Below are 72,089 nucleotides of genomic sequence, written 5' to 3' on the forward strand. Positions count from 1 at the left end.
ATTACAACCCTACAAATAGGTGAAAATTTGGGTGTCATGACTTTTCATTGTCATTACAGAGATCATGTTATTATAAATAAATTTATGTAATTATATAGGGTATAGATAATATTTTACCTGGGGTTTTATCGTTCATTAAGGGAATGTTTTCTGTGAAGTCACTTGCTGTCTGGGCAGTAGGAAGATAATTCAATATTATAGTTTATTGCCCTTTAGACATTAATTGCTCTTTTTCTTATATTTAAAAATATTTTTCTTCATATTCATTTGAAACAGCCATTCCTCCTGGACAATAAAGACCATATCTTTAAATTCCTTTTTGTAGCAGGTTACAATTTATCACTTCATTACTCTTAACTAATTGAATAAATTACCTATTTATCTGACAGTCATGCTAATGACTCTATGAAAACTTATAATATTTCTTGCTTTAATGACAGATTTTTATTTAAAAAACTTTAGAGTAGAAAATCTTTTACACCTGATAATTTAAAGAAAATATACTAAAAACACCCTGCCATTAAGAATAAAACAAGAAATACTGAAATCCCAGTTATCACACAGCTCAGTACATTCCCCTGAAGAACTGAGAAGACTGAAGACAGGAGGAAACACCAGGCCCCAGACAGGACAGGGTCAGACCTTAGATCTAGACTAAAGCTGCTCATCTGACACTCATGGTCCTTCTCATCTTGTTATGGAAATTCTGGCCTTTTACCCAGGCAGAGGGAGAACAAGTGATACTTCAAGAATGGTGAGGTCAGGAGAAGCTTTATTACTCATGCGTGAGTTCCCAGACCTGGGTAGCCCCGTGAGATCTGAGCACTGGTTTAAAGACAAAGGGTTCCTTTTATACATAATTGTCTTCATATTTGTTATATTGATAGCATTGTTTTCCAGCAGCACAACCATTTGCAAAGTCCCCAGACAAGGTGGGGGAGGACAGACGAAAGGGGAAAGAGGCAGATACCCAGTTTGGCCTTGGAGAGACAGACAAGCTCTACTGGCTACCACAAACTTCTGAAATGCAACTTTGTTTAGACAAGAGTGCTGAAGCACCAGTCATAAATCTCTAAAGGGAAAGAGCTATAAATAAGCAAACTTGTTAATTAAGCCTGCATTGGAGTGTTCATTGTATCTGGGCTGCAAGTTCTGCTGGAATCTTTGTTATATTCATTTGCTCAATAATATATTTTCTCATCATTTCCCCCTTTGATTCCTTTGTGAGTTATTTTTCTCACAGGGCATCACCTATATACCTTTTTTTAAGAGAACCCTGATTATTACCCAGCAGCTGTTATGAGGCGAATGTCACAGGAACCCCAGGGAGGAGGAATCTTACTGGGTTGGCTGCTGCAGGGCCTCTTCCCTGCCATCAGTTTGGTCCCGCAGCTGGGTGGGTGTTTCTGAACTATCCCAAATAAGCAATATTGTATGTGTAAATGCAGACAGATACCTCCTTGGGCAGCAGTGAGCAGGTCTAGTCTTTGCTGGTCCTGGAGCACAACAGCTGCCAAGGAGTCAAGTTGGCATTGGAGGGCTGGGGCTGATCAACTGAGAGCATTCAAATTTGACTTAAGTCGGCCACTTGGGCCTTTTTAATAGATTGGAAGCTCTTACCTCAGCTTCTCCAGATGCAGTCTGCAGGCCCACTACGAATAGTATGGTGAGTGGATTTTAACATTGAAAGTATATTTTTTTCAGTTAAAACAGAGAGGCTAGGCACGAAATAAACAACAAAGCACAGTTGTTTGTGTGGAGTAACATAATAATACACTTCCTGAGCACAGGCCAGGTAAAGGCCATCTGTGGCACAGATCTGAGAAGTGTGAGTCAAATGGTTTGTAGCATTTCCCACAGAGACACAGGACCTGGGATTAGATTTGAGGAGCAGTTAGGTAATACCTTTGGAGGGAACAAACCTGGGTTGAGTATGACTCCCTCATACTGGGCAGGACCTGGTTTTATGCAAATCCTGTAATCTGAAGCAAGAGATGTGTTAGAGCAGTTGAGAGCCATGTGTGTAGCACTGATTATGTCTCATAGCTGGGACACAGGCGTCTGAGGGGAAGGACCAGAAGTAGCCCAGGGAGGAGGGAGACCAGAGCGAGCGCTCCCTTGTTCTTTGTGTCCCTTCTGTCAGGCTGGGTACAAACCCTGGCTTCATTGCAGTTACTTGGGGTTTGGGAGATGAGTCCTCATACAGAAGGGAGGGTGAGGAGCAGGTGTAGGAGGATACGGACAAGCAGGCTCATTTTAGCAAACATTTGAAGACAATTATGTCCACACACAGTATCGGGTAGCCTAAGGCAAGAAAAAGATGTGCCTCCCAATCCCAGTGGTCAGGGGCCACTGCAGCGAGGACAACTGCAAAGACAGTTACTACAGGAACAGTAAAAACAACAAAGAAGATGTCACACATGTACAAGGTCCTCAAGCTTCTGCCATGCGTAAACCAACTAGCTCCCTGAGTGTGGCCGGCACAGGGCTTTATGTCAGGCTGCCTTGGTGGTTTGATCCATTTGTAGCCTCAAGCGGAGGGGATTCTCCAGGTTGGGGGGGGGGGCTGTCCATCCGCTGGCTTAAGTGTCCTTTTTCTGGTTTGCAGGCCCTTTTCACTCCTGAGTGATGTACCCAAGGGCGTGAAACCTGAGACCTTTAAAGCAGCAGTGGTGGTTACAATAACAGTAGTGGGGCCAACCATGTGGGTTTGGGAGGCATTTTTAATCTGTTACCCAGGCATGTCACCTGGCTGGCATGGATATACCAGGGGATGCTGAGGGGAGTGGGTACTCTAAGGAGTGCTCCCTGAAGCTCATTATGTGTGATATCTATAGCCTGGGGCACCCTGTCTGGGTTTTTTCTTTTTCTTTTTTTTTTTTTTTTACACAAGCTTGGATAAAATGTTCTTCATGGTGTGGCTTATCTAACTTTCCCTGAGCTTTGTGGCACTGCGTCAGGGGAGTCTGAATTCCTGGATGATCTAGTGTCCTTGTCCCTGTTGGCTTCTTTTCATGTGGGTGAGGCAGGCTTTTCACTCTCTCAGCACTAGGAGATCCTATAACTTTGTGTGGCTGGACGTCTGCACAGTCTGTCTTTGGTATTTTAATACAAGTTTATTTTTCATCAGGCAGCCTTTACCAGTCCTCCCTCTGCCTGGAATTTGATGAAGAAACCACTGAGGAGTCTTTTTTGCACCCATATTTTCTTCTCCTCTTGCAGTGTAGATGCAGCTTAGCATTATTGTTAATCTTAACCTTTAATTTTTATGACCTCACCTGTAACTGTGAGCATTTTTCAGGAACCAACAGGGAAAACATTGATCTCTTTCCACCCCTGGGTATTGTAGCAGAGGATGAGCTTGTCATGGATGAGCAAGCCAAGTGTAGCAACAGAGAAGTGTTGGCAGTTCCAAATGTAATTAATAGCATTAAGAAAATAGTGCAAAGCTTGCCTTTTTCCTTGCCTTTAAAACAGACTTAACTCTACACAGGCTCTTTACTACTGACTCCTTTACCACTGTGCTGTGATGTTGCACTTTTTGTTTTACAAGGAGCCCATCCAGTCTGTCATGTTGTCAGATGATAAACACCCAGAAGCACTGTCTAAATTTAATGTTTGCTTGTTTTTGGTGAGTATCTAAATACTAACACTGTGTGTTAGCAGTAATTGCAGGAAAATGAGCATAACCACAGACTATCTCATCATTACCAAATTTGTTGAATCCAGAGCATAGCATGAGTCTGAGCCAGGTCCCTGCCAAGAGTCAGGGCAAAGAGTAGTGCTCCTCTGTGAATACCATTCCTCTTGGAGAGTGCTGGATTCCTAGACAGCATAACACCAAAGGGTGTTTTCCTGCATGAAGCTGCTGGATGTGTGCACAGTCTCACCCATTTTTGTCACTGGGGGACCCTTGGGCACAGCTGTGGATTTTGTACCTCCAGGAGATCTGGCTTTTACAGCGGCCAGTCCAAGGTGCCAGTCTCTATGAACCTGACCAATTACAGTGCTGGTACTGGAGACACAGGGGGCACCACAATGTTCTCCATTACCTCGGGGCTCAATCAAGTAATTACTTTTATTGCTGCTCCTCCCCCAGGTGTGTAGGGCCACCACGCCTGGCAGTTCTAGCTGCACACAACTACCGCCACCATTGTTCGTCAAGCAATCTTTATCAGATGTGTTTAAGGAATTTGTGGAGTGGGGAGCCTGGCCATGGGAGGGAGTACAGCATGGTTTAGTTTAATCAAGTGGTCAGCACAACTGTAAAGACAGTGGGAGATCCAGCCACGTGAACTGTGAACACCCCAATTGTGAGAGAGCATGAATTTTTTAATCCCGCTGCTACTGGCCAGCTATGAAAGCCATTTGCGCTGAATTTGTCTTTTAGCAGCTGAATGATCTTGTCTTTGTCTTTAATTGCTTGCCAGTGAGTTTTGCACTAGCTAGGGCCGTGGGGCAGAGGCCATCTTGTTGCCAAGAAATGATAGCAGGCTGGGCGTTTCCAGGGCCACACAACCTGGGTTAGGACTTTCAAACTGATACCATCTTCTTTTAGTATGTGAAGAGATTAGAGAGTTTGCAACTGGCAGTCGCCCTAGTGTGAAAACATGTCCCAAAGTGTGTTATCCTCAAAAGGCAATTTTTATATTTTAGTCTAAATAATGACCTATTGTTCTTTGGTTCCAATTTTGTTCTGTGCAGGATGAAAGCCTAGGGACCATCCTTGTTGCTGGCAGATGTGTATCCTTTTAGAAACTTGGTATCCTGATGCAGGGGCAGGAAGGCCACTGAGCAGGTGTTCTGATCCAGCAGTCTGGTACAGGAGTCCTGGAGCCCTTGGTGGGTTTCTCAGGCTTTTATTGAGATTTACATGTAGTGTGGCAAACAGGTACACAACAGGAAGGGGTGGGGAGGGTGGCAGCAGGAGGCTGGCAGGCCTCCAAGCCCCCAGCAAGTCTTCACTCTGGGCTTCTCGGGACTTCATTTCTCCCCTTCTTTCTCCTGCCTCTTCTGCTTCTGCTTCTCTGGGTAACTAACTCTCAATACACCTCAGAAGTAAATAAGATAGCTTGCAACAATGTATCAAGTACAGATGCCCCATCAGGCAGGGCAATCCTAATAGTGGGAGGGGCAGAAAAGCCTGAAAAACCGTTTACCCTACACCTGAATTCACCAGAAGTTAGGGCAGGACTTTTGTTTTGATAAGACAGTGGCCAGCTTGGTGGTGCCAGGCAGAGGCAGAAAGCATTCCTCTTTTTTTTTTTTTTTAATCCAGGCAGGTAAAGGGTGTAGGAGTTTGAAACTACCTGGGGCGGGGGGGCGAGTTAACAAAAAGGCACTTTATTAACTGCATGGAGTTACTGAGCTGATTTGTAATTTTTCTCAGTTATTTGTACAGGAAGGAGAGGGGTACTTTTACTAAAATGATACTTTACCAAAGTACCAGTCTTTTTAAGTCAAGCTAGGCATTTTTGGATGCCTCTCTGAGGTTTCCAATGGAAGCAGGTACTGGCACCATCTCTGTGGCAGGGCTTAGGAATTAAATCCACAATAACAGGAGCTTGGTTAAGGCCAGGCCTGGACTTGCTTTTGGTTCATGCATGAGGAAGTTTGTTAAAGGAGTCAGACTAGCCTGGCATTAAGACTCCTGTGTCTTACAGTTTTTTCCTTGGGGTGGCAACAGTCAATATCAGAAGGCCACTTTGTATGACATCCTGCTGGGATCCAGATTAAGTTAGAGGGAGGCTTTTTCAGGTATCTTAAAAGCAATCTAAGCCTCCAGCTTGGTAAATCTGTGTCTGACAGGTGTCCTTTTATTTTACAGTTGTCAGAATGTCAACTGGATCTATTATGTCAGAATGTCAACTGGATCTTTGAATGTCCCCAGGATCTATTATGAAGGTTATAGGTCCCAGCAATGGCATTGCCAATGGGCTTGTGGGTGTCAAAAGAAATTCAGCCCAGTTCTGTCAGTCTGAAGCATTAATGATTTCAAGGAAACTGCCTCCACCTGGTGTTTGCTGATACTGGGCAGATCCGTGCAACTGGCTAGGGGGCTTTTTACACCTGGGGCAGTCGCCCTTCCAGTGCCCTATTTTTCTACAATATGCGAGTTGGTCTTTGGTTTGTGGCTGCCTGGTCTGTTTTGGGGGCAAGAGTGGGCAATGCCTGAAAGAGCATTTTGACTTTGTATTGCAGCTTCCAGGAAACTGACCTCCCCTTTTATGAAGTTTTCTGCCTCCTTCTTCAATGTCACCTCTCTATTTATTAACACTTTATCAGCTGCTTTAATTACCTGGGTGATGTTTTTTTTAGCAAGGCCCCCTAGTTTTTGTAATTCTCGCTGGATATCTGGGACTGCCTGTGCCACAAAAGCTGAATTAACCAGTTGTTAACTCTCCTGGGTCTCAGGGTTGCAGAGCACACAGATCTGGCAAGCTTGCAGACCTGTTCTTGGAGATTTCTTTTTCCCTGAGACGTATGTATTCACAAGAAAAATGTCTCCTTGACCCTGCCTGCTCTGACTGGACTGTGCCATGGGGGAAGAGCTTGGGCAATTTGTAACCATGAATCAATGTATGGAACTGATCAAGGCTCTCTATCTCACGGGTGACTCTTTGCCAGACTCGGAGAATGGTGGGAGTGCCTTTTGCCGGCCAGAGGACTACCAGTGCTGGCCATTCAAGCTTGCAATATGTATGTAACTTTCCAGGACTGAGTTTAACACCATAGTCTCCTGAGAATCCCTTTTTGAAGTTTTTAAGCATGGTCTCAAGAATGATCTGTTTGCTCTGATTCCCTCCCATTGTGTAAGATGTTGGAACAAGGGGAGGGGGGAGCACACAGATGGCTGTCCCCCTCCCGGAGATTTCTGACACATCTTAACTTTTGGTGAGCCCGTATAACCCCTGGGCAGGCTCTGGCAAGGCCAGTCACTGTTCAGCCATGACTTGTTGACAGAACTGCAGGTAGGGCCCAATCTATCTCTGTGGTTGCAGCCGTGGAGATTTCATACACACACCACTTTCTCTCTCTCTCTCATACACACACACCAGAGGTTATAGCCATCCGTCCCTTTCTGGGAGTTCCAATACCAAATGAGTTCACTGAGGTCTCCCCAAAAGGTGATCAGCCTCTTCTTCCACCACTCTGGGTAGGCCTAATGGGAAAAAGGTCCTGGGACCATACCTGATTGACGTCGGTACCAAGCCTGGCCTCACGCAGCTCTTTGGATGTCCGGCCTGGACTGAGATATGGGGGCTGGGCAGGAGCAACCAAGTCAGAGACTGCTGAAAGGTCCTTAGTGGAGCCCACTTGCCCTTCATTGGTTCTCTTTCCCCTCCCCAAATCCTCATCCTCCTAAGCCGATGGCTCAAAGGACCAACACGCTTGTTATTCCTGGCCAACGCACCAAAATGTTGTAGAAATTATGGCCTTTTATCCAGGCAGAGGAAGAACAAACAGTACTTCAGGAATGGTGACGTCAGGAGAAGCTTTATTACTCATACATGAGGTCCCAGACCTGGGTAACCCTATAAAGTCTGAGCACCGGTTTAAAGACAAATGGTTCCTTCTTTACATAACTGTCTTCATATCTATTACACTGATAGCATTGTTTTTCAGCAGGCACAACCATTTGCTGCAAAGTCCCCAAATGATGGGGAGCAAGACAGGCAAAGGGGGAAAGAGGCAGACATCCTGAGATGACCCTGGAGAGACAGACCAACTTGACTGGCTACCCGACACTTCTGAAATGCAACTGTGTTTAGACAGGAGTGCAGAGACCCCAGCCATGAATCTTTAAATAAAGAGCTGTAAGTAAACAAACTTGTTGATTATGCCTGCATTGGAGTGTGCATTGCACCTGGGTGGAAGTTCTGCTGGAATCTTTGTTATATTAATTTGCTCAATAATGTATTTTCTCATCAAAAAGAGGGATGAAAGTCATCAGTGTGTGTGTGTGTGTGTGTGTGTTTATTTTACTTTCCCATCTCCTCCACTCACCAGCTGCCCCACCCTGCCCAGCAATGAAGCAATCAGACACTGCTTTGACCATTTTCCTGCAGTGGAAGAGAATCCAGTGAACTCTTCATCTTTACAGAATCAAAATAAAAGAGCACCTGTACCCCTATTTTTTTCCAGCAATATTTATAATAGGTAAAACCTGGGAACAACCCAAATGCCTAAAATAGATAACTGGATCAGGAAGATGTTATATATATATATATACACAATGGAATACAATTCAGCCATCAAAAAAAATAAACTCATGCCATTCGCAGAAATGTGGGTTGGAGCTAGAAGGGATTATGCTCAGTGAAATAAGCCAGAAAGAAAAAGAAAAATGCCAGATGATTTCACTTATAGAAGGACTGTAGGGAAACCAAGTAAGACATCAGTGTAAAAAAAAATAATAACAATACAAACCACCACAAAACAAAAAAATATATATATAAATTAGAGACATCCTGCAGGGAAGGAGGAGGGAGAGGGATCATAGGGAGGGAGGGAGGAGCACAGGGGACTGAGATGATGGTGCTCGGGTGCATTGGGGATGGAAATTCTATGGGGACTGTACCTGGGCAGGGAGAAGCAAATATTATTTAAAAATGAACAATGATATATAAATAAATAAATAAATAAATAAAGTAAAATTCCACCATCTATATTAGTTGACTCTGAGAAAGAAAGAAAGAAAGAAAAAACCTACTGATTGCAAGATAAAGAAAAGGGGTTTAAGCTCCCATCAATAGTTGTACTCTAAATTTGCAACTTACTTTATATTCCCCACTGTTTTTTGCTTCCTCATGTATTTACCTGAAACTATTTCCAAAGTACTTGAAACCATGAAAAGATTACAGATATTATACCTTGGTAAACAGGAAAGTAAATTTTAACCCATCAGCATCAGGACAATTTATGTCTGACAAGACAGAACGGTGAACAGGGAAGAGTGAACCATGTGTGCTGACAAAGCAGCAAAAATAGGCCATAAGGAGCTGGAAGGGGCAGGGAGGGGGGTGAGTGTCCTTCCTGCAGGGTGTTCAGTGCTCCCCAGTACTGGCCAGGGACACCTGCCCTGTGCTCTGTCCCACCTCCCCTCCCTTCCTCACATTGACCCAAGGGCAGCACTGAGGAGAGATGTGGTTTCTGGGTGTGTCCTCCTAGGGCAGTTCTGAGTCCAAGGTCCCCTTCCTGCTGCCCTCCCCCTGAGGAGGGTGGAGCTGGGGATTGGGCTGCTGAGAGATGGGGTGGGGGTGGGGCACATCCTGCAGCTGCAGCCCCTCCCCCAGGAAGGTCCTGGATGATGTCACTACACAGAGGGGAGGACTCAGGCTCCTTTATCTCTGTCTGCTGGTGTGAGAATCAGGGGCCACAGACACCACCTGTGCAGCCCAGCTCCTGGCACTTAGGTGCTCGGTACAGTGTTTTTTTTCCCCTCTGTTTTTTCATCAAATACTCTTAATGCCTTTATTCCTTGAGGATAGTCCCTATTGCACAGTGATTGATGATGTTTGAGGGGGTAAATATGGAAGAGAGAATTATTTCTTGTCTCTTTATTTTCACATTAAGTTGGAGATTCCAAGATGTGCTCTAAGTCGAGATGATCATGAATGAAATTTTAAGGATGACAAAGTGGGATGTGTTTAATATACAGAAATCTTGAGTTCTAATATCTCAGACTAGATTTCAGGCCGAAAGCAAGCATTTCTGTGCATCAGGGTCAGTCAGTCTGGCCCATGAAGACAGACACAGCAGGCCCCTCAGGACAGGGAGAGTGAACCCTGGCAGGACAGTCCTGCTGGTGTGAGGCTGTGACTCTGTGAGGAGTCGGGTCCCTGATGTGTAGAACATGCTGTGAAGTCCACAACCTGGCAAGAATGAAGTGAGGGCCTCAGTCACCAGGTAATGACTCTGGGCACTGAGCCCTGGGAGGGTCTGGGGTTTTTACACTGATATCTTATTTGGTTCCCCCATTCTGGTGCTGCCCTGAATGATTCCAGCTCAGTGAGATGTGATTAGTGACCCATTTATGTTTGGGAGGATAGAATCACAGACAGGGGAGCATGGTGGACACTGTGTCTATCAGAGGCGGGTGCTCAGGTCAGAGGTGACGTCTCGTGTTCTCAGTCGACCAAGGGGTTTTCTGATGGAGGAGGCTGAGGGTCCGCGGGGCAGCAGCAGTGTCTCCTCTGTAGACAAGCTCACCTGAGGCTGGTGAGGCCCCTCCCTACTGGACATGGAACAGGACTCATAGGGCCACCTCCCTGGATCCCACATGGATCCCAGATGACACACGTCAGGGCTGGGGTGAAGGACAGGACCCCCAAGCCCAATAATCAGGTTGGGGTGCACAAGTGGGATTGTTAGGGGGAAAAGGATGTCCTGAAGCTAATTCCACCCCCACTCCAAACCAAAGCCAAAGGACATTGGGAGAGAAAAATCCCATCACCACCCAAGGGAAGGTTGCTGGAAACTGAGGGTGGGGTTAAGCAGCAATGTTTGGTATAAAACCAGACATGTGGGCTTTGGGGGATTCCCTTTTTGGCTCTCCACCAGCTTGCAGCTTGGCCAGCTCTGAGAGTGACTTTGGGTTTCGAGGTCGTCGGATTGGGTAGGACGCATTAAAGACTTTATTTCCCTATTTTCTCCCTGAGTTGTACATTTTCCTTATTTCCTTTTCCCTTGTAAATAAACCTTTATTAACCTTTTGTGTGTGACTGTAGTGGAGTATTAATAAATCCCTTTTAAGAGCGCAGGTGAGAGGGCCTCCCCGGTGGCGCAGCGGTTGAGCGCTGGGTTGCGAAGCTGCCCGCAGCCTCTGCAGCGCCGGTTCGATCCCCGACTGCTCCCCGGCCACCGGAGGAGGGTCCCACATGGCGCGCAGACCTCTCCTGCCGCCCGCTGCTCCCCTCAGCAGTGTACTTCGGCCCTTCTGCCTGTTCTGCTCCCCGCTCTTGCTCTGGTGAATTCTCTCACCCTCCCGCGCTTCTGACTGTACCCAGTGCTTATATAAATAATAAAATAAATAAATCTTTAAAAAAAAAAAAAAAAAAGAGCGCAGGTGAGGACCCAGAGCCAGGCAACCCGTTTTATATCGGGGCTGCTCTGTAACAGGATTAGGAGGTTGACAGAGGCTTCTCTGAGCAGGTCACCTCAGATGTGGCCTGAAAGGTGAAGGGGTTTGGGGAGCAGAGGCAGCAGGAACATCAGGGACTGTGAGGAGGCCTGAGGCTGGGAGAGCTCCCTGAATTGGAGGAGTCACCTGAGCCAGAGAGGGCCCCACAGACAGCAATGGCAAGGGGTGAGAGAGGGAGGGGGAGGCCTGGGAACCCCTCATTTAAGCAGAGGGATCCCCTGAAGGGATGAGACAGGGAGTTGACATGAGCTAACTGGAGAGGGTCATTGCATTGGGAGGAAATGGAATGGAGGAGGTGAGGCTAGAGGTGGGGTGGGGTGACCCTTGGGCGAAGTGAGAAATGAGGGTGATGTGGAATAGGTGCTGGTCATGGACATGGATTGAACATTTGGTGCATTGGCAGTAGACTGGGTGGGGAGTGGACTGTGAAGATGACCCTGGAGTCTCTGGCAGAGATAACTGGGGGACACAGGTGCCCTTCACTGAGAAGGGGAAACCACAGGAAGTGAGGGGGGAGGGAGGCCCAGGCTCCATGGTTTCCTTGGAGACATAGAATCGGGGCTTCCTGGTGACTCCGTGTCCTGGAGGGACAGGGTCTGGTCACTGTGACCAGGTCTCGGGTGACATTAACATCTGAACAGGCCGCAGGCCCCGTCCACTCAGTGTGGGCAGGACCAGGTCCTGGCAGCTCCTGGTGCCCAGTGCTGACTCCTGGTCCAGGGTGTGGGGCTCCTGGGTCAGCTGCTGTGAGGAGAAGAGAAACAGCCCCCCTGGGGCCTCCTCACAGGCCCTGCAATGGGAGGGGGTCAAAGAGGAAAGGGAAGCCCTGGGAGCCCCTCTTTTATGCAGAGGGATCCCCTGAAGGGATGAGGCACGAAGGTGACATGAGCTGACTGGAGAGGGCCACAAAGAACAAGGGAACTCTCTGGTCTCCCTCCACCCTGGGCTTCTTCTGGTCGCTCCCTACAGACGCCTGTGTCCCAGCTATGAGACCTAATCAGTGCTGCACACATGGCTCTCAACCACTCTAACACAGCTCTTACTTCAGATTGCTGGATTTGCTGAGGGCCAGGTCCAGCCCAGTATGAGGGAATCATACTTGACCCAGGTCTGTTCCCTCCAAAGGTGTCACCTAAGTCCTCCTTGAATCTTATCCCAGGTCCTATGTCTCTGTGGGAAATGCTACAAACCCTTGGACTCCCACTTCTAAGATCTGTGCCACAGATGGCCCTTACCTGGCCTATGCTCAGGGAGTGTATCAATGTGTTACTCCACACAAACAATTGTGCTTTGTTGTAAATTTGATGCCTAATTTGTCTGTTTTAACTAAAGAGATACCCTTTTATTTTTTTTATTTTTTTTTTTGGTGGGACCCTCACTGGCGGCCGGGGAACGAACCGGCACTGCAGAGGCTGCAGGCAGCCTCACAGCCCAGAGCTCAACCGCTGCGCCACCAGGGGAGGCCCTAAAGAGATACACTCTCAATGTTAAAATCCCCTCACGGATTAAGAGAGTTCCCCTGCCCCTGACCATCCCACTCGTAATGGGCCTGCTGACTGCATCCAGAGCGGCTGAGGTAAGAGCCTCAAATCCATCATAAAGGGCTGGGTGGCCAACTTAAATGCTCTCGTTAGATCAGCCCGAGCCCTCCAGTGCCAAGTTGACTCCTTGGCACCTGTAGTGCTCCAGGATCAGCAAAGACTAGTGGGCCTGCTCACTGCTGCCCAAGGAGGTATCTGTATGGCAGGGAAGAGGCCCTGCAGCAGCCAACCAAGTAAGATTCCTCCTCCCCGGGGTTCCAGTGACTCTCACCTTATAAAGCTACTGGGCAATAATCAGGGTTCCATTAAAAAAGGTATATAGATGATGCCCTGTGAGAAAAACTCACAAGGGCATCAAGGGGGGAATGATGAGAAAATATATTATTGAACAAATGAATATAATAAAGATTCCAGCCGAACTTCCAGCCCAGGTGCAATGAACACTCCAATGCAGGCATAATCAACAAGTTTGCTGACTTACAGCACTTTCCCTTTCAAGATTCTGGCTGGGCCTCAGCACCTTATCCACAAAGCCGGGCAGCCAACCAGCTGGTCTATCTCTCCAAGGCCATCCCCTAATGGCTGCATCTTACGCCCATTACCTCCCCCTTTTCTGGGGACTTTGCAGCAAATGGTTGTGCCTGCTGAAAAACGATGCTATCAATGTAACAGATATGGACACAGTTGTGTATAAAAGGAACCCTTGGTCTTTAAATGGGTGCTCAGACCTTATGGGGGTACCCAGGTCTGGGACCTCATGCATGAGCCATAAATCTTTTCCTGACCTCACCAGTCCTGAAGTACCGCTCGTTCTTCCTCTGCTTGGGTAAAAGGCCAGAATTTATTTCTACAACACTGACAGGGCTCCACACTCATCCCTAGTTCTGAGACTGGGAGCCGAGGAGCCTGGAGCACAGTGGGTGCTCAACAGTGGGTGCTGGGTGGGCACCTCCCCTGTGCCTGCAGGGGTGTCAGGGTGCCTGCCCCTCCCCTATGCTGGCTCTTCTAATCCTACTTTTTTCCAACTGATAAATGGGGTGCACTGTCCAGAGGGCAGGGTGGAGTCTGCAGGGTGGAGTCTGCATTTCAGCTTTCACTTTCAAATAGTGTTGGAGCCAGAGAAGGGTGATTGGGTTTTCAAGAGAAAGTTAGGAGGATCCCAGGGATCCCACCCCTGGTCAGAGACCCCTCAACAAGTGCCAAATCTGCCTGTCTCCTCTCCTGGAAACCATCTTCTCTGAGCCATGAGGTCCCTTGGCACCCAGCATGGCTCCTGAGCAGCTAACAGCAGGTGCAAAATCTGTGGGAAGATTTGGGGTCTGCTGGAAACAATGAAATTCTCAAGCTTGAAGGGACCCCCTAGAAGCCCCACCATTTCAAAGCAGGTATGTCAGTTTTGAAGACATGTTTCTTTTAAGAAGAAAGTGGGGAGCAGCTGGCTGTAGGAGAGGGTGAGAAAGTGGTGGGTGTTGGGTGGGATGGAAGGTGGCAGAGGAAATGGTGCAGCTCTAAGAGGACCCAGCACTATCTCATCAAAGGTTGTCCTTCACTTATTTTAATAATGTGTCTATAACACTCCTGCGGCAGGACCCTGTTCTAGAATTCCAGGTAGTGACTCTTCAAACATAATTCATGTAATTCTCATTCCAACCTTGCTTGGGAGATGCTGATACTATTCCCATTTTTCCGGTGGGGAATGTTAGGCAAGAAGGTTAAGAGACTTGATGAAGATGGTCACACAGAGAGTGGCCAAATCCAGAGATGACTTCACAGTCAGCTCCAGAATTTGCCCTCCTGGACCATGGCCTGCCTCCCCCCAGCCCCAGCCAGTAGGTGGTTTGAGGGTGTTTTCTCTGACCAGGACTCATCTTCCCTTCTCTGCTGCTCTGTCCCACTAGGTACCTTACCTTGAGTCAGAAATCCCCCCCAGAGTTAGAGAGTACAAGGATGAAGGCCTCAGTAGGGATCTGACCCAGCTCCTGCTGTGTTTGGGGCGGGACCTTGTCCTTGGCCCTGGCAGGTCAGGTCTGGGGAGGGTCTGGCCTTCAGGTGAATTGAAAAAGCAGACCGAGCAGGACAGGGGCCTGTGGGGGGACCCCGACTCCTTGGGGACATTGTGGTGTGTCCTGAGGTTTCTCAAGGACACCTGCTCACACAGAGGGCGACAGGACCACAAGCAGGTGCTGGCCTGTCCTTCATGAGAGCCTGGATCTGGGCCTCTGACCTGGGGAGTCACTGGGTGGGATGATGGGGAGGGGAGGGCAGTTTGCATCCTGAGTCCAGGTGCTGGGAATGGAGGGGCCTGGTGCTCTGAGCAGAGTGAGTCTGGGGTGTGGGTTCCATGGGGTGGGAAGGAAGGGAGATGTTTTTCTCCAGTAAACCTCATGGTCTCTAGAAGCACAGAGGCTCAGAAGCCCTGAGAGGAGCCAGGTCTGTCCTCCTTGGTCAGGGAATAAAGGGTCACCAGGAAGTGCCCCACTCCTGCTGGGGGTGGATTCCTGGGCCCTGCTCCTCCCCTGAGCCCAGAGCTCCTGGCTGCCCTGCTCCTCTGTGTGGGCCTGGCTGCCACCTGCCCTGTCTCTCCCCAGGCCTGAGGAGATGGCGCCCTGCTCCTGCCCCAGCTCTGTGCTCTGCCTCCTCCCCTCCCTGCTGCTCCTCCTCCAGCTGCACTCTGGGGTCTCCCAAGGTGAGTGTGTCCCTCTCTGTCCTGTGTCTCCCTCAGGTGGATGTGGCCCAGGGGCTCTGGGAGCTCTTCCTTCAGGAATTGCCTTTGTCCATTAGACTTAGCATAAATGTCTTCAAGTTACATTTTTTTAAATGACATGATTTAACTTATTTAAAAAAAAAAAAAATGTCTGCGGGCCTCCCTGGTGCTCAAGAGGTTAAGTCAGCATTATCAAGCTATCACCAGCCACTGTAACAGGAGTTCCATCCCTGGCCAGGGACCTACCCACCTGATGCAGCAGACCTCTCCTGACTCACCTGCTGCTCCCCTCAGCAGTGTATTTAAGTCAGTCTGCCTGTTCTGTTCTGTTCCCCACTCTGTCTCTGGTGAGTCCTCTCAGCCCCCACCCCCACACCTCTGGCTTATACCCCACCTCTTGTATGTACACATAAATAAAATAAATCTTTAAAAATATATGAGTACTATTTTATTATGAGTGTATGCATTTATGTAATTTTTGCTCTATTTCTTTGAATGCACCTCTGTTCCTGTCTCTCTCTCCAAATTGTGGAATATCCACTATGCTTATGCTGCCTTTCCTCATAGAGTTGGTTAGTTCTTCCAGTTTTTTTTTTTTAATTTTTCACTTTTTTCTTCTAATTCAGTCCATTATTCTTCATTAGTGTGAGGTCACTGATTTGATCTTCTCTTTGGTCTATTCTGCTCCAATAGTTTCTCCAGGAGTGAGTAGCTTCTCTGTTGATCTTTTTTACAGCCCCAGTCTCTGTGATGTTAACTTAAAGCTTCAATTTCTATTTTCTTTTCACTGATTTTACTTTCCAAGTCATTCATTTATTGTTCTGAATTTTGTTTTATCTTTTTGATTCACTTTTCTGTGCTTTCTCCATCTCTTTGACTTTATTACAGCAATTTGAACTCTACCTGATAGTAAGATACAATTATCCATATCTTTGTAGTTGCATATTGCAGAGTTGGTCTCACGTTGTGATATCATGTGCACTTGAGATCTCAAGTTTCTGGGGCTTATTTTGCTACTTTACATTTCCCATTTTTGAAAAAATGCATCTGTAGTGGTAACAGAGAGTTAAACTACTTCTGCTTTCCATCAGGTGGCCCTGTTGTGTTTTTAGACTTCTAATTTATGCAGGACTAAAGACATGATATTTAGATGCTGAGTCAGAGACTGTGGGGCCTGCAGTCATCCAGCCCCTGGTGTGGGTGCTCTGGCTGGGGCACGTGAGCTCATGTTTTTGGCACCCCTGCCACCCGCCTATCTCAGTTCAACCCTGAGACTATCCCTGTGCACACTGTCCCTGAGCTTCAGGAGGACTGGGCCAGTCCTGAGTGGGGTGTGGGGGGTGCATCCAGCTCTGTGCCTTGTTTCCTCACTGGGGACCTTGTTAGCTGGGAACACCCAGTAGAGCTGTGAGCCTCCTCACTGTCAGCTCTCCCTGCCCAGGCTCACATGCCTGGTTGAGTGACCACCACAGTGTGTGCTGCAGCCTCCCCCACCCTGACCACAGCCTCCAGGTTTCTCTCTCTACCTAACTCTTCGTCAGTGAAGCGTGACTCTCATCTGTGTCCCTTTTGGTGCTGTCTGCCTGTTGACTGCTGTATAGAGTGTGTTGTTTTGTCTCAAGCCTGGTGTTCTCTGGGTGCCCTGTCCACTCATCAACCTTGATGATCCTTTGTACAATGAAAGGAATATCTTCAGATACCTCCTTAGTCCCCCAAGAACTCTTTGGAAATGAGCATTATTGGGCACACCCCAATCCGCTCCATCAGGCCATGGGGTACGGTCCCTGCATTTTACAATTACAAGCCCTCCTGGAGATTGTGGATGCTAAAGGTAAGAACCATGGAGTTAGAGTTCTTCATGGAAGGTCCTGCTATCAGGTACACCAGTGAATGAGGGAGCATCTTTGACATTATTTCTGGACCCCAAGTTGTGGTTGGAAGATCTTTCCCATATTCGGAATTGTCACTGTTAATCCTTCATGTCAGCTGTCTGCTCATCAGACACCTTCCCTCAGCCTGCCTGGGCCTCCCCCAGTGATGGTGTGTGTTCCCTGATATGACTGTGTCTCTCACCCTTTCTAACTCCCATGTCTGTGTTCACAGAGAGGTTCCGTGTGCTTGGCCCCCCAGACCCCATAGTGGCAGAGCTGGGCAAGGATGCCACACTGCCCTGCTCCCTGTACCCAGTCATGAGCGCAGAGAACATGGAATTGAGGTGGTTCCGGTTCTTTGTCTGGGAGTCAGTGTTCACCTATCAAGATGGACAGGAACGACATGAGGAGTTGATGGCCCAGTACGCAGGGCGGACCTCGCAAGTGAGGGAATTCCTCAGTGAGGGGGAAGCTGCTGTGACCATCCACAAGGTCCGGACTTCTGACAACGGGCTGTACACCTGCTTCTTCAGCAACGGAGTCTTCCATGAGCAAGCCAGCTTGGAGCTGCAGGTGGCAGGTTGGTGGCATGTTAAATATCTCAGAGTCCTGGAGTTTTGGAATTGGGGAGAAAATAAGGGCAATGCAATTTAGTTTTTCATTTCATTTATGAGTAAGAAAAGGCTTATTAATTCACGTTTTATGAAATGTAAATATACAGGGTACCTACTACATGTCTGGCACTGTTCTAAACTCTTGGATACAAAAGCAAATCTAATAAAGTTCTTCACTCTGTGAGTTTATATTTGTAGTAGGAGAGAGAGCAATTATAATAAATAACCAGGGCATAAATGACTTTTCAAAGAGAGAAGGTGCTGGGGACCAGCCTCCGGCAAAATGTCATGTCAGGGGTTCCTGAAAGGATGAGACGGCCTAGGCGACACTTTAGAGGCTGAAGGGAAGGGGATTGAGGAGACACAGATACTGGATGGGGTGCAAATCTCTTCTGCCGAGAGACTCAGCAGGTCTTTTTTTATTCGTTTTTAGTAATCAGAAAAATTACATCATCATGTGTAAAGCAGAAACAATTCAATTAGTGTATTTTATTCCCATGGACTACTGGCTCCTATGGGTCTCAGCTAGACGGTAGCCTTCAAGGTTAATAGATAAAAAACCAAACCTAACACTAAAATTTATTATTTCAGCTACACAGTTACCTAAGACAGTGGATAGCCGCCAGCACATCCCTATCAGCTAAAGCCTAAGCATCAAAAGACTCTTCTATTCATATGACCTTCAGCCGGAGACCAGCTGCTGCTCAGCTATCAGAACTTTTTCTACCTAGAAACTCAACACAGTTAACTTCATTTAAAAACTTTCCTAAGATATCTCTTAAAAAAAAAGGAAACTTCTAAAAAAGCAAAAGAAGGATTTACTATAATTGTTGTGCTGGATTGCTTGTCAAATATATGCAATAAATTGTCTCCCATTGTGAAGTGGGCCAAATTGTTTAATAACTAATTTCTGAACAGATAATTTTCCATGCTGTTTATTTGCAGTATACTGATGCATATAATTTATTGCCTAATGTACTTTTTGGGAAATTTTTCTCTTTTTATGACCAAGAACAAAAAATAAAGGGATGTTAGATCTTCATACCCACAGTGTGAGGCACAAGGAATCTTCGGCCCCACAGTGTGAGACCCTTTAGCTTAGCTGCTTGCCAGTGTCTTATCTGGCTGGGGCAACAAGGCCCCCTTCAGCAAGAAGGGATGAGCACAGGAAACTAAATGGAGCAGGGAGATGGATGAGCAATGTGGGCCTGAGGGGAGGTTACAGACTGGTGCGTGGGAGCAAAGACTCCAGGGAAGTGGGAATATAGCTGAGTAGGTAGGTATCTCATGTATGGATGTTCCTTTCTCTCCAGTTTTATAGACAGATAATTAATATGTATCATATGTAATGTGAGGCATATACAGCATGATGACTGATTTACATACACAGTGAATTGATGGCCACAATAGGTTAAATCACATCTGTCTGCTATTATAGGTTTAATAAAAAGAAAGAAAATGAAGCAAAAGGAAAAATTTCCTCATTGTGAAAAAAAATTCTTTGGAGTTTGTCCTTTAACAACTTCCCTACATGTCACACAGCAATGTTGGCTATAGGCATGTTGTACATTACAGGGAAGGGAATTTCTACGTGGAGGCACAGCCCATGTGAATGACCTGGGGGGAGTGCCGCAGTCCAGCTTTCAGCAAAATATCGTGTCAGAAGTCCTTGAAAGGAAAAGACGGCCTAGGTGCAGCGTAAAGGACTGAGGGGAAGGGGATGAGGTAGTGAGGAGACACTGACACTGGATGAGGTGCAAGTATCTTCTGCCGAGAGACTCAGCAGGTCTTTATTTATTCATTTTTAGTAATCAGAAAAAAATGCATTATCATGTATAGAGCAGAGACAATCAGAGTATTCTATTCCCATGGACTACTGTCTCCTACAGGTCTCAGCTAGATGGTAGCCTTCAAGGTTAATAGATAAAAAACCAAACCTAACATTAACTTATTATCTTAGCTAGACAATTACCTAAGACAGTGGATAGCCACCAGTGCATCCCTAAAGCTAAAGCCTAAGCATCAGCTAAAGCCTAAGCATCAAAAAACTATTCTATTCATATGGCCTTCAGCCGGAAACCAGCTGCTACTCAGCTATCAGAACTTTTTCTACCTAGAAACTTCTTAACACAGTTAACTTCATTTAAAAACTTTCCTAAGAAACTTCTAAATAAAAAGGAACTTCTAAAAAAGCAAAAGACGAACTTACTATAATAATGTGCTGGTTTGCTTGTCAGATATGTACAATAAATTGTCTCCCATTGTCAAGTGGGCCAAATTGTGTAGTAACTAATTTCTAAACAGGTAATTTTCCGTGCCAATTGCTTGCAGCCTACTGATACATATAATTTATTGCCTAATGTACTTTCTTTGATAAATTTTTCTCTTTCTATGACCAAGAACAAAAAATAAATGGACGTTAAATCTTTAGCCCAACAGTATGAGGCACAAGGAATCTTTGGCCCCACGGTGTGAGGCCCTTTGAGCTTCGCTGCTTGCCAGTGTCTTATCTGGCTGGAGCATCAAGGCCTCCTGCAGCACGGGAGCGTGTGTTTGGTGTGTAATAAGCTCATATGGAGTCCTCATGGCTGGTGGGAAGAGTGAGGATCAGGGTGGTGTGAGATGACAATACTGTCATAAAAAGTTGTTGTGAGTTCATGCCGGAGAGGTCAAGGGTGGCCGATGAATGCTCCCAAAGGTAATCATAAAAACCTCCATATGATGTAGATATTTGGGCTGGGATGTCATTTTATCTAACAGGTTCTATAAAGCCCCTCAGACCAGATGCAGAAAAACGATGGAGTCCACAGAGCCTGGTGACTGTGGACAACAGCAATTAGATTCTTTAGTTTGGGGTGTTGTGCCTTGAGGGCACAGGTGTAAAAGTGTGAGCACTGCAGAGAGAAGAGGCTGGGGAGGAGTAACAGATGAGGAGTTCTGGTGCACATGTTGTGGTGTTTGCATGTGGAGCTCTTGGGAATTTTCAGCACAGCAGCGCTTAGCATGTGACTCTGGCAGTAGTGGGGAGGACAAGGGCGGGAACAGTATCTGGAGTTGTGGCTGCAATTACTGGGTGGAGAGGGGGGCTGGTTCACACAGGAGGTGCCAACAGTGAGGTTTAGAAATAATCCAATTGAATGAGGAGAATTGGGTCACAGAATTTAAAGTGGAAGAAGGGATTGCAGAGGCTTCCAAGGCTTTGTAGCGTCTGTGTGATATTTAATGTCAGGAACATTGATAATGTGTATCAGTTCCCTGTCACCATAGTGCTGCCGTGTAACAAAGAACCACAGAAAAAATCTCTCAGTGGCCTGTAGTAATGGACTTATATTCACATGAGCTGGTGGGGACTTCAGCTAACCTGGCATGGACTTGACTCCTCTCCACTGAACTTACTCCTACATTTTTTTGGTCAGATGAAAAGTTCACCAAGTGGACCTTGGCTGGGCTTGTTACATGAATGGTCACGGGCTCCTGGCTGAGGGAGGACAGCTTCAGAGGGAAAAGATGGTGACAGGCCCTGCTCCACCTGAACTACAATGTCCTTCCATGGAGGTGACAGAGGAAAGACCCATGGGGCCAGCACTTTAAACCTCTGCTGAGTCACATGAGCTGATCTCTCATTAGACACGTGAAGTCACATGACTGATCCCAGAGTCACAGTGTGAGTAAAATATACCTGGCATAGTGTGAGCCAAGGGTGAAGAATTAGGAACATTTTTATTACTTATTTACCTCAGATGTGACAACAGCGCGAATTCAGATGTAGAATTTTGGGTGTGAAGAAAATGTGAGGAATCCTGGCAGATGTAACCCACAGGGATGGAGCTATCAGGGAGGGAGGTAGGGGGCTGGTGAGGTGATATCTGGAAGTGATGTGTGAGGAGACACAGGAGCTGAGGGAGAAGAAGCCCTGGGAGAGGGTGTGAGATAAGACTGGGCTTTAAGGAATGGACCCTGGGACGGTGCTGCCTTCAAGGAGCAGGTGCAGGGAGAAAAGTCAGGAAAGGGGCTCAGCAGGGGGTCCAAGTTACAACAAGCCACCCTCAGAGGGAAGTGACCAGTCCAAGATGGAGGTGGTTTCAAGATGAGGTCAGAAGTGTCCTCAATGAAGGGAGACTGGGTGAGGGGACCTCGGAGACTGGGCTTGACAAATGGGAGACTTTTGTTGAATGACCCAGAACAGAATGGACTAGAAGAAGAAGTGCACTATGGAGGATGAGATGTTGGTGAGAAATGAGAAAATACAGCTGTTTATGGATTATAAGGTATACTCTTCTAACAAGAAAAGAATTCTAAAAGATTTCAACATGTTTATACCATTATAAAAATAATAGGTAGAAAGGTAGAAATGAACATGTCAGGTCATCATCTTTCTCCAGGTCTCCCCCAGACTCCTCAGAGTGCACCTGGACAGCCTCCCCTGGAGGTGTGCATGGGAGGGTCCTGCCCCAACTGGCTCTCATCTTCCCTCCGCAGGTGTGGGCTCTGCCCCTCAAGTGCACATCTCGGGGCCAGAGGAGGACGGGATGCGGGTGGTGTGCACGGCCTCGGGCTGGTTCCCGGAGCCCCAGGTGCAGTGGAGAGACCCTCGTGGGGAGGAATTCCAGAACTTCTCCAAGGTCCAGGTCAAGGACAATGAGGGGCTGTTCAGCGTGGAGGCCGCTCTGGTGGTGAGAAACAGCTCTGTGGGGAGTGTAACCTGCTCCATCCTCAACCCGATCCTGGGGCAGGAGAAGGCTATGGCCATTGTCATCCCAGGTCAGCGCTACTCCCCTTCCTCACTCCCTGCAGGGTCAGAGGGAGGGGCTGGCACACCCAGGGGTCCTGGGCTGGGGTGTCCTGGGTTGTGTCCTGATGGAGTCTTGTGGGGTCTCTGTCTGCAGAGCCCTTCTTCCCCCAGGTCTCTCCCTGGAAGCCGGCTTTCTTGGTGAGCCTGCCCTTGCTGCTGCTCCTGCTCCTGGGGGCTGCCTGCTACACCCAGAGAGAACATTTCACACAGATGCAGGAGCTGCAGGAACAGAGGAGTCTGTGCCGCGCTAAGGAAGACGACAGACAGACCAAAGAGGAAGCCCTGAAGAACACAGGTAAGGCAGGGCAGGGCCTAGTCTGGTAGTGTGGCAGCGGTAGCTGAGAGGGACAAGCTGACAACAGAGTGAGAGCCCAGGGTCCCTCTGTGCCGATGACCAGTCTCGGCAAAATGTCCTGTCAGGGGTTCCTGAAAGCATGAGACGGCGTCAGCAAAAACTTAAGGGCTAAAGGGAAGGGGATGTGGTAGTGAGGAGATAAAAAACTAAACCTTACACTAAAATTCATTATTTCAGCTAGACAATTACCTAAGACAGTTGATAGCTGCCAGTACACCCCTATCAGCTAAAGCCTAAGCATTCAAAGACTCTTCTATTCATATGGCCTTCAGCTGGAGACCAGCTGCTTCTCAGCTATCAGAACTTTTTCTACCAAGAAACTCCTTAACACAATTAACTTTATTTAAAAACTTTCCTAAGAAACTTCTAAAAAAGCAAAAGAAGGACTTACTATAATTGTTGTCCTGGATTGCTTGTCAGGCATGTTTTCAGGCATGTTTATGTGTAACAAACTCAGGCAGGCCAAATTCACAGTGTTTAATTTTCAAGCAGGTATTTCTCCGTGCCATGTGCTTATAATATTCTTATACATATACTTTATCCCAATGTATTTTCTGAGAGGTTTTTCTTTTTTTATGACCAAGAACAAAAAACAAAGGGATGCTTATAGGTTATAGATTAATCTTTAGCCCCACAGTGTGAGGCTCTTTGAACTTCGGACCCATGGTGTGAGGCCCTTTTCTTAGCTGCTTGCCAGTGTCTTACCTGGCTGGGGCATCACGGCCCCCCACACCTCTGCAATAAGATCAGAGCAGGTGTTGAACCCCAGAGGGGCCAGTGGAGCTTGGAGGCTCATGTTGGTCTGAAGGTAGAACTTCTAGGACACAGAGAGATTCATTTTTGTGTCTTCTCTAGGCACAATATTTGTTCATAGGGGCAGTTTATGCTTATATTTTTAATTCTCTTTCAGATGAACCCCAGGCAATTCTAGGTAAGCTCTGTTCTTCGTCCTGAACTCTCCGTCCTCTTCCTAGGAGACATTCTGGTTCTTAGCTCACCTGTTTCCTGTGTTGTCTTTCAGACCAGAGGAAGGCAGCTTACCTGGCTGGTGAGTGATGCTCCAGGTGTCCTGGGTCCCTGTCCCCTGTGCTCAGGGGTCCCTCCCCTTGGCTCTCTAAGCACAGATATGTGGTCCCATCCCTGGGGTGGAAGTGGGAGCTGGTAGGAGGCAGGACCCTGCTGCAAGGCTCTCCAGATCTGGGTGCTGTTTCCCCCCATTCTTGGGCTCCTGGTGGGTGGTGACCCTTGGAGTCTCCTGCCTCCTAGTCTAATTCCAGCCCTGACTTTCCCACCATGGTGCTGGCTTTCTAGTCCCCAATGCATCTCGTTCTTGGTCAGCACCTGGAAGTAAAGCAGCTGCTCTGGGATTTTACAAGTAAATGGACTCTTGAAGTTTAGGAGTGTGAGCTCCTCCTGCCCTTTCTCCCCAAACAACCCCAAGAAAAGTCTGTTCTCACTGCTCCTGAAGATGCTGATCAGTGGTGCTGGGAGAGGATGGGGTGACCTTGCATGGGAGGGAGTGGGGGGGACTTTCCTCTCCCAGAGAGTTTTTATCACTAGAAATACTGCACTGGAGGAAGAAGGGCCATTTCTACTCTGGAGCTGGTGTGATGTGCATGTCGTGTTTTTATTTCATCTTCCCATTAATTTCCAAGGAAATACTGAATTTAATAATTATGGAAAAATATGTATGTTAAAAAATATCTTCCCATATACTGTTTTTGATCCTGTGAGCAACACTGAGTAGCAGGTGAAGCAGGAGCTTTGAAGTCTTTGAAACCCAGAATTGCTCAGTGACTTGTCAAATCCCCACAACAGCCACAGGCACGGCTGGGTCAGTCTGTCCTGCAGGCGCCTGACCTGAGCCAGGGATTTCCCACCACCCCCTGCTGTCTGCACAGGGCAGGAGGTCATGACCTCTCCAGGCCTCCCCTCCACCCCCTAGAAAGTCTCACCTGCAGAACAGGGGATGGTCAGTGCCTGTGGATCACAAGAGCAGCTGGTTTTGCTGAGGTCTCACCTGTGTGTTCCCTTTCAGCCTGGAGGAAGGCCCAGCTGTATGCAGGTGAGTGGCCCTGAGGGTCCTGGGGCCCCCTCCCATCCTCCCGTCCACCCCTTCTCTATCAGGGACCCCACCAGGAAGGACCTTGTGTCCCTGTTCTTCCCTCACTTTGGAGCCTCCATCTGAGAACTGCAGTGCCCCAAACCCTTGTATCACAGACCAGCCTCCACCTGCCCTGTCCTCCCTGCAGGTCATGTGGGGTCAGGACACTCTCTGACCCCTTGTCACCTGGTCCTTTCTTGTGGGTGAGGACAGTGGGGGTCAGTGTGAGGAGAGGCTGCAGTGGAGATAAATGTATGGTTCAGTATTTGCTGATCTCTCAAAAATTCCAGATTCCAATTTCCGAGTCAGGTCTTGCTAAGGCATCCTGGGTTATAGATCCTTCTGGATCCAAAATCCCAGTCCTATTTTGGATCTAGTTTTTATTTGCTGTTTCCTCTTGATTCTCTGTCTTCTCATGCATGCTCTGATTCATGTCCAAGCTGGATTTTTCTTCTAATCCCTTTTCGTTGCTGAGGAATCAGTGGTTTAGAGAAGGTGTTCTGAGTCTGGGTCAGAGCTTCTGGGGTGTTTATGACTCTTGGGCAGGGCCCTTTGAAAGGTCTGAAATTTCATGTAAAATCCTGTGTGTGTGTGTGTGTGTGTGTGTGTGTTAAAGATTTATTTATTTATTTATTTATTTATTTGTTTATTTATTTATTTATTCGAGCACTGGGTACAGTCAGAAGCATGGGAAGGTGAGAGAATTCACCAGAGCCAGAGCGGCGAGCAGAACAGGCAGACTGACGAAGTGACTGCTGAGAGGAGCAGCAGGTGGCAGGAGAGGTCTGCATGCCATGTGGGACCCTTGCCAGCTGGCCGGGGATCGAACCCATGCTGTAGAGGCTGCGGGCAGCTTCGCAGCTCAGCGTTCTACCAGTGTGCCACAGGGGAGGCCCCTTGTGTGTGTATTTTTTTGTCTTTATAACAAAATTAACAATGTGATTTTTCAGAACCATCATCTTTTTAAGGAGAATTCTGTCTGACAGTCTCATGGTTGCTATTAAGTAGGGTTTTTTTTTTCTTTTTTTAAATTTATTTTATATAATTTTTACAACATTTTCCATTTCTGTACAGTGTGTGCATTTTCATCTTGGTTATAGTCCTTATACAATTCCCACACCACTTATTTTGACACTAATCCCTCCCCACCTGCCGAAGACCAGCCTCGGCAATCTGGGTGTCAGGGGTTCGTGAAGGATGGGACGGCATTGGCGCAATTGAGGAATGAATCAGACACACGCAATGTCTTGTGTTAGTATATCTCTCCCCGAGGATCTCAGCAAGTCTTTATTTATACACTAAGGCAAGCAGTGATATTACATTATCATATGCATAGAAGCAAAGCAGAAACAATCAGTGCATTCTTTTCCCATAGACTTTTTGCTGCTACGTTCTCTTAGCAAGAAGGCAGCCTTCAAGGTTAATAGATAAAAAACTAAGCCTTACACTAAAACTCATTATTTCAGCTAGACAATTGCCTAGGACAGCCGATAGCTGCCGGTACACTCCTATCAGCTAAAGCCTAAGCATCAAAAGACTATTCTATTCACATGGCCTTTAGCCAGAGACCAGCTACTTTTTGGTTATCAGCTAACAGGGTTTTCTACCTAGAAAATTCTTAACACAATTAACTTCATTTAAAAACTTTCCTAAGAAACTTCTAAAAAAGCAAAAGAAGGACTTACTATAATTGTTGTCCTGGATTGCTTGTCAGGCATGTTCATGTATAACAAACTCTTTCTCATTGTCAGGCAGGCCAATCTGTTCAGTGTTTAATTGTCAAGCAGGTAATTAATTCTCCGTGCCATGTACTTATAATATTCTTATACATTTATTTTATTGCCCAATGTATTTTCTGAGAGGTTTTTCTCTTTTTATGGTCAATAACAAAAAACACAGGGATGCTTATAGTTTATAGATAAATCTTCAGCCCCAAGGTGTGAGGCACAAGGAATCTTCAGCCCCACGGTGTGAGGCTCTTTGGAAATCTTTGGCCCCATGGCGTGAGGCCCTTTTTCTTAGCTGCTTGCCAATATCTTATCTGGCTGGGGCAGCAAGGCCCCCTGCACCCACCCTGTAGTGTGTAGGTTTTTTTTTTTTTTTTAAGAGGGGACTATGTAAACTGGAAAAGAACAAACCTAAAATGGTTTTAATCCATTTCCAAAGAACAGGGGAGAAATTAAAAAGAGAAGTCTGGATGGAGAGAGAGAGGGGAAGGAAGGAGAGGGGTGTGCGGGAGAAGAGCCTTCTAGAATTTTGGGCACAGTCACCAGTTTGAATCCGTGCTGTGCAGACACTGTGCAAGGCTTGGGAATGAAACACAGTGGGCCTTTTGAAGAACTTCATATAAACTTACACTTTTAAAAACCATTATTGAGGCGACCATTTAATTGTGTTGCCTCTCACATGAGCTCCCCCCAGAGTCCCCAGGGCAGGGTCTGCACGTGGTCCTGCAGGGAAGGTCAGAGATGCTGGTGAAGGGAGATCTGAGCCTCCTGAGCCTGAGTCACAGGTCCTTTCCTTGCTCAGGGGTTTGTTTATGGTCCCAGACACAGACCCTGAGACACAGAGAGGGGGGCTGTGTGGGAGGGTCCTGGGACCAGGAGTGTGAGGCCGAGAGTCTCCCTGGTTCCCCTGGGACTCATTTCCACACAGTGAAGACCACAGAGTCTTTTCCATCATTCCAGCCTCTGCTGAGTTCATGTATCATGCATTTTAACATAAACTTTTCTTTGGCATGCAAAAGAATGCTGTGTTTGAATGAAACACCATGAATACATTAGAACCAACATTCTGATATTGACAGATTCACAGATGGATACATGTGTGATCTCGTATTAGTTGTAAAATTTAACAAAAAATTTTCACTTAGTTTTGCTACAAAAATGAACTGACTAGCGCAGTCAGTGCACACACAGTCCTGGGCACGCTGTGTCTCACATTAAATGCCGCTTTGATTTTTCTCTTTTTGTTCCTGCTGCTCCTGTTCCTGTTCTCCTCCATGCCCTCTTTTTTATTGTTGTATGAAGAAGCATGGAGTAGAGCATTATAGTGGATGTCAACTAGCGTCTCAGCAAATACCAGTAAATTTAAAATCTCCTTTTTTTAAAATATTTTATTTTATATAATTCTTACATCATTTTTCATCTTTGCACAATGTATGCATTTTCATTTTGGTTATATTCCCCATAAAATTGCACACCCCCCCTTATTTTGACTCTAGTTCTTCCTCTCTCCCCTCTCCCCCCTATAGCCCCGTAGTGTGTCTCTGGTTTATAGTTGCTTGTTGATTTTGATTATTACTTTGTATTGTAAAATCTCCTTTTTTTTCACAAAGAGGTCACATATATGCCACACAATCATTGCATGTGATCTTGCTTCTTATCAAGCAAAGATGGAAATGCCAGTTTGAGTGAGCTTGTGCAGGTGTGGCTAGTGTCACACATTTACACACCATGTGCACAAGAAGATGTTGTTCCTTATTCCTATAAATGTGGATCCTGGATTCTCCTCTCTCCCCCTCTCTCCTCACATGGTGGGGAAACTCACTCTCCCCCGATGGCCTCAGAGTCTTGCTGTGTCTGACCTGAGTGTTGGGGAATGACCTGCTTCCTCCTTCCCAGGCAGGTGTGGGGTGGGGGACGACATGGCCTTGGGGTGCTGGGGGAGGAGCCTGTGCTCCCCTTTCAGTCATTTCAGGGACGCCCCTGGGGCCACTGATCTAAGAGCCTGTGTGGTACATGTTGAATGGGGGCAGGGCACATCCCGTCTGGTCATTAGGGCTTGTGGGTGACCCTCTCTCTACAGCAGAGTCAGGGTCTGGGTCTGTCTCTGGTCAGCAAATTGATAAGCCTTCTAGCTCTTTCCTCCTGTCCCACATCCTTGTCCTCCTCTCCACACCCTTCCTTCTCTCCCTGCCTGCTCTCCAGGCCCCTCTCTCTCCCTCCATCCCTCCCCCAGAGCAGGTGACACTTTGGGGTTCTCATCTGTCCATGTACATCAAGGGGTCCTGGTGCTCCCTCCAGACGCTCCCCTGCCAGGGCCCTGCTCACCTGTCTGGGCCGCCACATGGGGCATCAGAGCTCCAGCTGCTGCTGACACATTTCACCACACCCTGAGCAGCATCACCCACAGTTTATCATCTCACATGCCTGCAGGGCAGACACCTGAGACCTTGTCCTGGGACTAAATCCAGGGTCTGGCAGCTCCTTCCTTCCAGAAGCCCCTTCCTCTCCCAGGATCTAGGCCCCCCTGCATTGTGGGGGAACGCATCCTCTTTCTACACAGCCTGACATGCAGCCTCTTTATGACCCTGCCGCTGTCACCATGTGACTGTCTTTGAGCACAGGTGCGGGATCATGGCTGTTACGGCTCATGTGATTGGTTCCCCCGATGATCCACAGTAACATCCCTATTTCCAGGTCCAGTCTCTGTCCCACCTGCAGATTTCTCTGTCTTCTGTCAAGGATATATTTTTATAGGTTCATGGGATGAGGACATAGACATCATTGAAGTCATTGTTCTGCTTATACAGAGAGGTTTTACCTTGAAGCTTCCATCCTTCCACTGAAGTTTCTATCCTTCCACTTGAAGCTCCATCCACTGTTTCTTCTTTAAGAAAACAGTTGTGTCAATCCAGTGTATTTGTGTTCTTCTCTGTCTACAGGGATGGTTTTGTTTCCGCCACACAGGAAAATGTAGAAAGTTGTCACTAGCGTTTGATCTTCTCAGTGTGTGTCTATGTCCCTACTCTGCACATCTCTCTCCCCCTAGAACCCTCTCCACCCCCTCCTGATTGGGCAGGGCCCTCTGCTGAGTGTCCTGAGTCTCCTCACTCATGTCACAGTCACCCCCACTTGCAGCTCAGTCACTTTGTGTCAGGCTCTCTCTCTCTCCCTCTCTGCCTGTCTCTCTCCTCTTGTTTGACAAACTGATTTATTCACAATCAGAGGGGAAAGCTCTGCCCACCAGCCCCCACATCTCCAGGCTTCTACAGGCCTTTGCTGCCCCGGGAGGCAGGAGCATCAGGCCACACACAGGCCTGGGCTGGTTGTAGCTCTAAGCCCTGTGGCTCAGAGACAAGCGGCACGTCCAGGTCTGTTAGTTCTTCATAAGCTCACTCAGTCCTGGGTGTTTCATCTCCATAGAACCTGTTCAAGAAAACCTAGTTTCCAGGATGGGCCTGTGGCTGATGACTTGAAAAGTATAACTTGATCTTTCTGTTCAGTTGGTGTCCAGCCTCTCACCCCTGAGTATTAAGCTTATGTCTTAAACATGGGAAATTTGCAGCATAACAACTGTGTGCATGTGTGTGCACGGATCTAAAAGTTAAATTCATCCACTAAATGTTTCAAATATTTTCTCCTACGAACTCTTTATCACTGTCATGTAGAAAATGAGGCGTGGGCCCTGATGTGTGAGTATCTAGAGTCCCTCACATGATGTGTGTCTCTTGCAGATTGGCGGAAGGAGCAGTTCCGGGCCTGTGAGTGACTCTGTTCTCTCTGGGGCTGTTCAGCTTCTGGCCTTTCCTTTTGTTCTCTGTGTGGGCACAGACTCTGCTCTCTCCATGGGGATGAGGTGGGTGCAGCTTTGATATCACACATCTGGGCTGTTGGGTGACTGGTCATGGGTGCTGAAGGGGCTCCTTAGTCCTTGGGTTCCAGATGGGTCCCCAAGGGTCCTGTGACATATCTGACCCCCAATAATCTTGTGGCTCCTTTTCTTGCTTGGGAGCTGTGGGTTGGGGTCATCAGGCTCTCATTTCAGGGAACATATCTGTAGTGGCAGGATGGGCCACTGAGCAGGTTTTCTGATCCGGCAGACAGGGCAAAAGAGAGTCTTGGAGCCCTCGGTGGCTTTCTCAGGCTTTTATTGAGCTTTACACGTAGTGTGGCAAACAGGTACATGGCAGACAGGGCTGGTGGGGGAGGGGGCAGGAAGCCAGCAGACCTCCAAGCCCCCAACAAGTCTTCACTCTGGCTGTAGAGTTAATGGTTTTCAGGCTTTTCTGCCCTCCCACCATTAGGATTGCCCTGCTTGATGGGGCACCTGCAGTTATTACATTGTTATGTTGTTTACTTCTGTGGGCCCTGGGAGGAGTATTGAGATAGTCACCAAGAAAAGCATAAGAAAGGCTGGAGAGAGAAACAGGAGAAAGAAGCCAGAGAAGCCCAGGGTGAAGACTTGCCAGGGGCTAGGAGGCCTATTGGCCGCCTGGACCCCCCTGCACTCCTGCCTGACATGTACTTGGTTGCTGAAATGCATGTAAAGCTCAATAAAAGCCTGAGAAAGGCACCGAGGGCTCCAGGACTCTCCTTTACACGTGTGCTGGGATCCTAGAAACCTGCCCTGTGCCATCCTGACCCTACATAGCTTTTCTCTCTCTCCTGGCTTTCTGTCTCCCCTTCTCTCTCCTGCCTCTTTCCTGCTTCTGCTTCTCTTGGTGACTAACTCAATACTCCTCCCATGGCCCACAGAAGTAAACAAGACAGTTTACAACAATGTAACAACTATAGGAGCCCCATCAGGCAGGGCTCCTAATGGTTGGAGGGCAGAAAAGCCTGAAAACCATTTACCCTACAATATCCCTCTCCCCATAAAGCTGAGTATCTGGGGTGAGGAGGTGTGTGCCCTTGTTATGTCAGGCTGGCATATGGGTTCTCTCTCTGCAGGGCCTGTCACTCTGGATCCAGGGTCTTGCCATCGTGGAATTTTCCTCTTTCATGATAATAAGAATCTGACCTCTTATCAAGCTGGAAAAAAAGAAGGACACAGTGTTTGGGGTCTTGAGGGCATCACATCAGGGCGCTGTTACTGGGAAGTGGAGGTCAGGAAGGCAGGCAGAACAGAGTGGGCGCTGGGGGTCTGGAGGAAAGATGAGGAAAATAGATACAGTGATGTGTTCCCACAGAAAGGGAAATGGGTTATTGGCAGGTACGGTAACATTTTCCAAGCCTTTACTGACCCTCCTAAATGGCTACCCCTTAGGCAGGTTCCCCACAGGGTGGGGGTTTTCCTGGACTATGCTCAAGGGGACATCTCCTTCTATGACATGACTGATGGCTCCCACATCTTCTCCTTCCCTCCTGAGTCTTTCTCTGGGACTCTCCTTCCATACTTCATCTGTTATTTAGGACATGTGTCCATGACCCTCTGCCCCTTGGAGGCTGGGCCCCAGAAGCCCTCTGTGCCCATGACCAATTCTCCTTCTCTGGAGGAGCCTGTGAGTCCCCCAGGGGAGGGGATCCCCTCAGGCTCTGGTGTGGATGGGGCTCCCCCAGGACCTGAAGCCCCCCTCCTCCCCAGCACTCCTGAGACCGTGTCCCCATGAGTCCCCTCCCTAACCAGCCCTGCCCTGGGCTCTTCTTGGGGCTGCAGGTTCCCTGTGGACAAACCTGTGAGTGAGTCCCGGATGCTGGAGTCTCGTCCTCCTGCTCTGGGTGCAGGTTCATGGGCTGTGGCTGTGAGAACACCCAGGTACAACCTTGTGCTTAGGCATAACTTTGAACCTGTTTAGGGCAGGATGAATTTTTCCATGGGAGAAATTTTTTATTTGGTAAAGAAAATATTTACCAGGGATTTTATGGTGTGAGGACAAGAATGGGGATGAGCTCTGAATGATTCTCCTGAATTGGAGTTTACTTTATCCAACTTGACTTTGCGTGGAGGAACCTAGCGCCTGACGGAGAGAGCCCAAATCTACTTTTAGGGTTTGGACTATATGACCATAAAACTTCTGCCTCCAAAATATTTGGGTAGATGGACTTTTTGAGGAGCCTAATATTCTGTTATCTGCTTCCTACTCTGCAATGGATGAAATACACTTAATTTTTTCAAACCTGATGAATTTCTATGACCAGTGATAAACTTGTGGTGTGTTAATTTGGTGACCTCAGGAGAAGGATCTGGTTCCTCTTTTGTGTCAACACCGTTTGGGAAGGAGAGGACAGCTACGTGAATTAAGATGAGAATGAAAGAGAGACTTTCAGATTTGGGGTGACTTGGGGAGCTGGAACTTGAGTTCCTGTGCTGAGTTCCTGTCCTGACTCAGGAAGCGGGATCCTGAGCTCCAGACCTGCAGGGAGGAAGGTGTGATCCCTCCACCAGGGGACAATGATATGGTTCTGGTGAGAGGAGAAGAAAAAGAAGGGTTCTGGGGGAGAAGTCAGTCGTCAAAATGGTGTGTGACTATAAAGAGATTGTAATAGTTTTAACAATTTCTCTCCTGTGTGTTAATTTGTATTTATTGTCTTCATTTGTCATCTTCCCTTGTGCTTTTATACAAGTTGATGTAGTTTATATTTATAATATAGTTTTGGGTAACAGAATAGAGAAAGGGACCTCCCTGGTGGCACAAGGGCTTAAGCACAGCACTATGAAGCTATTTGCAGCCACTGCAGCACAACTACTATTCCAAACTAGGGAGCTACCCACATGGCACAGCGACCTCTCCTGTCTTTCCTGCTGCTCCCCTCAGCAGTGTATTTCAGTTAATCTACCTGTTCTGCTCCCCACTCTGTCTCTGGTGAATCCTCCCACTTCCCGCACCTTTGGTCTGTACCCCAGTTCTTGTATGCATAAATAAATAAATCTTTAAAAAAAAATAGATAAAGATATTGTGAGCGAATTTGAAAATACCTACTATGGCATGTTAGATACAAAAACTGGGGCTGCCTGTCCCCTCATTTGGGAAAAGGTGAGCACTTCTTCAATTGTAAAAGGAAGCTTTATCTTGATATTTAAAAAGAAGCAGTGTATACATTGTATGGGGCTGAGTAGTCGAATGCATGGACTCTCCCATCACCCATTTACTGCCGTGGCTGTGGGAACAGTCAGATCAGGCCTTGTGCTGAGGCCACAAATGGTGAAATAGACTGACTTGAACCTGTTTGGGTTAGGGGGAATGTTACCATGGGACATCATTTTTCTTTTCATAAAGAAAATATTTCAAGGGTTTTTCCTACTGTTTGGACAAGGAAGAAAACGAGCTATGAATTTGTGTCTTAAATTAACTGGAGTTTATCCAACTTGAGCTTGTGCTGAGGAATCCAAGTGCTGAAGTATACCCTTATGTTTACGATGTAACAGATGAACAATTGAATTGTGACTGAACTTGAAAAATAAATAACGCAAAGATTGGCGCGGTATGTTTTGTAAATGTGTAAAGGGTTAAAAACATGATTTTAAAACATACAATTGTGTTGTGTGGTTGTTCAAATGTGTGTGAATCGTGTAAGGAGCTGAGTAGTCACAGGTGTATGCTGTGCCCATCACCCATGTATGGCTTCCTGGCCCACATCCCCCACGTGCCCTCCTGTGTGACCTCGAGCTGGACCCCAGGAGCTTGTCCCTTGGCCCCTGCACAGTGTCAGGATGAGCCCTGGAGGGGACACTCCAGTCACAACGAGGACACGCTTCTCTCCTGGTCGTGTTGCTTTTCTTCTGGATCCTACGATAGGATGTTTGTCATTTTTAAGAACTGCCCTCAGCTACTATCCATGAAATTTTTCCTTGTATTATTCTGAAAAACTATTAAAAAGTGATAAATAAGTAAGGTGTGTGTCATGTCTTTTGATCTAATAGGGCATAACACAGATTTTGTAATTAGATTCAAACTTATGTAACTGTTTAGTAAATGTGTAAGGTTTGACTTGGGTTTTTATCATTAGTAAAGGATGTGTTAGCTGTGAAGTCACATGCTGTCTGTAAAGCAAAAAAGGTAATTCCAAATACTATAATTTTTTCATCCATAGATAGTACAAATTTTGTTCTTTCTTAGACTATTTTAAGTTGCTTTCATGCTGAATAATGAAGGATCTATTCCTCAAAATCCTCTTTGTAGGTCCTCCCTGTTGGTGCAGCAGTTGAGCCCTGGGTTGCGAAGCTGCCCACAGGCTCTGCAGTGCCGGTTCAATCCCCGGCTGCTGGGTGAGGGTCCCACATGGTGCACAGACCTCTCCTGCCTCGCCCGCTGCTCCCTTCAGCAGTGTACTTCATCAGTCTGCCTGTTCTGTTCCCAGCTCTGTCTCTGGTGAATTCTCTCACCCTCCCATGCTTCTGACTGTACCCAGTGCTTGTATAAATAAATAAATACATCTTTAAAAAAAAATTGGAAAAGTCTGATTTAAAAAAAAATTCCTCTTTGTAGCACATTGCAATAATACCAGCACTGTCACTGATTAATATTAATTGTTATATATTTGAGAGTCATGTTTATGAATTCCTAAAAATTACGCAAGATTACTTATTTCAAGACAGATTTTTGTACAGGAAACTTTGTATTGATTATAGTAGAAAACTTTTATGTTAGTCATTTTAAAGTAAATACATTAAAAATCCCCTGCTTTTAACATAAAAATGAGAAACTGCAATCCCAGTTATCACACAGCTCAGCACCTCCCCCTGCAGACCTGAGGAGCAGCCTGAGGAGAGGAGACACCAGGCCCCAGACAGGACGGGGCAGACCCTGGGTCTAGACTGAAGTTGCTCATCTGACACTCATGGTCCTTCTCACCTCAGGAGCTTGTCCATCCCCAGTTGAGCCCGAGTCCATGTCCCCAGAGTCCTGGGCAGGTCTTGTCCCCTTGTCTTCTGTGAGCTGTTCCCCATCCATCTTGCTCTTCTCCTCTCTCTCTCTGGGCTCAGGAAAGAGTCATCTGAGGAGGTGAGATCTTCACCCAGAGGGGAGGAGCCCCCAACTGAGCATGTCAGGGGGGATTCATGAGATTCAGAGTGTCCTCAGGATCCTCCTCCCAATATTGCTTCTGATTCCTCTCATGGGGACCCCAATCCTCTCCTAGCTCTGCTGGGACCATGTCATCACTGTGACCTCAGGCAGAGCAGACATGGCTCTCCTTTCCTGTCCCTTCCTTTCTCAGCAGGGGGTGGAGGCGCCTGCTGTCTCAAGCACCCCTTGTGCCCCCTCAGCTGCCCTCCCCACAGACACAGCCCCTCCTCACAAGGCTGTAGGGGGCAGCTCAGGGGAACCTGCTTCCCCCTGATCCCCCATCTCCCCTTCTCCTCCCTCTGCCTCACAGGGCTGGACAAGGACAGGGTCTCCATGGGGGACACTCTCCTCACTCAGGACTGGGCTCTCTCTCAGCAGACACTGGAGGAGTCTCAGCTGTGTGCTCCCCTCCCCCCCGGGGTTCAGCCTTGAGTCCCCCACTCTGAGCCCCGGGCCTCTCCTGTGTCAAGGTCTCCTCAGCATGAAGAGGTTCTCAAGGCAGGAGCTGAGCAGCAGGTGCGGCTTGTTCCAGGGAATGTGGGTTCCCCTGGGAAGTCAGGGCTGGAGCTGGGGTACTTCTTAGCACCTCTGCCAGGAGAAGCCTCTGCTCCATCCCTCCTGCTCCCCTGGGTGTGTCTGAGGGTCTGGTCCACTAGACTCTGTGATTTCTCCACTTCACCACGTGTCCTGTCAGGTGACAGACTGTGAGGATCAGATTTTCTTTCTATTCCCAGATGCATAACAGCAGCCTGTCAGTAAATGTCTCAGACAAATGAATGTCATTGTGAGTTCTTCCTGGATAGGATGGCTGGGGGAAAAGGAGAGGGACTAGAGGAGAGAAATGCTTTTGGTTTCAGCATACAGGGGTGTGTGTGCGTGTGTGTGTGTGTGTGTGTGTGTGTTGTGTTGTGTTCCAGTAAAAGGGGAGATCCCGCTCACACTCTCAGGACTCAGGGCAGTGTGTGAGATTTGGGAGCATGTGGATAGACCAATGGTGAGGCCTGTATGGACAGAGATGCTGACTGTATCCCCTGCTGCCCTGTGGGGATCAGTTTTTAGTTATTGAAGAATGAAGACAAAGAAGAGGTCAGTCTTCAGTCAGTGAATAAGCAAGTGATTAATCTCACCACCCAGGACCCTCCCTGGTGTCCTTCCTGTGCTCACAGCTGCCACCTGACAGTCCTCATCTGACTTCTGCCACCACAGATTCATTTCATCTGTTTTTATATCTAGAATCCTGCACGGAATTTGTGTTTGTGTGTCTGTCTGTCTGTCTGCCTGCCTGTCCGTTTGTTTCCTGCTCTCCTGTCCCCATCTCCAATCTTCTTGTCTGCATCCTCCTTTCCCTCCCTCAGTGTCCACCCTGCACTGGCCACAAGGGGGCAGCAGAGCCTCACGGAACCTGAGGACAAGCCTGGTGGCCTTTCTATTGGCCCTTGGGCTCCTCCCCCACCAAGTAGCCCCCTTTTCTGGTGCCCCCAGGCAGGAGCTGCTGGATGGCCCTGCTTCCCTCTGGGAGCCCTGCTGCTTCAGAGACCCTCAGGAATAGGGTCTTGGAGCTGGGATCTTAATTCTTTTGCTCACTCATCCTTTCAATAGTATCTTATGAAAATGAAGCTCAGCTAACAAATATGTACAAACACTACACAGATTATGAAAATAACACATTTAAATAACATGTGAGATTATATGATTTTTAACAGAATTCTTATGGTTTTTCGTTTTCCCTCTTGACCCCAGATTTCTTCTTTATTTCCTAATATTAATAATACATCATTATTTTACATCCTTATTTCTTTTTAAACAACCCAGTACTTCTCCCCTCAGCTGTGGTCACTGTAGTCTCCTGACAGCAAAGACCCACAGTCTCCCCACAGCACACTGTGCTCTCTTCCCTCGCTCTGCTCCTCCTCTACCCTCTCCAGGACCTTTTGCCCCCCTACCCCCAGCCCTTCCCTCAGATCTATTTTGGCCTCAGGTTTCTGAAGAGACCTGGAGCCTAGTCTGGTGGTTGCCCCAGGCCAGAGTCCCTGCCAGCTGACCCCCAGCGCTGGGCAGGCCCGAGGGAGTTGCTGACCTGAATGTTCCAGGTGAGTGAAGTGTAGTTAGTTACCCTTTTATATTTTGGGGGGTAGAAAATAGAGAGGGCGTTACTGGGCAACCCCAATATGAAATGGGGATTGTGGGTCCTCACCCACATGCTTAAAGGGGACTTATTAATGCTAAACTGTGGGCACACACAAAAGGTTAATAAAAGGTTTATTTGCAGGGGAAGGGGAAGGGGGATAATGAGTAGCTCAGGGAGAAAAAGAGGGAGATAAGTTCATAAATGCGTCCTACCTGTTCCACTGACCTGGAATCACAAAGACTCGCTGAGCCTGCGAAAAGCCTAATGCCACGTGACTGAAGGGAGACCCCGGCCACATCCTGCTTATATTTCCAAAAAGAGCGCCTGGCTGTTTAACTCCACCTCAGGTCCTCGCTACCCTCCCTTTGGGGGTCATGGGATTGTAGTCCCCAGTATCTTGATGGAGTGGGGGTGGAGTCCACAAAGCCTGTATGGAGTTTGCGCAGGACATCCTTTCCCCCAACAAGTGCAGCATGGTAGATTCAGCGACATCAGGGACTGATGCTCAGGTCAGAGGGGCCTCATCTCCTGACCTCCCTATTGCTCTCTTCTCCTTCCTCCATTTTCCACCTCTGACAGTCATTTGGCCTTTCCCATGTACCTGGAGGGCTGCTGCCATGTCCTTTGGGGCTCGGTTCAGAGGTGACATCTCCGGTTCTCAGGGGACTGAGGGGTTTTCTGAGTGGACGAGGTTGAGGGGCCGATGGGCAGCAGCAGCAGCAGCGTCTCCTCTGCAGATGAGCTCAGATGAAACTGGTGAGCCCCATCCCTGCTGGACATGGAGCAGGATTGTAGGGTAAATGGCTTTTCAGGCTTTTCTGCCCTCCCACAATTAGGATTGCCGTGTCTCACGGGCACCTGTAGTTGTTACATTGTTGCAAACTATCTTGTTTACTTCTGTGGGCCATGAAAGGAGTATTGAGCTAGTCACCAAGAGAAGCAGAAGCAGGAGAGAGAAAGAGGCCGGAGAAGCCCATAGTGAAGACTTGCTGGCAGGGGGGCCTCCTGGCTCCCCCGGCACCCCTGCCTGCCGTGTACCTGGTTGCTGCTCTATATGTAACAGCACAATGAAAGCCTGAGAAACCCACCAAGGGCTCCAAGACTCTCCTTTACCCCGTCTGCTGGATCAGAAAACCTGCACTGGGCCCATCCTGCCCCGACAAGGATGCACAGGGGCTCCCTTTGGGGTCCCATGTGGTTCTCCAGATGACACAAGCCAGGGATTTGGGGGAGAACAGGCCCCCTACACAAACCAGCAGGTGCAGGGTACACAAGGGTGGTCAGGAGGTCAGGGGAGGCCCCTTTGAGGAGGTCACTTCAGGGGAGGCCTGAAAGGTGAGGAGTTTGGGGAGCAGAGGCAGCAGGAGCATCCAGTGACTGTGAAGAGGCCTGAGGCTGGGGGAGCTCCCTGAATTGGAGGAGTCACCTGAGCCAGAGGGGGCCCCTGGGAGAGCCATGGGAGGGGGTCAGAGAAGGAGGGGTAGCCCTGGGCACCACTCCTTTAAGCAGAGGAATCCCTTAAAAGAGGCAGGGAGCAGACATGAGCTGACTAGAGAGGGTCATGACCTTGGAAGGAAATGAACCAGATGAAGTGAGGCTGGAGGTGGGGCGGAGAGACCCTGGAGTAGATCAGTGCTTGGCCAGGAGAAAATAAGGGTGGCTGGGATGGGTGCTGGAGGCGAATATGAATTGAGAAACACCTTCATTTTTTCAGTGGATTGGAGTAGGCTAGGTGGGGAGTGGACTGTGAAGATGAACCTGGAGTGTCTGGCAGAGAAAACTGGGGGGACACAGGTGCCCTTCACTGGGAAGGGGAAACCACAGGAAGTGAGGGGGGAGGGAGGCCCAGGCCCCATGGTTTCCTTGGAAACATAGAATCGGGCCTTGGAAACATAGAATCGGGACCTTCACCAGGTCTCAGGTGACATTAACATCTGAACAAGTCACAAGCCCCGTCCACGCAGTGTGGGCAGGACCAGGTCCTGGAAGCTCCTGGTGCCCAGTACTGACTCCTGGTATCCAGGGTGTGGGGGCTCCTGGGTCAGCTGCTGTGAGGGAATGAAAAACATACCCCCAGGGGCTCCTCACAGGCCCTGCCATGTGGGGTGACAGTTGAACTGGGGTCACTGGGGTGGTCACCATCAGGCACAGGCAGAACCCTGCACGGGGCTCAGAGTCAGTTCTGACTGGGCCCCACACTCAACCCTGGTTCTGGGTCTGGAAGCTAAGCAGCGTGGAGGACAGTGGGTGCTCAACAGTGGGTGCTGGGTGGGCACCTCCCCTGTGCCAGCAGGAGTGTCATGGTGCCTGCCGCTCCCCTCTGCTGGCCCCTCTGATCCTGCTGTTTCCCTGCTAATAACTGGGGTGCACTGTCCAGAGGGCAGGGTGGAGGCTACTGGGATTGCATTTCAGCTTTCACTTTCAGATGGTGGAAGGAGCCAGAGAAGGGTGACCCTTCTATACATGAAGAAGAGAGGTTCACTCAGTCATTCTGCACAAATACATAGCATTTGCTACATATTCCAAGGTACCAAGTACCTTGGAATCGTCGGTGAATCTGACAAACATTTCACCTTGAGAGTTTATATTGTCAAGTGGGAAATAGAGCAGTCACAATAAATAAACAGATTGTAGATGAAGCTGGAATGGCTTGATAGCAAGACACCAAGTAGAACAAGGATAAGAGATCAGGAATATGCTGGGGAGTGCGTACAGTCTGCTATGTTATGTGGGCATGTGGGTTGGTCCATCCTGAGGAAGGCATCTGCACAAGGATGAAAGGTGTTGGGGGTTAGTTGAGTGGTGATGTGTGGGATGCAAGTTCTTTTCCCTTTGGGTTTTATTGAGGTTTAACTGATGCACATCACTGTTTAAGTATCAGGCTTATAGCATGAGGATTTGGTTTAAATATGTTGGGAAATGAAACACAGTAAGTTCAGCTGTATCCACCTTCTCACACGTTGATAGTTCCAACACAAAGAAAAGGATGAAGAAATGAAAAAAGTTTTCCATGTGATGAAATCTCATGATTTACTGTTAGCATCTCTCCTGAATCCCAGCACTGTCAGCTACCGTTGTGTGCACTGCCCATGGGAACAGGCCACATAAGTGGCCTGGAGTGAGTGTGGTTTGTGGTTCCTCTTGGCTGATGGGAGTGAGTGAGGAGACAGTTTATCAGGTTGAAGGTGCTTGGTAAATGCTGCCTGGGGCAATCACAAAACTCTGCACAGGAACAGATACTTGAACTGGCACCTGACAGGTCCAAGAACCCTCCAGCTCAGAAGATGAAGGCAGGAGGACTCATCCAGCTTGGAGATTGTGGTGAGCCACAGTTCCGTTCATGGGCCTGGTTGTGGGGGAAAGAAATGCATTGGGAAGGAAGGCATCTTTAGACCAGTGAAGTCTGTGTGCTGGGTTATGGAGTTTGGATGTGGAGCTGTTGAAAATTTTAAGCAGAACAGCACTTAGAATGATGCATCTGGCTGTCATGGGAGAGGAGACAGACTGGAGGTGTGGAGTGAAGTTATGGGGCGAGGGAGGGCTCCTGGCTTCATGTAGTGGTAGTAGGTGGACAGGAGGGATCAGATACCAGAGGTTTAGAAATAAGACCCAACAGATGAGCATAATGGGGGGAGGACGAGTTTGGAGAAGAGAAGGATCTGCAGAAGCTCCCAGGGTTTTGCCTTGTCTCTCCGTTGTTTGGTGGCAGAAATATTAATATTTGTGTGTCAGTTACCTGTCACCATGATGCTGTGTACCAAACAGCCATTACAAGTCTCAGTGGCATTTAGTAATGACCATGGACAGACTGAGAGCTCAGCCAGTCTGAAGTGGATCTGGTTGATCACTGCTGGCCTTCCTCACACATCACGGGTCAGATGTAGGCCTGGGATGGACTGGTCACATGAACGGGATAACAGGATTATGGCTGAGGAGGGAGCTGCAGCTGAGGAGGCTGAAGACCAGGCAACATTGTATTGAAGTGAAAATATGTTATTGAGCAAATGAATATAATAAAGATTCCAGGGCCTCCCCAGTGGTGCAGCAGTTGAGTGCTGGGCCGTGAAGTTGCCGCAGCCCCTGCAGCGCCAGTTTGATCCCCGGCCGCCAGGTGAGAGTTCCACATGGTGTGCAGACTTTTCCTGCCTTGCCCGCTGCTCCCCTCAGCAGTATACTTTGTCAGTCTGCCTGTTCTGCTCCCCACTCTGGCTCTGGTGAATTCTCTCATCTTCCCACGCTTCTGACTGTACCCAGTGCTTGTATAAATAAATAAATAAAGACTGGGCGTGCAGGGAGTGCATCCTGAATTGCCATTTTAGAACAGGGGCATTTCTTCAGTAAAGACTGCCTGAAACCAGCAGAAGGCTCCCTGAGGAGCCAGAGGTGAGCTGGGAAGTTCGCCCATGCCAAGCCCCTCTGGACTGCAGTCCCAGCCCAGAGGGGGAGCAGGAACCTATGGCCAGGGCAGACCGGGCACGCAGGGGGTGCTTACCACATCGCCATTTTAGAACAGGGAAATTTCTTCAGTAAAGACTGCTTGGGGCTTCCCCGGTGGTGCAGCAGTTGAGCACTGGATTGTGAAGCTGTCCGTAGCCTCTGCAGTGCCAGTTCGATCCCCGGCTGCTCCCTGGCCACCGGAGTAGGGTCCCACATGGTGCTCAGATCTCTCCTGCCGCCCGCTGCTGCCCTCAGCAGTGTACTTCGGTCCTTCTGCCTGCTCTGCTCCCCACTCTGACTCTGATGAATTCTCTCACCCTCCCTCGCTTCTGACTGTACCCAGTGCTTGTACAAATAAACAAACAAACAAACAAACAAACAAATAAATAAATAAATAAATCTTAAAAAAAAAACAAACTGCTTGAAACCAGCAGAAGGCTCCCTGAGGATCCAGAGGTGAGCTGGGAAGTTGGCACACACCACGCCCCTTCTGGCCTGTAGTCCTAGCCCAGAGGAGGAGTGGGAACCCACCACTGGGGCACACCAGATGCACAGGGAGTGCGTCTCACATCGCCATTTTAGAACAGGGACATTTCTGCAGTAAAGACTGCCTGAAACCAGCAGAAGGCTCCCAGAGGAGCCAGAGGTGAGCTGTGAAGTTCACCCATGCCAGGCCACTTCTGGCCTGCCGTCCAAGCCCAGAGGGGGAGCGGGAACCCACCACCAGGGCAGACCAGGCATGCAGGGGAGCGTGTCCCCGCATGGGTATTTTAGAACAGGGACCTTTCTTCAGTAAAGACTGCTTGAAACCAACATATGGCTCCTGGAGGAGCCAGGGGGGAGTGAAGAAGTTCACTCAAGATGCTGGCCAGTCCCAGCAACACAGTGTCCCAATGCATACGGCAAATTAGAAAACAGACAGTAGGGAGTAGAAGAACCACACACAACCTAGCAACTCCTCAGTAAAAAAGCACACCACAAAAAGAAAACCACTCCCCAGATTGCAACAACAGTAACTTGGAAGAACTTCTGAGCCTTCCAGAAAGAGAATTTAAAATTGCCATGATTAAAAAATTGACAGAAGTCATAAAGGAAAACAATGATAAGGGAAAAATAATCAATGATCAGAAGAATGAAATTGAGTCCCTAAAGAGGGAAGTAAAACAAATTCAGGAGATCAAAGAATTCATGGAGGCACTAAAGAACTCCAGGAAAAGCAATGAACGCAGAATAGATGAAATGGAAGAAAGAATAAGTACTCTTGAAGACACAGAAATAAAAAGAACCAAAACAGAAAAGGGAAGAGAAGTAAGAAGGAAAAAGACTGAAGAAAGACTTCGAGAACTACCTGACTCCATGAGGAAAGGAAATCTAAGAGTTATAGGAATACCAGAAGGAGAGGAGAGAGATGTAGGAACAGAGAAAATATTCAAGGAGATAATTGAAGAGAACTTCCCAAACATGAAGAAGGAGCTGAAAATTGATATACAAGAAGCAAGAAGAACACCAAACTTCCACGACAAAAGGAAAAATACAACAAGAAACATAATAGTAAAGCTCCCAAGAATCCAGGACAAGGAAAAAATAATGAAGCTGACAAGAGAGAAGAAACAGATAACATTCAAAGGAAAATCAATCAGGCTGACATCAGACTTCTCCGAAGAAACACTGCGAGCAAGGAGAGAGTGGAGGGACATAGTCAACAGACTCCAAGAAAACAGATGCCACCAAGAATACTCTATCCTGCAAAGCTCTCCTTCCTCTATGAAGAAAGAATAAGGACCTTCCCAGACAAACAGAAACTCTGGAATTTCATTAAAACTAAACCCCAACTCCAAAAAATACTACAAGGAGTCCTTAAGCCAGAACCTCAGAGGGACGAATAACAACGAAAGAAGGTCCCCTCCAAAAAAAAAAGTTATTAAAAGAATAAATAAAATCAAAGGAAAGACAAACACAATGGCAAATACAGATGCTAACATATCAACATTAACTCTAAATGTAAATGGACTAAACTCTTCAATAAAAAGACACAGAGTCGCAGGCTGGATTAAGAAACAAAGCCCAACCTTTTGCTGTCTCCAGGAAACACATTTAGCTACAAAAGATGAAAATAGACTCAAAGTTAAAGGATGGAAAACAATCCTACTAGCAAATGGACCAAAAAAGAAAGCAGGAACAGCTATACTTATATCAGATAAAACAGATTTTCAAACTCAAAAAGATAAAAAGAGACCCCAACGGTCACTACATTATGATCAAGGGGACAGTACTTTAAGAAGAAATAACACTCATTAACATATATTCACCAAACGAAGGAGCACCAAAATATATCAGACCAGTATTGTCATCCCTGAAAACAGACATCAGAGAAAACGCATACGTAGTAGGAGATTTCAACACACCACTATCAACAATGGATCAACGAGACAAAAAATAAGTAAAGACACTAAAGCTGTAAATAAGGATCTAGAGCGCTTGGACTTAACAGACATCTATAGAACACTAAACCCCAAAAAAATGGAGTACACATTTTTCTCAAGCACACATGGATCATTTTCCAGGATCGATCACATACTGGGACACAAGACAAACATCAAAAGATACACCAAGATTGAAATCATACCAACCACCTTTTCTGACCATGAAGGCATCAAATTAGAAATAAACCATAAAAAGAAGGCAAGAAACTCTCCTACCTCATGGAGATTGAAAACCACACTACTGGAAGACCACTGGACTAATGAGGAGATCAAAGAAGAAATTTTAAAAAATCTGTGAATTGAATGACAAGGAGGACACCAATTTTCTAAATGTATGGGATGCAGCAAAAGCAGTAATAAGAGGAAAATATATAGCAATAGAGGCTCACATCAAGAAACAAGAAAGAACAAAGAAACAACCTAACTGCGAAGCTCAAAGATCTAGAAAAAGAACAACAAAATAAAACCCAAAACCAGTAAAAGAAAAGAAATAATAAAAACCAAAGTAGAAATAAATGAAATCTAAACTAAAAAAAACAATCCAAAAGATCAATGAAACCAAGAGCTGGATCTTTGAAAAAATCAATGAAATAGACAAACCCCTAGCGAGGGTCACAAAGGAAAAAAGGGAGAAAGCACAAATAAACAGGATCATAAATGAAAGAGGAGAAATCACAACGGGCACAGCAGAAATCGAAAGAATAATCACTAACCATATGAACAGTTATATGGAAACAAGTTCAACAATCTAGAGGAGATGGACAAATTCCTACAACTCTACAATCACCTAAAGCTAGATCAAGAAGAAATAGAACACCTAAACAGACCAACTACAAGCAGTGAAATTGAAATGGTAATCAAAAACCTCCCCAAAAACAAAAGTCCAGGACCTGATGGATTTACAAATGAATTCTACCAAACATTCAGAGACAAATTAGTGCCTATCCTTCACAAACTCTTCCAAAAAATTGAGAAGGAAGGGACAATACCAAACACGTAATATGAAGCCAACATTACACTAATACCAAAACTGAACATGGACAACACAAAAAAGGAAAACTACAGGCCAATCTCCCTAATGAACACTGATGTTAAAAATCCTCAATAAAATTTTAGCTACCAGAATCCAACAATGTATCCATAAGATAATTCACCACGACCAAGTAGGATGGATTCCAGGGACAAAAGGATTGTTCAACATCTGAAAATCAATCAACGTTATCTAACACATCAACAAAAAGAAATATAAAAAGCATATGATAATATCAATAGATGCTGAGAAAGCTTTCGACAAAGTGCAACATCCATTCATGATAAAAGCCCTTGAAATTCTTGGAATACAAGGAACATACCTCAACATCATAAAGTCCATCTATGAGAAGCCCACAGCCAATATCATTCTCAATGGTGAAAAGCTGAAAGCATTTCCATTAAGATCTGGCACAAGACAAGGATGTCCACTCTCACCACTGCTTTTCAATATAATACTGGAAGTCCTAGCCAGAGCAATAAGACAAGAGAAAGACATACAAGGAATCCAAATAGGAAAAGAAGAAGTCAAACTATCACTATTTGCAGATAATATGATAATATACATAGAGAACCCCAAAAACTCCACAGAAAAACTCATTCAACTCATCAATCAGTTCAGTAAAGTGGCAGGATACAAAATCAAAATGCAAAAGTCAGTAGCCTTCCTATACACAAACAATAAATCTGAAGAAGAAGAAATCAAAAAAACATCCCTTTTATTATCGAAACAAACAAAAATCAAATACTTGGGAATAAATCTAACAAAAGAGTTAAAGGACCTATACAAAGGCAACTATAAAACACTGTTAAAAGAAATAGAAGAAGACACAGAAATGGAAAGACATCCCCTGCTCATGGATTAGAAGGGTAAAAATTATTAAAATGACCATCCTACCAAAAGCAATATACAGATTCAATGCTATTCCAATAAAAATTTCAATGTCATTCTTCAAAGAAATAGAACAATTATTGATGAAATTCATATGGAAACACCAAAAACCTGAATAGCCAAAGCTCTCCTGAAAAAAAAAAAAAAAGAAGGGAATGGAGGCATCACACTCCCAGACTTCAAACTATACTACAAAACCATAATCATCAAAACTGCATGGTATTGGAACAAGAACCGACACATAGACCAATGGAATCAAATAGAAAATCCAGAAATAAACCCACAGATTTATGGTCAACTAATCTTTGACAAAGGAGCAAAGAATATGCATTGGAGCAAAGAAAGTTTGTTCAATAAATGGTGCTGGGGAAACTGGGTCACTACATGCAAAAGAATGAAGCTTGACCTCTACCTCACACCATACACAAAAATCAACTCAAAATGGATTAAAGAACTAGAAATAAGACCTAGAATACATAGAACCATAAAATACATAGAAGGAAATATAGGCGAAACACTACATGACATGGACCTCAAAGACATCTTTACAGATACATCACCCAAAGCAGTGATAATGAAGGCAAAGACAAACAGCTGGGACTACATCAAATTAAAGAGCTTCTGCACAGCAAAAGAGACAATAACCCAAACAAAGAGAAACCCCACTGACTGGGAGAACATTTTTGCACACAACACTAATGATAAAGGACTGATCACAAAAATCTACAAAGAGCTGATGAGACTCAACAAAAACAAAGAAAATAATCCTGTTCAAAAAATGGGCAGAAGAGCTGAAAAGAAACTTCTCTGAAGAGGAAAGGCAAATGGCCAACAGGCAAATGAAAAAATGTTCAACATCACTTGTAATCAGGGAAATGCAAATCAAAACTACCATGAGATACCATCTTACACCAGTGAAAATGGCACATATTAAAAAAAACTAGCAACAACAAATGTTGGCAAGGTTGCGGAGAAAAAGACACTCTCCTGCAATGTTGGTGGGAGTGCAAACTGGTCCAACCACTATGGAGAGCTGTGTGGAGATTTCTGGACCTACTAAACATAGAGCTTCCATATGATCCAGCAATTCCACTCCTAAGAATTTACCCAAAGGACACAGAAACATCAATTCCAAAGAGCACCTGCACCCCTATGTTTATAGCAGCACTGTTTACAATAGCTAAGCTTTGGAAACAACCCAAATGCCCAAAAATAGATGACTGGATCAAGAAGATGTGGTACATATACACCATGGAATATTACTCAGCATTCAAAAAAGATAAACGCATGCAATTGGCAGCAACATGAATGGCACTGGAAGGGTTCATGCTCAGTGAAATAAGCCAGAAAGAAAAAGAAAAATACCGGATGGTCTCACTTATAGCAGGAATCTAGAAAACTTAATAAGGGACCAGGAAAATGAATAACTGTAAGAAAGTGAAAATCAAAATCAACAAACAACTATGAACTAGTGACAGTCTATGGGGGGGCAGAGAGGGGAGGGATTGGGGTCAAAATAAGGGGATTACAATTGTGTGGGGAATATAAAAATAAAATGTATTAAAAAATAAAAAAATAATTAAATAAATAAAACTTCTGAGTCACATGAGCTGATCTTGCATCAGACACATGAAGTCACATGACTGAACCCAGGATCAGAGAGTGAGCAGGATGTGAGCTCAATATGAAGGATGAAAACTTAGGGCTTTTTTTAAGATTTATTTATTCATGCATACAAGAGCTGGAGTACAGGCCAGAGGTGTAGGGGATGAGAGGATTTACCAGAGACAGAGAAGGGAATAGAACAGGCAGACTGACTGAAGTACACTGCTGAGGGGAGCAGCAGGCATGTCAGGAGAGGTCTGCTGCACCATGTGTGCTGCTCCCTGGTTGGCTGGGGATTGAACTCGTGCTGCAGAGGCTGCAGATTGTTCATAGTGAGGTGCTTAACACATTGTGCCACCATGGAGACCCTAGAACTATTTTTATAACCAGTTTACTACAGATGAGGCAAAATCGTGAGCTCAGATGCACAATTTGGGTGTGAAGAGCATGTGAGGAATCCTGGCAGATGTACCCCACAGGGATGAGCTATCAGGGAAGGAGGTGGGAGGCTGGTGAGGTGATATCTGGAAGTGATGTGTGAGGAGACACAGCAGCTGAGGGAGAAGAAGCCCTGGGAGAGGGTGTGAGATAAGATGGGCTTCAAGGACTGGACCCTGAGACTGTGCTGCCTTCAAGGAGCAGGTGCAGGGAGAAAAGTCCGGAAAGGGGATCAACAGGGTCCAAGTGGCAACAAGTGACTTCAATAGAAGGGAAAACAAACCAAGATGGAGCTGGTTTTGAGGTGAAGTCAGGCTTGTCCTGTGGTGAAGGGAGACTGACTGGAAGGCCTGTGGGGGTTGGGGGTTGTCAAATAGGAGAATTTATTGATTCCCCCAGAACAGGTTCAATGGAGCAGTAAAAGGAGGTGCTCTGAGGTGGCTGAAATATAGGTGAGGAGTGAGAACATACAGTTGACTATGGAAAGAGAAGAAGGAATTTCACATCTCTGCCTTTGAACACAGCCCAGGAAACAAAAATCAAGACTCATAACCCAGAGAAAAACCCACAGTTGATTAAAGGGAAAGAAAAGATACTTTGGAAAGATTTGAATATGTTTACATAATTATAAAAATAATAGATAAAAGTGAGCGATTAGCAATCATGAGTAAGCACATCTAAGATATGAGAGAAGGGGGAGGAAAGAGGCAAGGAGGGGAAATGGTGGGGAGAGAGAGAGTGAGAGAGAGACACAGAGAGAGAGAGAAAGAGAAGGAGAGAGAGAATATGATGGGACCAACTCTTAGGAGAGAGGGTGACCTGTGGGGTAGGAGTTCCAGGAACAGTCATCCTTGGTGGGGGGGGGTCCCTCTTTCTGAACCACAGGAGGGTGGGAGGAAGATTGGTTTGGCTATGGAAGAGTTTTGGGTTGATTAAAATAAACAAAGCAACACACATTGCACAATTTTTCTAATTTTGAATATATATATATATATATATATATATACTTTTAGTCTAGAATTGCACTAAGTATTTTCTGTTTAAAAAAATGTATGGCAGATGTTCTGTTCCCCACTCTGTCTCTGGTGAATCCTCTCACCCCCTACATCTCTGGTCTGTACCCCACCTCTTACATGCATAAATAAATAAATCTTTTTAAAAAAGCAAAAAAAAAAAAAGTATGGCAGAAGGCCTCCCCAGTGGCACAGTGGTTGAGCGCTGGGTTGCAAGCCTGTGGTTCGATCTCTGGCCACCAGGCAAGGGTCCCGCATGGTGTGCAGACCTCTCCTGGCACCCGCTGCTCCCCTCGGCAGTGTACTTCGTCGGTCTGCAGCTCTGCTCTCCCCTCTGGCTCTGGTGAATTCTCTCACCCTCTCGCACTTCTGACTGTACCCAGTGCTTGTATAAAAAAAAAAAAAAAAATGTATGGCAGGTCCTCCTTAGTGGTGCAAGGGATTAAGTCTCAGCACTATCAAGCTATCTGCAGCCACTACAGCACAATCCACAGCCAGGGAGCTACCCACATAGCCCAGCAGACCTCTCCTGTCTCGCCCGCTGCTCTCCTCAGCAGTGTATCTCAGCAAATCTGCCTGTTCTGTTCCCCACTCTGTCTCTGGTGAATCCTCTCACACTCTGTGCCTCTGGCCTGTACCCCAGTTCTTGTATGCGTAAATAAATAAAATAAATCTTAAAAAAATGTATGGCAGATTTTAATTTATGCCTTTGAAAATTTTGGTAATATGTGCCTTTTCTCCCCAAGACTTCTCTGGGTTGTTATTCTTGATTTATGTTCCTGGGCTGTGTTTAAAGGCAGAGACGTGACATTCCTTCTCCTCTCCTGTGGGCATCATCTCTCCCTGCAGGGCTTGGGGAGGAGCCCACGTCCTTCCAGCCTCTCATGCTCTTTCCTTCCGGTCTTGTGTCAGTGTCATCATCTTTATCCCCCCAGGGAGATGCCTCCCCCAGACCCAGAATGCACCTCGACAGCCTCCCCTGGAGGTGTGCACAGGTGGGTCCTTCCCCACCTGGCTCTCATCTCCCCTCCACAGGTGTGGGCTCTGCCCGCCAAGTGCACATGACAGGGCCAGAGGAGGACGAGGTGCTCATGGTGGGCATGGCCTTGGGCTGGTTCCTGGAGCCCCAGGTGCAGTGGAGAGACTCCTGTGAGGAGAAGTTCCTGGAGTTCTCCAAGGTCCAGGCCCAGGACGCTGAGGGGCTGTTCAGCGTGGAGGCCGCTCTGGTGGTGAGAGACAGCTCTGCGGGGAGCATGACCTGCTCCATCCTCAAACCCGTCCTGCCACAGGAGAAAGCCATGGCCATTGTCATCCCAGGTCAGCGCTGCTCCCCATTCCCCACTCCCTGCAGGGTCAGAGGGAGGGGCCGGCATCCCCAGGAGTGCTGGGCTGGGGTATCCTGGTCTGTGTCCTGAGGGGGGTCTCTGTGGGGTCTCTGGTTGCAGAGCCCTTCTTCCCCCGGGCATCTCCCTAGAAGCCAGCTTTCCTGGTGAGCCTACCCTTGCTGCTGCTCCTGCTCCTGGGGGCTGCCTGCTACACCCAGAGAGAACATTCCACTCAGATGCGGGAGATGCAGGAACAGAGGAATCTGCGCTGGGTTAAGGAGGAGGACAGACTGGCCAAGGAGGAGACCCTAAAACACACAGGTAAGATAGGACAGAGGCCAGCCTGGTGAGTGTGGCAGTGGGTGCTGAGAGGGACAAGCTGACCACAGAGCCAGAGCCCAGGGCCACTCTGCAGGGAGATCAGAGCAGGTGGCTGAGGAGACCAGAGAGGAAAGTGGAGGTTGGAGGCTGAGATGGGTCTGGAGATGGAACTTCTGGGACACAGAGAGTTTAATTTTTTGGATTCTTTAGGCAGGTAGGTTTCTTCCTAGGGAAAGAGTTTATGCTTATTTTTTTTCACTCTTTCAGAGGAACTCCAGGCAATTCTAGGTAAGCTCTGCTCTCTCTCCTGAACTCTCTATATCCCCTTCATAGGAGACATTCTGGTTCTTACTGCTCCTGTTCCTTGTGTTGTCTTTCAGACCAGAGGAAGGCAGCTTACCTGGCTGGTGAATGATGCGCCACGTGTCCTGTGTCCCTGTCCTCCCTCTGCCCAGGGGTCCCTCCCCTTGGCTGTCTCAGCACAGACATGTGGACCCTTCCCTGGGGTGGAAGTGGGAGCTGGTGGGAGCAGCATCCTGCTCCATGGGCTCTCCCAGATCTGGGTGCTCTTTCCCACTCACTGTTTGAGGTCCAGGGTAGACTGATGACTCCTCGAGTCTCCAGTCTTTAATATGCCTATTTCTTGGTCAGCTACTGCAAGCAACAGCCAGTTCCCCTGATATTCTATAAATCAGTTCAGGACTGTGTCCTCATCCTGCTACCTCTCCCCATATCCCCACCCAAGGGGAGTCTGTTCTCTCTGTTCTAAAGATGCTGATCAGAACGTGCAGGATGGGGTGATCCTGCATGGGAGTGGGTGGGGGGAATTTCCATCTTCCAGAGAATTTTTTTTTAAAAGATTTATTTGTTTTTGCATACAAGAACAGGAGTACAGGCCTGAAGTGTGTGTGTATTGGGGGGGAGGGGGTGATAGGATTTACAAGAGACAGAGTAGGGAGCAGAACAGGCAGACGGACCGAAAACACTGCTGAAGGGAGCAGCAGGTGAGATAGGAGAGGTCTGCTGCTCCATATGGGTTGCTTCCCGGACAGGGATCGAACTTGTGCTGCAGTGGCTGTGGATAGCTTCATAGTGCTGTCTTAACTCCTTGTGCCACCACGGAGGCCCCTTCCAGAGAGTTTTTAATCTCTAGAAATACTACATCTGAGAAGGATGGGCCACTTCTACTCTGAGCTGGTGTGATGTCCATGTTATGTTTTCATTTCATGTTCCCATTACTTTCCCAGGAAATATTGAATATAATAATTATGGACTAATATCTTCCCATTTACTCATTTTGATTTTATGGCAACACTGAGTAACAGGCGAAACAGCAGCTTTGAAGACTGTGGGGGCCCAAAGCCACTCAGTGACTTGCCCAAAGCCCCACAGCAGTGGCAGGCTCCTGACCTGAGCCAGGGATTTCCCACCACCCTCTGCTGTCTGCACAGGGCAGACAGTCATGATCTCTCAGCCTCTCCCCTCCACCCCCAGAGAGTCTCACATGCAGAACAGGGGGAGACCAGGGCCCCTGGATCACATGAGCAGGTTGTTGTGCTGAAGTCTCACCTGTGTGTTCCCCTCCAGCCTGGAGGAAGGCCCAGCTGTATGCAGGTGAGTGGTCCTGAGAGTTCTGGGACCCCCGCCAGCCTCCCATCTGCCCCTTCTCTATCAGGGGACCCCACCAGGAAGGACCTGGGGTCCGTGGTCTCCTCTTACTCTGGAGCCTCCATCTGAGGCCTGCAGGGCCCCCCACTTGTGAGCACAGACATGCCTCCACCTGCCCTATCCTCCCTGCAGTTCATGTGGGATCAGGATACCCGCTGACCCCTTGTCACTTGGTCCTTCCTGTGGGTGAGGACAGTGAGGGGTCAGTGTGAGGAGAGGCTGCTGCAGGGGCAACTCTGTGGATCAGGAATTGCTGGTCTCTAGAAGATTCCCAAAATCCTGCTTAGGAGTCAGGTCTTGCTAAGGGGTCCTTGTTTATGGCTCCTTCTGTAATAAAAATCCATGTCCTCTTTTGGATCTAGTTTTGGTTTTCCTGTTTCTTCTTGGTTCTCTGTCTCATCATGCTCTGAGTCATGTCCAAGCTAGATATTTGCTCTAACCCTGTTTTGGTTGTTAAGGATTCAGTTTCTTTAGAGCAGGTTTTTGAGTATGTTGTTCATAGATTCTGGGATATTTATGGTTTGGGCCTGTGAAACACCTGATATTATATGCAAAAATAGTGTTGTGTGTGAGTAACAAGATAAAAATGTAATACATGGTTTTTCAGAACCTTCACCTTCCATTTGAGGAAAATCCTCCATCTGAAAAATCTTAAGTTTATTTATTTATTTTTTTTTTAAGAATTAAAGTGTGAGGACTGGAAAAGGAGGAACCTGGAATAGTTACAATCCTTTCTAAGAGAAAGGGTGGGGAGAATATCAGGAAAGAAAAGTGCAGATGGAGGAGGAGGGCAATGGGAAGTAAGTAGAAAGGTGTGTGGGAGAAGAGCCTTCTAGAGGTTTGGATGGACAGAGGGGCTGGAGAGAGGCCAAAGGTCACAGTCACTTTGTTTGAATATGGGCAGAGCAGAGACTATGCAAGATTTGTCATGAAATATAAGGGGCTCCTTCACCCCTTTTGAAGTATTTCAGAAGAACTTACTTTTTTTTAAAAGATTTATTTTTATTTATTTTTGTGTTTCAAGACCTGGGGCATAGGCCAGAGGTGTGGGGGCGGGGTGAGGGAATTCTCCAGAGACAGAGTGGGGAACAGAATAGGTGGATCTACTGAAACACACTGCTGAGGGGAGCCAGGAGACAGGAGAGGTCTGCTGTGCCATGTGGGTCAGCAACCTGACTGGGGATTGGACCCATGCCGCAGTGTCTGCGGATAGTTAGAGAGTGCTGAGACTAACTCCTGCACCACCAGGGAGGCCCAGAAAAATTTACATTTTTAACAAGATTCTTGAGGCAACCATCTAATGAGTTTGTCTTTGATAAGAACCCTCTCCCAGTGCCCCTCCAGTCCCCACCGCCGACCCCCAGCAGGGTCTGCCCTGGGTTCTGCAGGGAAGGTTGATGATGCTGGTAGAGGAAGATCCGAACCTCCTGAGCCTAAGTCACACGATCTTTCCCTGCCCAGGGGGTTTGTATATGTCCCAGCCACAGACCCTGAGACACAGAGAGGGGGGTCTTGGGGGACCTAGGGACCAGGAGTGTGAGGCTCCTCCTGAGACTCATATTGATTCTCCCGGGACTTATTTGTATACAGTGAGGATCATATAGTCTTTTAGTATTTTTCAAATTTCTGCTGAATTTATGTCTCATTTATTTCAACATAATCTATTTTGGGCATGCCCCCCTCCTTTTAATAAGAAACACCATAAATACACTCTAATCTACATTTTCATATTGACGGGTTTATAGATAGATACATGTATGCCCTCATATTTTTACAAATTTGATAATAATTTCTTACCTAAAGATTTACTGTAACAATTAAATGCCTAGTGCCATGACATGCCTAAACAATTGTTGATGTGCCTAAACAAGTCTTGAAAATTAAATACCACTTTTATTTTATCCTTTGTTCCTTCTGGCCTTTTTTTTTTTTTTCCTTTACTCTCTCTTTTTTTTGCAGCTCACAAGAGTTATGGTGTAGAACATAATAGCTGGATGTTATTTAAAGTTTTTGTGAAAAGAAGTAAATTTATTTTTTGTGGGGATATTAGAAAAATTTTACTTGGAGGAATACAGTGGAGATATCCATTAATTATAAACATAGTCTGGAGTTTCTGAGTGATGTAGCTCTTTACCTGTGAGAAAGACAAGCACATGTTCAGTCAAGGAGTTCCTTACAAGTACCTGCAGTCCTTAAAATTATGATCTACACAATACTTTTTCAAGAATACTAGCTTCCAGTATCGTGTGTGGCTGGCGAATTGAAAAACACAATTCAGTGGTTGTTTCTAGCTAAAGACCTTTCTGTTCAGTTGGTGTCCAGCCTATCAGTCGTTGGATCAAGTTTTAGAGCTGAACTTTCATGGAAGATTCCAACATTTTGTGTCTCTGTGTGTAAGTGTGTGTGTGAGTGAATCAAAAAGATAGAGGCATCAACTAAATGTTTCCAAATATTATCCCTTGTAAATTCTGTCCCTCTCTTGTAGACAACTAGGCGTGGGCCCTGATGTGTGAGTATCTAGAGTCCCTCACATGACATGTATGTCTCTTGCAGATTGGCAGAAGGAGCAGTTTCGGGTCTGTGAGTGACTCTGTTCCCTCTGGGGCTGCTCAGCTTCTGCCCTTTCCTTCTGTTCTCTGTGTGCGCACAGACTCTGCACCCTCCATGGGGGACAGGGGGCGGTGTGTGCAACTGTAGGCTGGGGAGTGTCACGGGGTTCCTGTGACATATCTGGCCCCCAGTAAGTCTTGTGGCTCCTTCTCTTGCTTGCAGAACTGTGGGCTGGAGCCACAGGCTTACATTTTAGGGGGCATATACTTCCCCCCCCATACAGCTATGTATCTGGGGTGAGGTGATATGTGCCCTTGTTATGGGGTGGGGGTGGGTCTGGCATAACGGGTCTCTCTCATTGCAGGGCCTGTCACTCTGGATCCAGGTTCTACCTATCCTGCAAATGTCCGTCTATTTGACAATAAGAGTCTGACCTATTACGGTGAAGTTAGTGTGTCGGGTCTTGAGGGCATCACATCAGGGCACTGTTACTGGGAAGTAGAGGTCAGGAATGGAGATGATAAAGGAAGCTGGTGAGACCTGGGAGTCTGCAGGAAAGGGGCAGACAGGAAATATATAGGCTATGTTTCCTCCCAGCATAGGTTCTGGGCTGTGGGGGCAAATTATGATATTTTAAGCTTTACTGCCCCTCATACTCCGCTACCCCTTAGGCAGGTTTCCCACAGGCTGGGGGTTTTCCTGGACTATGATCACAGGGATGTCTCCTTCTATGACATGACTGATGGCTCCCACATCTTCTCCTTCCCTCCTGAGTCCTTCTCTGGGACCCTCTGTCCATACTTCAGACATGTCTATGAAGATGTGTCCCTGACCCTCTGCCCCCTGGAGGCTGGGCCCCAGAAGCCCTCTGTGCCAATGAACAATCCTCCTTCTCTGGAGGAGCCTGTGGGTGCCCCATGGGAGGGGATCCCCTCAGGCTCTGGTGTGGATGGGGCTTCCCCAGGGCCTGAAGCCCCCTCCTCCCTTGCATCCCTGAGACCGTGTCCCCATGAGTCCCCTCCCTGCCCAGCCCTGCCCTGGACTCTTCTTGGGGCTGCAGTTTCCCTGAGGACAAACCTGTGAGTGAGTCTCGGATGCTGGAGTCTCGTCCTCCTGCTCTAGGTGCAGATTTCTGGGCCATGGCTGAGAGAAGAGTCAGGTCAGGCCTTGTGCTGAGGCAGCAAAGGATAAAATTGACTGATTTGAACTGGTTAGGGGTAGGATGAATTTTACAATAGAAAATAATTTTTCTTTTGGTAAATTATTTCATGTGATTTTCATCCTGCTTGGACAAGAAAGGGGATGAGCTCTGAATTATTCTCCTAAATTAATTAATTGGAGATTATTTTATTCAACATGAGTTTGTGAGGAGGAACCTAGAGGCTGAAGGAGGGTCCCCAGGTCTATTTTGAGGTGTGTTGACTATCTGAGCAGAATAGTGGTCAGCCATCATTTTCCACGAATTCGTAATTTTCAGTAAATTTCTGTTATTTGTAATAAGCTTCTGTTGGTCAATTTGGGTAACTCAGGAGAAGCATTTGGGCTCCCCATTTGTGTCAACACCAGCTGGGAAAAAGAGAATTGAGAATGAAGAAGAGACTTTCAGACTTGGGGTGACTTGGGGAGCTGGGACCTGAGCTCCAGGTGTCCCTGTTCTGACTCGGTCCTTCCACGTCCTGAGGCAAAGGGTCACGGGAACCACAGCTGCCAGAGGAAGCAGGATCCTGAGCCCCAGACCTGCAGGGAGGAAGGTGTGATCCCTCCCCCAGGGGACATTGACGTGGTTCTGGTGGGAGGAGAAGACGGAGAAGGGGCAGTTGGGGAGTCAGACATCAGTCATGTGTGTGACCCAGGACAAAAAAAAAAGTCGTGTGTGTTTGTTTATTTGTATTTTTTTAAGATTCATTCATTTTATTTATTTATACAAGCACTGGAGGGTGAGAGAATTCACCAGAGCCAGAGCAGAGAGCAGAACAGGCAGACTGACGAAGTACACTGCTGAGAGGAGCAGCGGGCCAAGAGAGGTCTGCGCGCCATGTGGGACCCTCACCCGGCGGCTGGGGATTGAACCGGTGCTGCAGAGGCTGCGGGCAGCCTCACAGCCCAGCGCTCAACTGCTGCACCACCAGGAAGGCCCTGTTTATTTGTATTTTTAATCCATTTCCTTCCTCTCTCCTCTTACCCTTGTGCTTTTATACAAGGTGTTGGAGTTTATGCTTATAACAGAATTTTTAGGTAACAGAGTAGACAAAGGGAATGTAGACAAACTGAATTTAAGAAATAATATAGCTTGTTAGCTACACAGATGGGGCTGTCGTCTCCTCATTGTGGGAAAAGGTGAGCACGTCTTCACTTGTAAAGGAAGCTTCTCTTCATGGTCAACAACATGCAGTTGTGTTCTATGTTAGTTCAAATGTGTGAATTGTGTGTGTGGAGCTGTGTAGTCACAGGGACTCTTACATCACCCATTCATTGCTTCCTGGTCCACATCCCCCCACATGACCTCTTGGGTGACCTGAAGCTGTACCCCAGGAGCCTGTCCCCTCAACCCCTTGCACAGTGTCAGGATGAGCCCTGGGGGGGACACTCCAATCACAGTCGAGGGCACACGTCTCTCCTGGTCGTGCTGCTTTTCTTCTGGCTCCTGCCATGGGATGTTGGTCATTTTTTTCAATTTGTCAAATGTTGGTTCTCCCTCAGTTACTATTCATGAAATTTTTCATTCTATTGTTACAAAAATCTTATAAAAATCTTCAATTAGGTAAAAAGTTGTGTGTCCTGACTTTTCAGTGTCATTGCAGAGATTATATACCTGGAAATAAATTTATGGAATTATCTAGGGAATGTGTAAGATTTGACTTGTGTTTTTTTTTTTAAAGATTTATTTATTTATGCATACAAGAGCTGGGGTACAGGCCAGGGTTGTGGGGGGTGAGAGGATTCACCAGAGACAGAGAGGGAAACTGAACAGGCAGACTGACTGAAATACACTGCTGAGGGGAACAGCGGGTGAGGCAGGAGAGGTTTGCTGGGCCATGTGGGTAGCTCCCTGGCTGGGAATCGAACCTGTGCTGCAGTGGCTTTAGATAACTTCATAGGTTGCATCTTAACCCTTTGAGCCACCAGGGAGGCCTGACTTGAGGTTTTACATTAACTAAGGACATGTTTTCTATGAAGGCACATGCTGTCTGCTGAGCAGAAAAGATAATTCAAAGATTATAGTTTATTGCCCCATAGACATTAACTGCTTTTTTTTCTTTATCTCAGCATATTACTTTCATTTTTTAAATTAAAAAAAAATCATAATATTTATCTGGAACTTCATTTCCAGCTGGACAGTAAGGAAACTCTTCTTCAAATACCTCTTTGTAGCAGGTTGCAATTTACCAGTTCACCACTATGAATTAATCGGAATAAATTATTTATATATTTATCTGTGAGTCGGGTTAATGACTTCCTGAAAATGACACAAAATTTCTTCCTTTAGAAAAAGAAAAATATTGGGTGGTTTCACTTATAGAAGGAACATAGGGAAACTATACAGGGATCAGGGGGAAAAAAGATAAAACTAGCAGGAAAACTATAAATTGGAGCCATTGATCAGGTAGGGGGAGGAAAAAGGATCAAAACAGGAGGGAAGAGCACAAAAGTCTATGGTGATGGTTTGCGGGTGTCTTGGTGATGGGAATTTTGTGGGGACAACACCTGAGAGGAGAATCAAACTTTGTACAAAAGTGAACAATGATGCAAAAACATAGAAACAATAAAAAATTCTTTAAAAACAGATTTAAAAAAAACCTTATTTTAATTATAGTAGAAATTATTTTATTCTAGATAATTTTTAAAGAAAATATCTTAAAAATCCAGTGCTATTAAATTAAAACAGGAAACACTGAAATCTCAGCTATCACATGGCTCAGCACCTCCCCCTGCAGACCTGAGGAGCAGCCTGAGGAGAGGAGGAGACACCAGGCCCCAGACAGGACGGGGGAGACCCTGGGTCTAGACTGAAGCTGCTCATCTGACACTCATGGTCCTTCTCACCTCAGGAGCTTGTCTACCCCACTGAGAGCAGCCCCAGGGCAAGAGGCCTCACCCTGCATGGGGAGGGGATGGGAAGGCCCAGGACCAGGGGCAAGCCCTCTTGGGGGGACAGTCTGTCTCAGTAAGGGGGCTTCTTCTCTGCCCTCCTGCACTTTAGTCAAGGGAGGGGTCACCTCAGAGGAGGGTGGGATGACTTGGAGAATGGTAAGGAGTTCAGGGGACCACTTGGACCTGTGGGTGTGAATAGAAGGTTCTGGAGCCAGTTGGGTCTTCCATGTGACCCTGACTCAGGAGCAGCTCCAGGAGGAGCCCAGAAAACTGACCGGTAGGAAAGAGACTTGGGTGGGCTGGTCAGGGGAAAGAGAAGCTGCTTCTCTCCCGCAGAAGCTAGTCTCTTGGGGGGATGGTGAGGGAGGAGCGAGACCTGAGAGCAGAGCAGGGGGGCCAGTAGACAAGGTGAGGGGAGAGGGTCAGGGCAGGGCTGAGTCTTCCCGGGCAGGCAGGGGGTAGGAAGTGCAGCAGGACATAAGGACACTCTCCTGTGAGCTGGGACCCTGGGGAGGAGCTTGGGAGCCCACGGGATGGTGGGGAGAGAATGGGGACCAGGAGGGTCTGGTGTGATCTGAGGCTTGTTCCCCCCAGCTAAGGGGTTGCTCAGCCAGGTAGCTGCCCCAAGTTTTAAGAGTAACGTGAACACAGAGCTCAGAACCTCATATTCTGAAACCTTGGTTAGATGCTGACTGTGTCCCTTGCTGCCCTGTGGGAATCAATTTTTCACTGTTGAAAATGAACACAAAGAAGAGCTCAGTCTTCAGTGAGTGAATAAGCAAGTAAATTACTTCTCACCACCCCAGGACCCTCCCAGCCTGCTTGGGGACTCTTCAACTGATTTCCATCACCACAGATTTGTTTTGCCTGTTCTTTATATCTACAATTCTGCACGGAGTGTGTGTGTGTGTGGGGGGGGGGTTTGGGGGGGTTCCTGCTCTCTTGTCCAAATTTCCAAGTATGAAGTTCAAATCATCCTTTCCCTTTCACTGTCCACCCTGAACTGGCCACAGGGGGCAGCAGAGCCTCACAGATCCTGGGGACAAGCCTGGTGGCCCTTCTGTGGCCCCTGGGCTCCTCTCCCACCAAGTAGCCCCCCTTTCTGGTGCCCCCGGGGCAGGTGCTGCAAGATGGCTCTACTTGCATCTGGGAGCCCTGTTGCTTCAGAGACCCTCAGGGGTGTGGGTTTGGAGCTGGGCTCTTAATTCTTTTTTTTAAAGGTTTATTTATGCATACAAGAACTGGGGTACAGGCCAGAGATGTGGGGTGTGAGAGGATTCACCAGAGACAGAGTGGGGAACAGAACAGGCAGACTGACTGAAATACACTGCTGAGGGGAGCTGCAGGAGAGACAGGAGAGGTCTGCAGTGCCATGTGGGTCAGCTCCGTGGCCAGGGATCAAACTCATGCCACAAAGACTGGCAATAGTTTGATAGGACTGAGGCCTAACCAATTACTCTCATATTGCTTTCCCACATGGTATTTGATCGTTCATAAAGTGTTACTTCATTTTTTGTTTTAGTAATTTGTGTGTGTGTGTGTGTGTGTGTAAAAGAACTGGAGTATAATCCAGAGGTGTTGGGGGTGAGAGGATTCACCAAAAACAGAGTGGGGAGGAGAACAGGTGGATTTACTAAAACACAGAGGTTGCAGAGGGTGAGACAGGAGAGGTCTGCTGCTCCACATGTGGGTCAGCTTTCTCGCCGGGCATTGAACTCAGGTCATAGCAGTGGCATCACTGAGACTTAGCCCCTGGGCTGGTCACCAGGGAGGCCCCTTCATTGTTTCTTTGTAAAATCATATCTCAAGTTCAGTGATTCACTCTTCCATTTTGTTGATTCTACTATAAATTTCCCTAGTAATTTTCATTTCCATTTTAATCTTTTTCCCTCCAATTCCTTTATTTCCTTCTTTAAAGTATGATTTTCAATCTATGTTCATTGTTTTTGTTTCTCAGCATATTCATGTTTTCCTGATTTTTCTTGCATGCACTTGTTCTGCTTTTCTGTATCTTCTCTGAGTTCTTAAAATTTCTTATGATGGCAAACTTGAATTCTGTATGTGACAAAAACATCTTCCATTTATTTTCCATTGATTTCTAGAAATATGTTCTCCCTCTATGGTGTAATATTGATTTCAGACTCCTTTGACCTTGTGCTGTTATTCCATCTCTCCATTGCTTTCCAGACCATACTACTGTTGGTATTGTTTTTGCTAGGTGTGTATGCACCCCTGCCACACTGGGGTGGGGTGTTTCACAGAGGTGGCTGGGGTAGCTGCTATTGGGTAGGACCCAGTGCAGCCAGAACTGGGAGCTGGTGGCTAGATCTGGGCTCAGCAGTGCTTCCTGGAAGGTGCCTGAGAGTCACTACTGTGGCATGGGGCTCTGTGTGGCCTTTTATGGGATGAGAGCCAGCTCCCGACGTGCTGCTGGGTGAGTCCATGGCCAGGGTCACTTCCTGAGGGTTGGTGATTGTAGGTGGTAATGGGTAGATACCTGCACAACCAGAAATGTGTAGTATAATTTATTAAATTTTCTGCAAGAATATCTTTTACCTGTGTCTCACTCCTTTCCCTTTATATATCTCCAGGCCTGTGTGGAGTGATGTCTCCTCACCTCCTTTGGAATTTCAGATAGCAACAAAGAGGATGCCCATTCAGAGGTGGTATGGCAGGTGCCTCAGGTCAAGAGGGCTCGTCTTAGGACAGAGTGGGTGGCCCTAGACAGGTACTAGCACTGGGAGTGAATGAGGGTCTCTGGAGGCACCTGAGTAAACTTAGGTGGCTGTTTCAGATGGGATGACAACCCCGGCTGGGAAGAACTCTCCTCACCAGAGGGTAGATGTGTAGGCACAAAGGAGGGTGATGGCCCCACTGTTCCAAGGCAGAGCTCAGCCCCCCAGTCAGGGTCATGCTGGGTAGGGAAAGGAGGGAAGTTTATTTATTTATTTATTTTTAAAGATGTATTTATTTATGCATACAAGAGTTGGGGTACAGGCCAGAGGTGCAGGGGGTGAGAGGATTCACCAGAGACAGAGTGAGGGGCAGAATAGGCAGACTGACTGAAATACACTCTTGAGGGGAGCAGCATGTCAGAATGGAGAGGTCTGCTGCGCCATGTGGGTATTCCATGTCCAGGGATTGAACTTGTGCTACGGTGGCTGTGGATAGCTTCATAGGTTGCATCTTAACACCTCCCGCCACCAGGGAGGCCCAAGGAGGAAAGTTTATTCTTTTATTTTTTTAATTTTATTTTATATATTTCTACATCATTTCTTTCATTTTGCACAATGTATGCATTTTCATCTTGGTTATAGCCCCCATACAATTCCCATCCCGCTTATTGACACTAATTCCTCCTATCCCTCCTCCCCCCACCTCTCCCATAGTGTGTCTGTGGTTTATAGTTGCTAGTTGATTTTAATTTTTTTCTTTTTTTAATTTTATTTTTATATTCCCCATACAATTTCAACCCCCTTATTTTGACCCAAATCCCTCCTTTCCCCGCCCCCTACTAGTGTGTCTGTGGTTCATAGCTGTTTGTTGAGTTTGATTTTTTCTTTATTATAGTTATTCATTTTCCTGGTCCCTTATTTAGGTTTTCTAGATTCCTGCTATGAGTGAGACCATCTGGTCTTTTTCTTTTTCTTTCTGGCTTATTTCGCTGAGCATGATCCCTTCCATCTCCATCCATGTTGCTGCAAATTGCATGAGTTATCTTTTTAGATTGCTGAGTGATATTCCATTGTGTATATGTACCACATCTTCTTGATCCAGTCATCTATTTTTGGGCATTTGGGTTGTTTCCATAGCTTAGCTATTGTAAATAGTGCTGCTATAAACATAGGGATGCAGGTGCCCTTTGGAATTAATGATTCTGTGACCTTTGGGTAAATACCTAGGGGTGGAATTGCTGGATCATATGGAAGCTCCATCTTTAGTAGGTTGAGGAACCTCCACACTGCTTTCCATAGTGGTTGGACTAGTTTGCACTCCCACCAGCAGTGCAGGAGAGTTCCTTTTTCTCACACCCTAGCCAACATTTGTTGTTGCTAGTTTTTTTTTTTTTTTTTTTTTTTTAATATGTGCCATTCTCACTGGTGTGAGATGGTATCTCATGGTAGTTTTGATTTGCATTTCCTTGATTACAAGTGATGCTGAATATTTTTTCATATGCCTGTTGGCCATTTGCATTTCCTCTTTGGAGATGTTCTTTTTAGCTCTTCTGCCCATTTTTTTGACTGGATTATTTACTTTGTTGTTGAGTCTCATCAGCTCTTTGCAGATTTTTGTGATCAGTCCTTTATCATTAGTGTTGTGTGCAAAAATTTTCTCCCTGTCAGTGGGGTGTCTGTTTGTTTTGGTTACTGTCTCCTTTGCTGTACAGAGATCTTTAATTTGATGTAGTCCCAGCTGTTTATCTTTGACATCGCTATCACTGCTTTGGGTGATGAGTCCTTAGAGATGTTACTGAGGTGTATGTTATGTAGTGTTTCACTTATATGTCCAAGGAGGGAAGTTTAGAGTAGAAATTATAGTTATCACTCTATGTGTGTGTTTCTTTTACTTTCCAATTCCTTCTGGGGAAGCACCCTACTCCACACAACCTGAAACTAAGAAGTCTGAAAAATGACTGTAAACTTTTTGCTGCAAGAGAAAATAACCCTGTGAACCTTTAATTTTAACGATGTCCAGAGAAATTACGCTTTAATGTTAAAGAAAAGGGGTTTAGTTCTTCCAACCAAAAGTTGATTTTAAAATCATAATTCTTTAAAAATTTGCCATTGTCTTTTGGCTAATTTAGGTATATACCAGAAAGTACTCAAAGCACTTGAAGCAATTAAAAGATTAGCGGTATCATATGTCTCTTAAAAGAGTAAATTATTAACCCATCAGCCATGGGACAATTTATATTTGAGCAAGACAGTTCAGTGCGTTACTCCCAGTGACTTTTGACAAAGCATCAGGAACAGGCCCTGGGGAGCTCTAAGGGTCCATGAGGGGGTTGAGTGTCCTTCCTAGAGGGTGTCCAGTGCCCCCCCCAGTTTTGTCCAGGAAAACCTGTCCTGTGCTCTGTCCCCCTTCCCCTCCCCTCCCCACACAGACCCAAAGGCAACATTTAGGGGGAGATGAGGTTTCTGGGTCTGTCCTCCTGGGGCAGTTGGAGGCCCAAGTTCCCCTTCCTGCTCCACACCCCCTGCTGAGCTTGTCTGCAGAGGAGACACTGCTGCTGCTCCTTGGCCCCTCAGCCTTGTCCACTAAGACCTCTTAGTACCCTGAGAACATGAGATGTCACCTCTGACCTGAGCACCAGCCTCTGATAGAAACAGTGCCCACCATGCTCCCCTGTCTGCTATTCTATTCCCCCAAATATAAATGGGTCACTAATCACATCTCACTGAGCTGGAATCATTCAGGGCAGCCCCAGTGTCTGTGCCCCGTCCCTCCCAGGTTTCATTCCCCAGAGTCACTACCTGGTGACTGAGGTCCTCACTGCACTCCTGCTAGGTTGTGGACTGGTGAGGCTGGACAGGCTGAGGCTGGTGAGGTCCCTCCCTGCTGGACAAGGAGCAGGACTCACAGGGTCTCCTCCCAGGATCCCACATGGTTCCCAGATGACACACATCAGGGCTAGGTTGGAGGACAGGACCCCCAAGCCCAATAAGCAGGTGTGGGGTGCACAAGTGGGATCAGGAGGTTTGCAGAGGCCCCTCTGCGCAGGTCACTTCAGATGTGGCCTGAAAGGTGAGGGTTTGACAGCAGAGGTAGCAGGAGCATCAGGGACTGTGAGGTGGCCTGAGGCTGGGAGAGCTCCCTGAATTGGAGTAGTCACCTGAGCCAGAGGGGGCCCCTGGAAGAGCAATGGAAGGGGGTCAGAGAGGGAGGAGGAGACCTGGGAGCCCCTCCTGTAAGCTGAGGGATCCCCTGAGGGATGAGACAGGGAGATGACATGAGCTGACTGGAAAAGGTCATGGTCTTAGAAGGAAATGGACTGGGGGAGGTGAGGCTAGAGGTGGGGTGGGGTGACCCTTGGGCCAGGTGAGAAATGAGGGTGATGTGGAATAGGTGCTGGTCATGGACATGGATTGAACATTTGGGTGCATGGGAAGTAGACAGTGAGGGGAGTGGACTGCAAAGATGACCCTGGAGTTTCTGGCAGAGATAACTGGGGGACACAGGTGCCCTTCACTGAGAAGGGGAAACCACAGGAAGTGAGAGGGGAAGGAGGCCCAGGCTACCTGGTTTCCATGGAGATGCAGAATTGGGCCTTCCTGGTGACCCCGTGTCCTGAGGGGCAGGGTCGAGTCAGGGTGATGAGGTCTCAGTTGACATTAACATCTGAACAAGCTGCAGGCCCTGTCCACGCAGTGTGGGCAGGACCAGGTCTGGCAGCTCCTGGAGCCAAGTGCTGACTCCTGGTGTCCAGGATGTGGGGGGTCCTGGGTCAGCTGCTGTGAGGAGAACAAAACAGGTCCTTGGGGCCTCCTCACAGTCTCTCATATGGGGTGACAGCTGACATGGGGTCATTAGGCTGGTCACCATTGGGCACAGGCTGAGACCTGCATGGGGTTCAGAGTCAGTCCTGACAGGGCCCCACACTCATCCCTAGTTCTGGGCCTGGGAGCCAAGCAACCTGGAGCACAGTGGGTGCTGAACAGTGGGTGCTCAGTGAGCACCTCCCCTGTGCCTGCAGGGTGTCAGGGTACCTGCACCTCCCCTCTGCTGACGCCTCTGATTCTGCTGTTTCTTTCCTGATAACCGGGGTGCGCTATCTGATCCCTCATTAGACACATGAAGTCACATGACTGATCCCAGAGTCAGAGTGTGAGTAAAGCGTACCTGGCAGAGTGTGAGCCTGATATGAAGAAGGGTGAATAATTAGGAACATTTTTATTACTAAGTTACCTCAGATGAGATAACAGCATGAATTCAGATGTAGAATTTCGGGTGTGAAGAGCATGTGAGGAATCCTGGCAGATGTAACCCACAGGGATGGGGCTATCAGGAAGGGAGGTGGGGAGGCTGGTGAGGTGATATCTGGAAGTGATATATGAGGAGACACAGGAGCTGAGGGAGAAGAAGCCCTGGGAGAGGGTGTGAGATGAGACGGGGCTTTAAGGACTGGACCCTGGGACTGTGCTGCCTTCCAGGAGCAGGTGCAGGGAGAAAAGTCAGGAAAGGGGCTCAGCAGGGGTCCAAGTCACAACAAGCCACCCTCAGAGGGAAGTGACCAACCCAAGATGGAGGTGGTTTCAAGATGAGGTCAGGAGTGTCCTGAATGAAGGGAGACTGGGTGAAAGGACCTTGGAGACTGGGGTTAAATCACCCAGAACTGAATGGACTGGAAGGAGAAGCTGCACTATGGAGGCTCAGATGTTGGTGAGAAATGAGAAAATACAGCTGTTTAAGGATTATAAGGTGTACTCTTCTTACAAGAAAACAATTCTACAAAGATTTGAACATGTTTATATAAATATAAGAATAATAGGTAAAAGGAAGAGTTGAACATGTCAGGGCAACATCGTGCTCCCCCAGAGGGGGTCTCCACCAGACCCCTGAGAATGCACCTTGACAGCCTTCCCTGGAGAGTTGCAAAGGTGGGCCCTCCCCCACCTGCATCTTATCTTCCCTCCGCAGGTGTGGGCTCTGCCCCCCAAGTGCACATCTCGGGACCAGAGGAGGAAGGGGTGTGTGTGGGGTGCATGGCTTCGGCCTGGTTCCCGGAGCCCCAGGTGCAGTGGAGACACCCCCGTGGGGAACAGTTCATGGAGTTATCCAAGGTCCAGGCCCAGGACACTGAGGGGCTGTTCAGCATGGAGGCCGCTCTGGTGGTGAGAGACAGCTCTGCGGGGAGCGTGACCTGCTCCATCCTCAACCCCGTCTTGTGCCAGGAGAAGGCCATGGCCATTGTTATCCTGGGTCAGTGCTGCTCCCCCTCCCACTCCCTGCAGGGTCAGAGGGAAGGGCTGGCATCCCCAGGGGTGTTGGGCTGTCCTGCTCTGTGTCCTGATGGGGTCTCTGTGGGGTCTCTGGCTGCAGAGCCCTTCTACCCCTGGGCCTCTCCCTGGAAGCCGGCTTTCCTGGTGAGCCTGCCCTTGCTGCTGCTCCTGCTCCTGGGGGCTGCTTGGTACACCTGGAGAGAACATTCCACACAGATGCAGGAGCTGCAGGAACAGAGGAGTCTGTGCTGGGCTAAGGAGGAAGACCGAAAGACAGAGGTGGAGGCCCTGAAGGACACAATAAGGCAGGACAGGGGCCAGTCTGGTGAGTGTGGCAGTGGGTGCTGAGAGGGACCAGCTGACCACAGAGCCAGAGCCCAGGGTCCCCCTGTAGCGAGATCAGAGCAGGTGCTGTGTCCCAGAGGTGACAGTGGAGCTTGGAGCCTCATGTTGATCTGATGGTGGAACTTCTAGGACACAGAGAGTTTCATTTTTGTGTCTTCTCTAGGCATACATTTTGTTCTTAGGGACAGTTTATGCTTATATTTTTAATTCTCTTTCAGAGGAACTCCAGGAAACTCTAGGTAAGCTCTTCTCTCCCTCCTGAACTCTCTGTGTCCCCTTCATAGAAGACATTCTGGTTCTTAGCTTGCCTGTGTCCTGTGTTGCCTGTTAGACCAGAGGAAGGCAGCTTACCTGGCTGGTGAGTGATGCTCCAGGGGTCCTGGGTCCCTGTCCCCAGGGGTCCCTCCCCTTGGCTGTCTAAGCACAGACATGTGGACCCTTCCCTGGGGTGGAAATGGGACCTGGTAGGAGGCAGGACCATGCTCCATGGACTCCCCAGATCTGGGTGCTGTTTCCCCCCATTCTTGGGATCCTGGTGGGTGGTGACACTTGGAGTGTCCTGCGAACCTGGTCTCATTCCAGCCCTGACTTTCCCACCATGGTGCTGGCTTTCTAGTCCCCAGTGCATCTGGTTCTTGGTCAGCTCCTGGAAGTAAAGCAGCTGCTCTGGGATTTGAAAAGTAAATGGAGTCTTGAAGTTTAGGAGTGTGACCTCCTCCTGCTCTTTCTCCCCAAACAACCCCAAGGAGAGTCTGTTCTCTCTGCTCCTGAAGATGCTGATCAGTGGTGTTGGGAGAGGATGAGGGCTGCATGGGAGGGAGTGGGGGAACTGTCTATCTCCCAGAATTTTCATCACTAGAAATACTGCACTGGGGGAAGATGGGCTATTTCTACTCTGGAGCTGGTGTGATGTCCATGTTGTGTTTTTATTTCATCTTCCCATTAATTTCTAAGGAAATACTGAATGTAATAATTGTGGAATAATATGTATGTCAAAAAATATCTTCCCATATACTCTTTTTGATTCTGTGTAGCAACACTGAGTAGCAGGTGAAACAGGAGCTTGGAAGGCTTTGAAGCCCAGACCCGCTCAGTGACTTGGCCAAAGCCCCACAGCAGCAGCAGGCAGGGCTGGGTCAGTCTGTCCTGCAGGCTTCTGACCTGACCCAGGGATTTCCCACCACCCCCTGCTGTCTGCACAGGGCAGGAGTTTGTGACCTCTCAGCCTCTCCCCTCCACCCCCAGAGTGTCTCATCTGCAGAACAGGGGGAGCCCAGGGCCTGTGGATCACAGGAGCAGCTGGTTATGCTGAGGTCTCACCTGTGTGTTCCCTATCAGCCTGGAGGAAGGCCCAGCTGTAGGCAGGTGAGTGGCTCTGAGGGTCCTGGGGCCCCTCCCAGCCTCCCATCTGCCCCTTCTCTATCAGAGGACATCACCAGGAAGGACCTGGGGTCCCTGGTCTTCCTTCACTCTGGAGCCTCCATCTGAGAACTGCAGGGCCCCCCTTGTGAGCACAGACCTGCCTCCACCTGCCCTGTCTTCCCTGCAGGTCATGTGGGGTCAGGACACCCTCTGACCCCTTGTCACCTGGTCCTTCCTGTGGGTGAGGACAGTGGGGGTCAGTGTGAGGAGAAGCTGCAGCAGGGACAAGTGTGTGGTTCAGGATTTGCTGATCTCTCGAAAATTCCAGACATCCTTCTTCCTGCTTTGGATTTAGGTCTTGCTAAAGGGTCCGGGGTTATGGATCCTTCTGGATCCCAAATCCCAGTCCTACTTTGGATCTAGTTTTTGTTTCCTGTTTCCTCTTGATTCTCTGTCTTCTCATGCATGCTCTGATTCATGTCCAAGCTGGATTTTTCTTCTAATCCTTGTGGGTGCTGAGGAATCAGTTGTTTAGAGTGGGTGTTCTGAGTCTGGGTCAGAGCTTCTGGGGTATTTATGAATCTTGGGCAGGAGCCTGTGAAAGGTCTCAAATTACATGTAAAATCCCATGTGTGTGTATGTGTGAGTGCTTTGTGTATGTGTGTGTGTGTGTTTGTAACAAGATAAACGATGTATTATTTTTCGCCATCATCTTTTTAAGGAGAATTCTGTCTGACAGTCTCATGGTCTCTATTAAATAGATTTTTTTTTTTAAGAGGTAGACTGGAAAAGAACAAACCTAAAATGGTTATAATCCATTTCCAAAGAACTGGGGGGAAATTTGAAAGAAAATTCTGGATGGAGAGAGAGGGGAAGAAAGGAGAGGGGTGTGTGGGAGAAGAGCCTTCTGGAGGTTTTGGGCACAGTCACTGTTTGAATCTGTGCTGTGCTGAAGCTGTGCAAGGCTTGGGAATGAAGCACAGTGGGCCTTTTGAAGTACTTCAGATAATGTTACACTTTAACAACCATTATTGAGGCAACCATCTAATTGCCTTGTCTCTCACTTGAATCCCCCCCTGTGCCCCCAGGGCAGGGTCTGCACAAGGTCCTGCAGGGAAGGTCAGAGTGCTGGTGAAGGGGGATCTGAGCCTCCTAAGCCTGAGTCACATGCCCTTTCCCTGCTCAGGGGTTTGTTTTTGGTCCTGGACACAGAACCTGAGCCACAGAGAGAGGGATAGTAGGGGAGTGTGAGGACCCTCCTGAGAGTCTCCCTGATTCTCCTGGGGACTTATTTTCACACAGTGAGAACCACAGGGTGGTCTTCATCATCATTCCAGCCTCCACTGAGTTCATGTCTCATGCACTTTAACATAAACTTTCCTTTGGCATGCAGAAAGAATGATGTGTGTGAATGAAACACCATTAATACACTAGAATCAACATTTTGATATTGACAGATTCACAGATGGATATGTGTGTGATCTCATATTATTTGTAAAATTTAACAAAAATTTTTCACTTAAAGTTTTGCTACAGGGCCTCCCCAGTGGTACAGCAGTTGAGCGCTGGGCTGTGAAGCTGCCTGTACCCTCTGAAGCTCCGGTTTGATCCCTTGCCTCCTGATGAGGGTCTGACATGGTGTGCAGACCTCTCCTGCTGCCCGCTGCTCCCCTCAGCAGTACACTTCATCAATCTACCTGTTCTGCTCTCCACTCTGGCTCTGGTGAATTCTCTCACCCTCCCACGATTCTCACTGTAACCACTGCTTGTATAAATAAATAGATAAATCTTAAAAAATAAAATTGAAAAAATTAAGTTTTGCTACAAATATTTACTGACTAGCGCAGTCAGTGCACACACAATCTTGGGCACACTGTGTCTTATATTAAATGCCACTTTGATTTTTCCTTTTTGTTCCTTCTGCTCCTGTTCCTTTTCTCCTCCACTCCCTCTTTTTTATTGTTGTATGAAGAAGTGTGGTGTAGAGCATTAGAGCTGCATGTCAACTCATGTCCCAGCAAAAACAAGTAAATTTAAAATCTCCCTTTTTTACATAGAGGTCACATATATGCCACCCAATCACTGCGTGTGATCTTGTTTCTTTTCTTTTTTTAAAAGATTTATTTATTTATGCATACAAAAGCTGGTGTACAGGCCAGAGATGCTGGGGGTTGAGAGGATTCATAAGAGACAGAGTGGGGAACAGAATAGGCAGTTCAACTGAAATACACTGCTGAGGGGAGAAGCAAGTGAGACAGGAGAGGTCTGCTGTGCCATGTGGGTAGTTTCCTGGCTGGGGATCAAACTCGTGCTGCAGAGGTTGCAAATTGCTTCATATTGTGTTGCTTAACCCTTTGTGCCTCCAGTGAGGCCCTGATCTTGTTTCTTATCAAGATTTTGTTTCTTATCAAGATCTTGTGATCTTGTTTCTTATCTGATCCTTTTCTAAGAAAAGGATCAGAAACAACCAGACAAGTCTGGGAGGAAAAGAGCAAAATCAAAATCAAGACAAAAACTGCCATTGCCACTTCCCCAGGAGAGTCACCCACATCTGTGTCACCCAGTCCATGACTAAAAGGCAAGCACAGTTTCTTCACATGTCACTCTG

This window comes from Talpa europaea (genome assembly GCF_964194135.1).
Source record: "Talpa europaea genome assembly, chromosome: 2".
NCBI lineage: Eukaryota > Metazoa > Chordata > Mammalia > Eulipotyphla > Talpidae > Talpa > Talpa europaea.